This window comes from Rousettus aegyptiacus, unplaced genomic scaffold (assembly GCF_014176215.1).
Source record: "Rousettus aegyptiacus isolate mRouAeg1 unplaced genomic scaffold, mRouAeg1.p scaffold_m13_p_2, whole genome shotgun sequence".
NCBI lineage: Eukaryota > Metazoa > Chordata > Mammalia > Chiroptera > Pteropodidae > Rousettus > Rousettus aegyptiacus.
The window spans coordinates 169,314,440-169,373,574 of record NW_023416295.1 but is presented as its reverse complement, the minus strand read 5'-3'; the positions used below and the strand labels follow the sequence as shown (position 1 = coordinate 169,373,574).

At 56.0% G+C, this 59,135-nt stretch overlaps 2 protein-coding genes across 6 annotated transcripts; both read left to right on the top strand.

The window, feature by feature from the left end:
• Window positions 1–10,659: 10,659 nt before the first annotated feature.
• On the top strand, window positions 10,660–16,631 carry C1QTNF6 (C1q and TNF related 6). 2 transcript variants are annotated; one of them, XR_004955850.1, is made up of 4 exons: window positions 10,661–10,811; window positions 13,341–13,599; window positions 14,317–14,928; window positions 15,106–16,631. XR_004955850.1 is itself a non-coding variant. In XM_016161834.2 (3 exons), the coding sequence occupies exons 2-3, from the start codon at window positions 13,347–13,349 to the stop codon at window positions 14,862–14,864; spliced, it is 801 nt and encodes a 266-aa protein (XP_016017320.1). In that variant the 5' UTR covers window positions 10,660–10,811; window positions 13,341–13,346; the 3' UTR covers window positions 14,865–16,631. The 2 variants fall into 2 exon arrangements, 1 of the variants encoding a protein (XP_016017320.1); XM_016161834.2 differs by having other exon boundaries at window positions 10,660–10,811; window positions 14,317–16,631.
• A 17,851-nt stretch (window positions 16,632–34,482) lies between these two features.
• IL2RB (interleukin 2 receptor subunit beta) lies at window positions 34,483–54,804 on the top strand. Of its 4 annotated transcripts, none has more exons than XM_036237453.1 (10): window positions 34,483–34,617; window positions 40,095–40,215; window positions 40,668–40,785; window positions 41,586–41,664; window positions 43,813–43,918; window positions 45,359–45,507; window positions 46,643–46,808; window positions 47,368–47,476; window positions 48,731–48,815; window positions 51,744–54,804. In XM_036237453.1, the coding sequence occupies exons 2-10, from the start codon at window positions 40,128–40,130 to the stop codon at window positions 52,491–52,493; spliced, it is 1,650 nt and encodes a 549-aa protein (XP_036093346.1). In that variant the 5' UTR covers window positions 34,483–34,617; window positions 40,095–40,127; the 3' UTR covers window positions 52,494–54,804. The 4 variants fall into 4 exon arrangements, with proteins under 4 accessions (XP_036093346.1, XP_016017277.2, XP_016017279.2 ...); XM_016161791.2 differs by lacking the exon at window positions 34,483–34,617 and adding an exon at window positions 36,765–36,897; XM_016161793.2 differs by lacking the exon at window positions 34,483–34,617 and adding an exon at window positions 36,766–36,897 and having other exon boundaries at window positions 40,671–40,785.
• The last annotated feature ends 4,331 nt before the right edge of the window (window positions 54,805–59,135 follow it).

The following is a 59,135-nucleotide window of genomic DNA, read 5'->3' as shown; positions in this document are numbered from 1 at the left end:
AGGAAGGCCGTAGTCCCTTCAAGGTCTCCGAGTGTTCCCCTGTCACTGACAGGCCCTGGTGAGACTCTCAGTGAGTCTACTGGAAGGCTGTCGGGGAAGTGCATCCTCTAAAAGTCACAGAACCCAAAGTTAGGAGGCCCAGGCCCTAGGCCCACTCTGTCATGAACCTACTGTGTGGCTTTGGGACATTCACTTCCCTCTCTGGGCATAGTTCATTACGTGAACAGAGATCTTTCTGAGCACCCGCTGTATGCAAGGCCCTGACACTGGGCTGGGCTACAGTGGAGAAGAACAGCCACACAAGTAAATATGTCACTATCCAGTGGCGAGGGAAGTGACATTTGTTCTGAGGGAGCATAATTATTGTGGGGGCTGCACTGGGAGCAGAGGATTGAGCATGAGTGTGCCAGGTAGAGGGACCTGTGTGTGCTAAGGCCTGGAGGCTGGAGGAAGGCAGTGCATGAAGGCGAAGAAGGCAGACGTGAGGCCCAACGCAGGGACAGACCCCTCGAAGGTTAATTCCTATTGCGGGTTGAATTGTGTCTCCATCTCCTCACCCCCACCCCAACATGCAATTCATATATCTAAGCCCTAACCTCGAGGACCTCAGGAGGGTGTGACTTTATTTGGAAATAGGGTCATGGCAGATGTAAATAAAGATGAGGTCATACTGGAGCAGGGTGGGTCCCTAACACAACATGACTGGTGTTCTTACGAAAAGATTCGGACACAGGCCTGCACGCAGGGAATGCTCTGGGGCGATGCTTCTAAAAGCCAAGGAATGCCGAAGATCGCCCACAAACCACCAGCAGCTGGGAGAGAGGCCTGCAACAGATCTTTCTCTCACAGCCTTCAGAAAGAAGCGACCCTACCTGACACCGTGATCTTGGACTTCCAGCCTCCAGAACTGCAAGAAAATAAATTTCTGTTGTCTGAGTCACCTGGTCTGTGGTGCTTTGTTACAGCAGCCCTAGCAAACTAGCAAACGAATACAAGTCCCCACCTGCAAAACGGAGATGACAGTCCCTCCACTCTTGAATCTCCAGAGGACTTATGGAATAACTCCCCATTCCTTCATTCAACAAGTGTTTATTGGGCAGCTGCCATCTGCAACAAGCTGAAGGTATATAGTAAGTACATGGTCCGTCATTCAGGAACCAAGACGGGCGATAAAGAGGCAGTTCTTAAGCCCCTGCATTCTGGGATTGCCTGGGTTTGAATCCCGGCTCCTCCATTCACTACGTGCTTGACCTCAAGACAGTTAATGAACCTTTCTGTGCCTCACTTTCCTCCTTTCCGAGATGGGAATAAAAGCAGATGTCTCTATTGTTAGGAGGTTTAAATGAGTTAAGTATTTAGAAACGGCTGAGAGAAGTGCCTGGTGAATGGCAAGTGCCATGTGTTAAATAAACCTAAGAAGTTCTTTGACAGAAGCAAGAACCCATCAACGGGTGGGGGTGGAAGTCTCCCCAGGAGGGGTTACGGCCCAGCTGAACGAAAAGAGGAAACCGGAGTTTGTGCACAGAGAAGGAGGCGTGGGAGATGTTCGAGGTGCTGAGAGCAGCTCTGATATCCATTTTATAGCTGAAGACAGTGAGGTCTAGGATGGTCATGTGACTTGCAGGGTCACAGCACGAGACAGGACCAAAAACCTTGCTTTCTTAGGCCCTAGTCCAGTGTCTATAGTTTTTAAAACTACAAAAATGGGGGTCAGGGTGTCAGAAGTGACGCTGAGGGTTGAGAGAGCTCTGAGGCCACTGGTGTGTCCGGTCCTTCGTGGTCACGGGGCAGTGGCAGACAATGCCTCAGGCAAGACTCAACAGGCATGAGGGGCAGTGCAGACCCCCCATGCGGACCTCGGTCACCTCCTAGAGGCCCCACCACCCTCCAGCGAGCCCTGTAGCCTTGGCAGCCCAGAGCAGCGTGTGCACAGAGGGAAATGACGGATACACACTCAGGCGCATGTGTGTGCATGGAGGGCGAGGCAAGCCTTCACTTTTTCACAGCCTCAAAGAAAGTGCCTGGCCCACACTTGGCATCTTCCAGGGTCTCAGACACCTCCGGTCCTGGCTCAGGCACATGGGGACACAGCCTGTAGGCAGCTTAGGAGTCCAAACCCTCTAAGGCTGTCTTGCTAAAGGTGGGGAAAATGAGGACTTGGGTGGGACGTGGCCATTCCCTCCTGCTATCTGCTTCAGTGACCAGAAAACATGTCAATATTTGCACATGGGAACTGCTGGCCCTGTGGCACTTGGTCAACATGCCCAGAGCCTGTGTGGTTTGTCCACCTGTAAGAGGAGGGGTTGTCTCTCAGCTCTGGCCTCCTTTCTGATCATCAGACACGGTGGGTCTCTCCTTTTGGCCATAATAAATGGCAGCAATTATGAGGACAAAGCAAACACACAGTGCCCATCGCAGTGGCGGGTAAGCTCTTGGCCACTCAATCAGGTTCGAACCTCAGCGCCACCATTTAGCTCTGTGTGCCTTTGGGTCAGCCTCAGAACCTCTTGCAGCCTCAGTTACCTCATCCGTAAAATGGGCTGCATGCCACTACCCCATCCTCCCACCCCCGCGTTTCACAGGACTATCAGCCGGCGCTGGTGCTCTGTGGCCGGCAGGGGGCGCTCGAAACCTCGCCCTACCACGTTGCGCCCGCCGCGCTGCTCTGGGGCGCCCTTGGCTCTAATCGGCGCTGCTTGGTCAGACTCGGCTATATTCGGCCGGACTCGCTGGGCTCGGCCAGACTAGGCAACGCTCGGCCGAACTCGGGTCTGCTCGGCCAAGGTCGGCCTTGTTCGGTTCTGCTCGGCCCCGGACTCGCAAAGATCCCACTAGGGTGCAGCAGTGGCTCCTCCCTCCTCTGCGCCTCCGGCTTCCGGGATTGAGGCGGGGTCGCCGGAGCTCAGCCACCTCTCCGCTGGCTGGGGGGCTGGTGTCCCCGCAGCGGGGGTCAGGTTTGGCTGAGTCTTTTCCCAGTCCTTGAGGCGGAAGCTGGTGGGGGTGGAGGGTCTCCCCTGGCCTGGGGTGGGAGAGTCGCTCTCCTTAATTCTGCGGATTCGAGAGGGGAGGGTTGGCGCTGGCCCCCCCATGCGCCCTGGCGACTCCATCATCCTGTCTCCGCCACTAGTCGCAGGTGGGGAGGGAGCCAGTTGTTGCACGTGTCTCAGAACCGGGAAGCAGCCGGAGCCCGGAGCTGCTTGGGAGAGAGGGTCCCATTGGACCCTCTGCCCACTTTGCGCGAGTGGGGTTTGGAGGGAGAACGGAGGGAGCGGACGCCCAGCCAGCCCTTAGCTGGCTCAGTGGGCCCTTCATCCTCCTCCTTCCCCTCCCCTGTTAGCGCCCCGTGAATGGGATGCAACTGACATCAGACAGGGCAAATGACCGTGGGATAGTAGAAGAGGGGCCTTTGGTAGAAGGTGTAGAAAGAATTCAACACACTCACCAAAGTGGGAGTCTGAAGGAGAGTTTAGGAAAGGAATAGCACTCCACAGACAGTGTGGACCTCAGAGGCAGAGAGTGAGAGGGACAGTGAGACAGTTAAAGGCATCGAGAGGGACCGGGAATTCCGTTTATATGTCATTCTCTAGTTCCCATTTCCTTTGATATGGACGTTACAGTGAGGAAGGGTAAATCTGTAGAGTGAGAGGCCTGCTAGCAGTTCCCAGCCTTTAATCCTTAGGTTCCCCACAGTTTTAGCCACAGGGAATGACTCTTGGTTCGTGTGTCGTCTTCACAGGTGTGGGGAATGGGTTTTTAGTAATCCAGCAGAAGTTTTTGCTCTTCATGCGTCCTCCTGGCCTGGCTGCAGGGCTGATCAGTCTATTGCAGTCTCTAATTGTGGCTTGATTAACATTTTAAATCTCTTGCCTCCTCCCTACGTTATTCCCCCCACAGAGATGCTATTCCCTTAATCTTAAAGAGTTTTGAGAGACTAAGATCTGTCTTCTGTAATTTCTTTGAAGCTGAGCTAGGGCTGTAGTCCCTGCCTACCAGGAATGAAAATCTCTGGAAGCCTATTCTAAGAGCCCCTGAGGCAGAGAAGGTGAGGTCGTTCCAGCATGTGTAAGTGGTAGGAAGCCTTGCAACCTAGAAGATGTAAATTTTGCAATAAGTTTCAAAAAGACAAAAGTCAAAATTAATAGTAGAGGTAATTGACAATGAAGTTTCCTTTTCATGGCAGTTTGTTAATTTGAGGTAAAGGTATCTAGTGAAAGGAAATGGAATCGTTTTGAAGAGAGGAGTGGCAGACAGACTGGGATAAAAGAATAATTATTCAGAAAAGTTCCCTGATTCCCTGGGACATGTGGACCTATCTAGTTTCCGGAAGGAGAGCTGAAGATCTTCCATGGGTTCACAGGAAATGGGTCGCACTTTCCAGTTTATTTTCTGGAGGAACCTGTGAGGACTCATAAAAAACTGGTTTATTTGAGATAAATATACCCAGCAGTTGATTCCTTGTAATTTGACAGCAGTTGGGGCCTTTTGTTTGCATTGAGGGCTGAATTTCAGTAGATAGCCAGGAGGGAGCTGCTCTGTTCATAGAAAAGCCTGACAGAGAAGCGGGCCATCTATGAATGGTTTAGCCTTAAGTTCCCCACAAATGTGCTTGGTGTTATGGGCAAGGGGGCAGCCCCCTTTCCGGCTGTGTCTTGTTTCCTGGGACGAGGGTCTCTCTGCACGACCCTGGTCCTGATGTGCAGCGGAGAATTTCATTGCTACTCCCCGTTTCATAATAGGGAAAGTAAATTAAGCTGGCTATTTATTCCCGTTACTGTGTAGTTAGCATTGGAGAGAGGCCCATGGGACGGATCAGGACTGAGTAGGGAGCTCCAGCATCTAGTAAAAATTCAGTTTTTCTAACCGCCATGTGGAGGGCCACCTGAGGCTCCACTGTAGTGGATTTTGGTTGATCTCGTGAGAGGCTTGTTATGAGGGGAGAGGGCTTATGCGGTCCACCCCTCCGCAGCTTCCCAGGGCTGGATGGACACTCGCCCTTCCAGTGCCCTTCCTTCCTGTAGTTTGTGCATTGATTATTATGCCCCAGCCCCTAAGATGCCAATCATGGCCAACCAAGGTCAAGGCCCTCCAGGCCTGCAAGGTTTTTATTGCTCAGGGGTCACCTTGAGATGGTCCCTGTATTATGGCAGCTAAAATTTGTACCTTTTTGTACTCTGCTTCCTTCTCTGCCTGGTCCCAGTTATTGAACACATTAATGACCTCTGACACCAAGGTAGCCTGCAGAGTTGGGGTCCAGGCTCCAACTTTGGGAGCTTCCTTTTGAATATCTGGTATAGCTTGAGTTATGACATGTATAGTCAGGAGTGTCCGGCCCTCAGACTTTGGGCCAACGTTAGTGTATCTCTAAAGGCCTTAGAAAGCTGGTTAAGGCAACAGAAAACACAGAAATTATTTTGATGAAGCACAGAATCCTGGTGTTCTACTCAGAAAACTTCCATAATATTAGCAGACCAAGAGTCTACGAAACATTAAAACACAACTCTAATTTTGTACTAGCTTTTGACATTTAAATTTCCAATATGGTTTAGCTTAATCACATAAAATTTCCTCTCAGGATTTCTCTTCACAAACCTTCTACTACCTTCCTCATTCCTCAGTTTGCCTCTTCTCACTTACTCAGAAATAACCACCTTTCCTTCATTTCAAAATATATCTCCATACTTTATACTTTCTGTTACCAAAAAGATACACTTCCCTTTCCATCATAATTACAATTCTTAACCATCATCTTTATATATATATAATACCACAACTACAGATCAGCGGTCATGCACATACTCTTATTAGTTCCCCATTATCAGTATTTGTAACTTCCTGGGGGATGCATATCTAGTTTCCTCTGGGACTGATGAAATAGATGGGGTCCCCAGAGAACTTGGTCCCCCCTCAGAGTGTGAGGGTGAAGGGGGAGTGTGGCAGCCTGACCCTGCCCGGCCATTTCCTGCTCGAATGAGTTTGTTCCTGACCCTCCCCTCACCTCAGTTTTTCCATGGCTCGCCAGCCAATTAACATTCTTCCTAATCTCTGTAGCTGTGTAGGAATCACAAGACTGTATAAAACTGCCTGTTATGTTACAATCTGGGGCTCAGCCTTTGGACAGGAATCTGCCGAGCCGGTGCCGGCATCAATAAACGCTGCTTCCTGCTTATAGTCTCGGGGTGTCCCGTCTCTCCCTTCGAGAATCCTGCGACAGGAGGAGAAAATTCCCTGATTTAGTTTGAGAGCTCCGGGAAGGTGCTCCTATCATTGGGCCATCTAATAAGTCTGGGTCTTGGTAAAGGAGCACAGAAGCTGTACATAGGGGACTTATTCCCACGTTTCCTATTTCTTGCAAAAAAGATCTGATTGTAGGATAGTATTGTAGTTAAGCAAACCGTGTATGGGCCACACTTCTTGCTCCCCACTCATGGTTGGTTTGGAAGGAGGAGGGGCCCCTACGGTCCCCGGGGCAGGAATTGCTGCCTCGTGTTTCACTGACGGCTGGGCCTGGGCCGCTGCACTTCCCCCCTTCCCTGCAGGGCGCAAGCCGGGAAGTGCCCGAGCCGCTGGGGAGGGAGGAGGAAAAATATTCTCCCCTTCCTGGGAACCAGACCTGGGAACCCTGGGTAAAAGAGCTGAACCTTAACCCCTAAGACACTGGGGAATACAATCTTGGCTGTGCCTGAATGTGAAAGTGTGTCTGTCACTCCACCCCAGACGGGTGTATATGTGCCCTGTGGCGTGGTGCCCCCTGGAAAGGGGGGGAGGCCAGGGCCGCGGGGGGAGGGGGCAGCATCGGTCTGGGCCTGTCATACTAGCAGGGGCAAGTGCGGGAGGGGTCTGGGCCCACGACTGCCACGAGCGTGCACAGGAGTTCACCTGCAGCTGTAACAAGGGGGATGCAGGTGGGGGTCCTGGCCCCCCTGCTGCCAGAGGTGGAATGGGTCTGGGCCCCGTCACTGCCCCAAGCCTGCACAGGGATTTTACCTGCGGCTCAAGGGAGAGAGACAGAGAGGCACAGAAATTCAGGGATAGCAACAGAAGGCTAGCTTTGGGGGGGGGGGGGGTAACTACCTCGAAGTCCTGCACTGTAGGGGATGCAGCCAGGGAACCCGATGCATTTGGGGCTGTACCCACCCCCCCCCTCCCTCTACGGGTGCTCAGCTCTGAGCTATATACTTGGACCGCTCTGAGATTGTTCTGGGGGCCCAGAGCCAATCGAGAAATGAGGACAGGACAGATAGGGGACGAGTTAGGAGAGTTCAGTAGAGCTGCTACTGTGACCCCGCCTCCTCCAGGTTAGAGTTCCCGCAGGAGAGGGGAGGGAATGAGGAAAAGGCTAAGGGACACGATCGGGGAGTAAGCCCGGGCAAGTTCCGCAGCCCCCTGCTTCCCCGGCTGTGAGCCCCCAGCGAAAATGAAAGCAAGGGGCTGAGAGGAAGGAACAGAAGATTCCCCCAGGGGCTCCCCTGTCCTGTTGTGGCCGAAAGGTGCTGCGCAGACTTTTAATTTGGAGTTTGGACGGGGTCCCTATGCAGGTATTCTCTGCAATTCCGATGGTGACACCGAGCCAGGGCAGTTAGAGGGAGAAAAGTAGGGAAAGTAGACAGGACCAGCAGACACCCGCTCCGTTAGAGAACACATCTCTCACCAGCCCCCCAGAAACGGCATCGACCGTTTGCCCAAGGGCGGTTGATCTGCACGGCGTAGGGAAATGGACCCCAGCCACTCTCAGATGAGAGGAGCCCTGGCGAACTTGGGTGGGACGAGTCTATGTCCTTAGTGGCCACGGGTGGGGAGAATCGTAGGCCGCGGTTGGGGGAGGGGTGGGTTTGCAGGGCGGGATGGAAGCGCCCCACGCCTCCGGGCGCCCTGGCTCTCTCCAGTAGGTGGCGCTCGCGGTTTCCTTTGTTTGGTTCCTTAATTGGTTACTGTACCTGAACAATTGGGTCTGTGATTTGCCTTTCGCTACTTGCCTGGCTGACTCCAGAGATCATGTATTGTGTTCTCTCACTTTTTGACGGGCACACGTTTTATTTTTTAAATACATGCAGGGTTCTGGGGGCTTTGTAAGCCCTGGGCCGGAAGGTGGATGTGGGGAGGAGCTCGGTTCTGAGAGTCAGTGAGTCTGTGCCTCATTTTCCTCGTTTGTGTGCATGGGGGGAATGGGTTCATGCCCTCGCCATGTTCAGGCTTTAACCGGGGAGAAGCACTGATGGCCAGCCGGTGTCGAGTACCCCCATGGGGTGTCCCGCCAGGCTGCCAGACGGCCTTTGCCACCTCATGTCCCTCATACCTGGAGACACCAGGTCTCGGAGGTAGGGAGACATGCCTCCTTCTGAGAAGGAGGTGGGCCTGAGACATCAGCCAGAATTGTTTGCCTCAGGCCTGGAGCTCTGTCTCCAAAGTACCCAACCTGCTAGGGAGCTTGTAGAGAGGGCTGGGAGACCGCCATGCACACAGATGGACGCATTTTAAGCATGTGAAAGAGCGGAAGGAAAAGCATTAAAGTATAATGTTTCTGAGTCCTGGTCACTTGTCTGCCCAGCCTCCAGCCAGCTGCCCTAGACCAAGGGGGACAAGGGGCCTTTTTCTGAGGCATCCATGTGTCTGGGGACCAAAGGAGCCGGCCCTAGAACCTGGCGAGCCAGACGTGGTCCCACAGCTCAGCCTCCTCACCTGCTAGGTAGAATGAGCAGCCTTCCCTGTAGGGGGCTCTTGAGTACCCCATGAAGCACAGTGCTGGCCGGCCACGTGATAGACCCCGATAAAACCATTCCTGTGTCCCCCTCCTGCTTCTCCTCATCCTCCATCCATTTTCCTTCCCTTCCCCCTCTCCTCAGATGCTAGGCTTTCTAAGCCAGAGAACTCGGAGACAGCCAGCTGTCTCCCTCTCCAGTGCTGCTGACTCAGCCCTTTTCCTGGTGGCGGCAGAGCGGGGAGAAGGGGAGGGTGGCTCCCCTTGGCTCCTTGCCTCCGCAGCCCTGGCTCTGAGCCCTGGGAATGCTGCCTGGGGCAGGGCCATGTAGAGGACACAGCCAGTGTGGACTCGACAGTTTTCCCAGCAGCCATAGTACTTCCATTTGCTTTTCTTTGGGGCCCCCTTGGAACCCTAAATACACCTGGGGGGGGCTCCAGGTGAGCTTGAGGGGGGCCACAGCACAAAGCTAGAATGTGGGAGAGTCTGGCTCTTATCCCAGCTTCGACTCGCATCTACTGTGACCTTGAGCCAAAGACTTGTCCTCCCTGGGTCACAGTGTCCCTGTGGAATGGATTAAGGAATTGAATTAGGTCATTTCTAAGGGTCTTTCCAGGCCTCGATATTCTGCTGATTTGATTATCTAATAGGACTAATAGGACAACAGGCCCAGATGTGAGAGCTGGTCAGGGACACACAGTCCAGGCGCTGTTCCATCCTCCACGCCTCGTCCAACTGTGAGTGGGGACCGGCTGGGTTTAGTGCCCAAAGTCTCAGATTTCAGTCAGTCCCCCTCAGGTCTCTACGCCTGTGCCTCCTGAGGGTGGTAATGTTACCATCTCTCTCTTCCCAGAGCATGGACCCTGAACTACAGCCTTTGCCCACAATTGCGCCCACTGTGCCATCGTGGGAAGTCTAGAGGGATGGTGAGCACTTCCATTCTGTAGGGTTGAGGTTCCTCTTCACTAGCTGTGTGACCTCGGGTAAGTCACATCGACTCCCTTTCCCAAAGCTAGAGTGGAATTCATTGAAATAGTGAATGTAAAGACCCTTTAGGTACCCAAAGCCCTGCAAAGTAGAGGCCTGGTCCAAACAGGAAATACTCAATAAATGTAGAATGAGAGGATGTTGGAGGGCAAGAGACATTTGACGGTCTTTGCACAGGGGTCTCTGGCTGCAGAGAACCAGGGTTGCAGCTTTGCTAAACCTCCCGCAGCCTAACCAGAGGAAGAAGCTAAGGCAGGATGCTGCCCACACTGCCCAGGCCGAGGGCCACACCAGACAGGCTTCTTGCTGTGAACTTCTTGGGGTCATTAGCACGGAGGGATTGGTGCTAGACCAGGAGGATGAATTAATCATGGCATGATTCCAGGCAAAGGAGGAGGACTGGCAACCATAACCATTGGGGTGTGGTTTTTGACCTGGCTGCTACCTTTACTTGATACCTGCGGAGATAATACCTTTACTGGACAAGACACAATTTTACCGAGTCTCCCCTGTGATGGCAGGGATGGGGCTGGGACCGGAGCTCTACAGACACCTAGGGTGTCACTGCCGAGTGGCAGTACCAGGACATGAACCTGAGGCTGCTGGGCTGCAGCCTGTGTCCTCTCCACTCTTCAGCTTAAGCCGAAGCCCCGCGCCCGATCCCACTCCAACGCTCCTGCCCCGCGGCAGGATTCCAGCACTGCCTCCTCCTTCCCGAGCAATTTATGGGGTTCCCACCCCTCCCCTTCTCCACCTCAATCTCCCAGCCAGCACTTTAGGGGCCTCAGACCCCTCTGGCTCTGACTTTACTGGGCCTCTGCATCAAATGAGACCCCACCGGACCACCAAAGAGTTAAGCAGAGGAAATCCAGAGCTCCCTTTATCTCCGAAGAACCCAGCGGCTGGAGAGGAGGGAGCAGGGAGGAGGGGAAGTGGGAAGCCAGCTCAGCTCTCTCCCTCCGCCCTCCCACCCTCTTGCCCGGCCTCCATCCCTTACTCCCTCCCTCCTCGGCTGGGCCTGGGGGTCTGGGCCAGCAGTAAGTTATTATCGCAGACATGGGCCAAGGATCCAGAGGCTGCCCCGAGGCCCGGGGTCCGTGAGCTGCTGTGCAAGGCTGCAGGACACAGGGTGAGTGATGGGAGGTCCTGCAATTCCCACGGCAGGCTGGCAGGGCTGAGGAAGCTGGGGTCAGAGCCTGGAATTCCTCTCCGCCCTCCGCTCTTCCTGGACACACCTCTGGCCCTGCATTATCCCTCTGACCCTGGCGAGGCCCTCCAGGCTCTCCCCTCCGCATTCCTTCCTGTGACTGAGACCTTAGCCTCTGGTGAAGGGCTGCTCTCAGCTGCTCCGGACTTGTGCCCCCCGCTGCTGGGACACACACCAACTCAGCTCAGCAGTGCCTGGCCCCTCCCCTCACCCCAAAGAGGTCCCAGCTCCCAAGTGGAGACATTGGGGATCCCAAAATCACCTCCAATGACATGGTCCTTGCACTCAATCCCTGCCTGGCACTCCCCCACGGCCAGTCTGCCAGTGGATCCTGGCTGTGTCCTAATTGTTACTTTTGTTAAAGTCTGCTTTGCTTCCTGCTTCCTGCAACCCCCCTCCCCCACCACCCATCACAGTTCATGTCTCAGAGCTTTTGATTCCCGTGTGGCTAACAGAAATGTGCCCAAACTGAGCCAGTCCCCCGGGAGCCGTTCTGTTCTTCCCATCTGCCTTACCACCCTGGGCAGGCACCCGCAGTGTTGGCTGGAGGAGGAAACAAATTTTTTATTAGAGTCTTTTACAAGTCAAGCACCTTCCCTGCATTTAAATCTTTCCAAACAACCAGGGAGAGTGGTGTTGTCATTTCCTTGTAAGTGTCAAGGAGCAGGAAGCCCTGGGAGGTTAAGCCACTAGCCCTAGGTCACACAGCTTGTAAAGTATTCTGGGATCTCAGGTCTGTCTCTAAGGCTCCACCTTTTCCCGTGAGGTCACATTTTGACCAGGAAAAAAAGGAATTTTGCTTTTCTCAACACCACTGGGATGTGTAATTTACAAATAAAAAGCGAGGGTGTAATTTTGGACTGAGGATGTTGAGATATGGGGTTTTGACCCGCCTTATGAGCAGAACTAGGAAACAGGACCAGGGTAGGGAGAGAGGGTTTGGGGAACTGGTCACCAGCAGGAGGGAATGATGGCTCCAGGGGCTGCATGCTCCCCCCCACCCCACCGGCTTTCTCCAGGGAGGGGGAGGTACTGGGGGGGGGAGGGTGCTCCTGTCCCTTTAAAACCTAGCTCTTACCACAGTGCTCAGCAGAGATAGGATGGCATTTAAAACAATAATAATTTTACCTTCTACATGTATTAACCACAGAAAAATATTTTTGAATTGTACTAAATGTTAAAGGAGAACAAAAAGGAAATAAACAAAGAAACGCCAGAAGTGTAAAAACCAGTCTGGTTTCAAAAGCTGAGTTTCTGATCCTGAGATAACTCGACACCAGCCCCCAAACACTGCCACCACCTCAAAGGCTCTCTGCCCGGCTTCCTGCCCACCCGGCCCCCGGCCTGTCTCCAGCAGCTGGTGTCCAGGCTACTTCCTGCCCCTCTCCAGGAACTCTGGATCCTTTCTTTGGCCAAGGCCAAAAGAGATCCTCACAAACCCTTGGACTTCTTGAATTTTCCAGATCTCCTAGTCCTGCCTCTTAATTCTAATTTACCTCCTTGGCAGCTGATTGGCAGACCTAAGATGATTGACACAACCACTGTCCAATGAATTAACTCTCCTGGGCCTTCCCTGCCAGGAGGGATTCTGCTGGAAGGTGGAGTTGCATATGTCATCCACTGCACAAAGATGCTAAGGGGGGGTGGGGGGGGGGAGACACCAGCCCTTGCAGGGCTCCACAGCTTCTGTGGTGCTTTCTCTTGTTTCTAATTTGTGTGTTCTGAGGGGTGCCTTCCTCTTCCTTGCACAAAGGCATTGTATAGGCCGGCCGTGGCCTGCAGCCTTACAACTCAGCGTACCTACTCCAGACTTCTCAGCAATATAATCCCAACGCCACGCAGAACGCCCTGCGTTTTCTCTGGTGGATGGTCACTACCTGTCTGCTAGAATAAATGAACTTGCCCATTTCCTTTGCCAGGACCCTGGTGCTCATGTGCAGAATGCTCTGTGTTTGTCCCTAGGGCCCACTGACCTCCCTCAAGCTGCACCAGGGCCGGGTGCTTGTCAAACATGGTGGAGTCAATGGCAAGAAAAGAAGCCAGAGGGAGATGGGAGGACAGTCTCAGTGCTTACGACGCAGGGGCGGCTGGGGCATCTTCCTCACCCACCCCAGCAAAGGCCGCCTGAGGCCCTCCTCTGCTCTTGGATGTGGCTCTCTTCAGAGGGGCTTCCTCCTTCCGGTCTCTCATGTGACAGAGCCTCCAGGGACTAGGTTCCTTCTGGGACACTCAGGCTCCAGGCTTTGCCTTGCCATAAGTCTCTGGGACCTTGGAGAACTTGCTCCCCTCCGTAGACCTCAGTGTTCTTGTTTGCTAAACAGGGGCAGTGACGCTCTCTCCCCGAGTTATGTCAGAAGCACACTTGCTGAGGGTGGCAGCATCCGCTCTGGCCCTGGGCACTGCGGAGATGTTAAATTAAATATGGTTTCTGCCCCTCTTTCCCTGCTCCAGGTCGCCATGGGGGTGGCAGTCCCGCACCTCCTCTGGGCAGTGCTCCTTCTCCCTCTCTGGGTTTTTGGGGTCCCCACCGAGGAGCCCACCTCTGGGGAGGCTGTAGCCTCCAGTCTCCCTGGGCACTGCCAACGGTGCTGTGACTCCGAGGACCTCCCGGCCCCTGCTGATGCTGCAGATGTGTCCTCGGCCTCACCGTCCACCCTCCCATATGTGATGCCTGAGGTCAGGCCATATGTCAACATCACCATCCTGAAGGGTGAGTACCCATACGGGGCTCGAGCTGGCGGGGGGCAGGCAGGGCATGAGGGGGGTATCTTCCTGGGCTGGGAAAGGTGAGGTGGAGGAACCAGGGGTCAGTGGCGGGGGCTGCACTGGGAGCGGAGGGTTGAGCCAGGCAGAGGGCCCTGCGCGTGGGCGTGACCTTTTTCAAGATATAGTTAAAAGAACCAAGACCTCAGCCACGTAATGGCCGGGGTCACACAGTGGGGTATAATGTCAGCCAAAGGCTGCCTGGGTCCTAACAGGGGGTGTTTTACTGGGGGAGGAGGTGGAGGTATTTTCCTTGATTCTTTCTGTATGTCAGAAACGCAAAGCGCATCTTGCCACCCCCCACATCTCACTGGAGCCTGGCTGGGTGTAGTGACTCCCCCCACATGGCTGGGTCTGGCCTCCCTGAGCCCAGAGTGGGACCTTCACAGCTGGAGGAGGGGATCAGGCGCAGGCGTGGAGACAGGTGGTGGCTGAAGTCCTGCCTCTCCTCTCCTGAGCTCCGTGACCCTGGGCAGGTCACTTACTACCTCTGAGAGTGAGATGGTCATGGTGTCCTCTGCAGAGGGGTGTTCAGGGAGGCAACACCTTGTGCGCAGTAGGTCCTTCTCCCAGCAGGGGCAGAGCCCTCTGCAAACAAGCGTAGGTACTGCCTTGGTTCAGGCCTGGGTGCCCCACCTCACTCCTTCCCTTCTTGTCCCCACAGGTGACAAAGGGGACCGGGGCCTGCTGGGCACGCCTGGGAAGCTGGGCAAGGAGGGTCCTCGGGGTGAGCGCGGTCCGCAGGGCACCAAAGGCGCCAAGGGGCAGGCGGGCAGCCCCGGCAGCCCGTGCCAGATGCGCTTCTCCGCCTTTTCGGTGGGCCGCAAGACGGCCCTGCACAGCAGCGAGGGCTTCCAGCCGCTGCTCTTCGACACGGTCTTCGTCAACCCGGACGGGCACTTCGACCTGGCCGCCGGCCACTTCGTCGCCCCCCTGCGCGGGCTCTACTTCTTCAGCCTCAACGTGCACAGCTGGAACTTCAAGGAGACCTACGTGCACGTGGTGCACAACGAGGAGGCGGCCGTCATCCTGTACGCGCAGCCCAGCGACCGCAGCATCATGCAGAGCCAGAGCGTGATGCTGGCGCTGGAGCCCGGGGACCGCGTCTGGGCGCGGCTCTTCAAGCGCGAGCGTGAGAACGCGGTGTACAGCGATGACGTCGACACCTACATCACCTTCAGCGGCCACCTCATCAAGCCCGAGGACGATTAGTGCCTCTCGTCCTCCGGCGGGGCAGCCCATTGCAGGGCCCTGGGCACGTCCCACCCCCCGCAGGGCCTCCCCGTGCGCGCCTCTGTAAAGGGGGCCGCGCGGCGCAGCGCGGGGCGTTCCGGTAGTCCTCCTCCTCTTTCCTTCCCTCCCAGTCTGTTTCTGCCGGTCTCCTCTCTTGGATGCATTTTAAGTGGCGGTGGAACCTAAACGTTCTAGAACTTTCCCAGCCTTTTAGACCAGTGCATCTCAAACTGGTTTTGAGACTATGCATATGAATCATGTGCAGATCATGCTGAAATGCAGATTCTGATCCAGCAGGCTTAGCGTGGGCCCAGGATTCTGGGCTTCTTAATGAGTTTCTGGGTGACGCCGGTGCTGCTGGTCTGTGGAACCCATTGGGGTAACTGGATTCTAGTTCTTTCACAACATTCCAGTACTTCCTGAACATTCTGGAATCCTCCGAACATTCTAGAATCTTCCCAACATCCTTAAATTTTCTCGTTCCTCTGTCTTGCCCCTCCCCCTTCTCACTCTCCTCTGCACCCCTATCTGTGCAGCTGATGCTCACTTCTCCTACACCCAACACTCGCCGGGTGCTCACTCTGTGCCAGGCCCCGGGAAAGCTGGGGGTGAATCAGACGCAGGCCTGGCTCTGGAGAGAATGCGGTCCAGCTGGGGTGGGGAGATGCGGAAGGTTCGAGGCCTGACGCTGAGGAACACAGGGACTCATCGCACACGCCTGGGTTCTGGGAGTTCAGACTCTGGCCTTTCATTCCCCACTGCTCCCCAAGGCCGATGGGATGGGGTCCTTGAGGTGGGGAGTGTTTCCTGCCTCCTCCTCTCCTTCCTGCCCAATTCCCGTCGTTAAAGCAGACCTCCGAGGGCCTTGGTCAGGGCAAGGGTGCTGTGAGGAGAGGACCCAGGGACTTGGGGGCATTTGGGAGTGAAGGGGGCCCCTGTGGAAGGGAGCACAGACCCATACAGCCCCACACAGCTCGTAGGAGCACCTGCGAGGACTTCTTCCCTCCCTACAGCACCCCCTCCCGCCCTGCTCCCGGGACTCCGTCAAGGCCTTGCTCAGCCCGTCCTGCCGAAGGTGCATGGGCCTCACTTCCCTCAGGCTCCCAGCCGCGGGTAGACACCGATGTCTATCCCCAGGTGCTCTCCGGCCCTCCTTGTCCCCTCTTGCCAGTGCCATGCCCCTGGCTTTCCAAGCTTTACGGTGCTGAGGCCCTGGTGGGTAGCTCAAGCCCAGCAGCGTCTTCTTTGGCCTGGTGCTGCCTTTAGAAACGGCACTGGTCAGTGGGCCAGGATAGAAGGCACCAGGCTTTGGACCCCTCAGCAGGTCTGGGGAACTGAAGCGGGCAAAATTCCAGGTCAGTCAGGAGGACCCTCCTCTGAGCCATGATGCCAAGAGAGGTATTGGGAGAGATCCAGGCCAAGTAAGGGACATCAGGCTTTCCGTCCCTTCTCCCACTCCCAGGGTGGGGCAGCCCAGCAGCCCCCAGCCTTCCTCTCCCCCTACCCAGGTGTCCTGACTCTCTTCTCAGGAGGAGGCAGCCTCCACGCATTGGTGCTGATGCCGACTCCGGGCAGAGGCGTCCGGCGGTGGTCTCTGGTGCTCACTCACAGCCGGGGGAGCCATGGCTGTGTGGCTGCCGCTGGCCGCAGGGCCTGGCCAGGTGGGAAGGCCGGTGCTATGCAACCACTCCCAGCCCATCCGCACCCTGCCCTGCTTGTCAATTAAAGGCGTTGTGTCTTCTTGGAGTTTCAGTCTGGTTCTTTCTGCTTGGTGCCCTTTTCCCACCCTGGGAGGCCAGCCAGTCCTGGTTCCCCTGGGACCCAGACCCAGATCTCTGAAGAGACTGAGGGAGCCCAGAGCTCCACGTTATGGGCTCCCCACCCACAAAGAGACCAGCCTCCTGCGTCCCTCAGGCATCCGTGTGCCTTGGAGTTAGCAGAACCAGCTCAGAGTCTGCTGTGGGACTCCCTGTCTGTGGCCTCAGGAAAGTCCCCACTTCTTTGAGCCTCGGTTTCCGTCTGTAAAATGGGGATGGCCATCAGGACTAGGAGAGAGGTGGCCCAGTGGGTGCCGCGTCCATCCTTTGAACCGCACCCACTGAGCACCTGCCACATGGTGCTAGGCACGGAGGCTGCAGTAGGGGTCATGACCCATTGCCTCCCCTTGGAGACCACCTGTGGGGCTTACGCTCTGGTCAGGTACTCGGAAGTTCTGGACAAACCACAGGCTCTCATCTGGGGATTCTGTCTCACGTGTGTTTAATATTTACAAGAAAACTCGATATTCAATGGAGGAAACACACACCAAGTGGGCTTACTTTCTAAACTAGCGTGGTGGCTACTCACACACATGTATCTGAAATAATCCACGTCAGCTCTCCTTGATGCATGGGCACCCCATGCTGCTGTGTTTGATGGCTTCCTGGGCACTGTGTGGAAGAATATTCTATAAAGAACAAACCACCATAACTGTCCCAGGATTCGGCAGAGCCCAGCAGCCAGCCCAAGCTAAAGGAGACATGAGTCTGTTTCCTCGGAGCCCACCTGACCACTGAAGGAGGCGTTCCCCACCCCTGAACGCCTTGCAGCTCTCCCCCGGGGGGCCCCTCACAGGCCCCTACCCCTGGGTGCGATCTGTCAGCACACATTCGGCCACATTAGCCCGAGGCGGGCAGCCCCTCTGTGGTCTCATCGGACCTGCTGCAAACACTTCTCCCACCCCTGGTTCAGATGCGGTCTCCGGACTCTCTGGGCTGGTTTCCCCTGCGGGGTCCCAGTTCCTGACTTGGTGGCACAGCCTAGACGTATGTTAAGAACCACTAGATCTTTGTGATGGAGACTCCCCTAGCAAGCAAGGTCTTGGCTGGGGTTGGGTAAGTGTCCCCCAAGCCTGCTGCCAGGTCTGTGGGGGATAACATCCCCCAGCGGAACTGCAAAGCTTAGTTCTGCCGACTTCACCGAGACGGTGAAATGCCCACACAGCCACCTCCTCACCTTGGGCCATCTTTGCAGTTCAACACATGATGTGTTCTCTCTGAAATGTTAAGCAACAGAGAAGGGAAAGGAGAGGAGGGTCAGGAGGAGAAGCAGCCCATGAAATGGAAAGTACCCTAGAGTGGGAATCAGGGGACCTCACCCCACTTTGCCATCGCTTGGTTGGGTAGCCTGAGGAAAATGCAGGAAATATTGGGGGGGGGGGAAGGGTGATCAAACCGTGATCTGAGTTGAAACCAGGGGTCGAGCTGGTACAGTGCCCCCGGGCTTGCTCCCTGGATAGATGGGCTGGATCCATTCCATGGGCGTGGGTAGGGTGTGATTGGAAGCAGTCAGCCTTCCTGAGAAGATCCATACAGAAGCCCCTTCTTCTGCCACATGGGAATACAGGGACGAGAGAAGAGTATTCTGGAGAGGGTGATCAGGGAAAGGTTCTTAGCGGAGGGCCCATTTAATCAGGGTCTTGGAAGAGGAATAGGAGCTTGAAAGGCACATATTATGGGGAAGGGAAACAGTGGAATGAAAGAGTCGGAGGTGGTATAATAGTCTAAGTTCTGGATAGTGGTAGGGACCAGTATGCTAGACAAATGTTTGGAAATGAGGGAGGGAGGGAGGGAGAGAGAGCGAGCGCACAAGCAAGCAGGGTGGGATTTGAGACTGGAAAGGTAGAGGCCCAGCTTTGAAAGGCCTTGAACATCAGGCTAAGTCTGGACTTCCTAGGTGCTGGGAAGCTGCTGGAGGGTTCTGAGCAGAGTGGTTACTGGATAGAGCTGACTTAAGAGGCAGATCCCTCTGCTGGCCAGGTGGAGCATGAATTACAGAGGGCAAGGCTGGAGGCGGTGAGGGGGCTGTGCCATGTGGTCCAGGGGAGGACATGGGATGCCTGGAAACTGGGTGAATCGTGGATACCATCCCGGAGGAGAGGGCTGTGTTCCTTCTGCAACATCCTTGAAGGAAGCAAGAAATTTACTAGCAGAGGGGTGAGAGGAAGTAGCCAGGTGGGAGTCCAGCTCGGGCAAAGGGTCCACCAGTCTGTGTTGTTCCTCTAAGACTTTTCTCTGACAGCAGGAGGAGGGCAGGCCTGGGCGCAGAAGGTGGGCTTCTGGGCCACCTCTGCCCAGTGAGTCACCTGATTGGCTTGAGGACTGGAGGGTGCTGGGTAACTTGTCTAGCCTCTCTGGACCCCCTCACTGTCCATATCAGTCACATGAGATTAAAAATCCCTCCTCTCTTGCCCCATTGAGGCCTTTGGGGGGGGGGTAACCAAGGCTATATGCAGTAACTGTATTTTCAGAAACCCAAATTATGATCTATAGACTGACAATGGGGCAGAAAGTGTAAAATTACTGATGACTGTTCCAGAGATATATAAAGTGCATGTGACAGGGGCTTGGAGAGATTCAGAGAAGCTCAAATTTCAGAGCGTGTGGGCTCTGGCGCCAGGCCGCCGGTGGCCTTCACGGACCGCCTCCTGGCTCAGAACAGACAACGTTGGTCTCCTGTACTTGTGACCTGGGCTTTTCACATTTTCCCTGCAAGTCTCAATTTGTTCCTAGTGAGGACTGACTGTGATGTGTTTTGTGCATTCTCGGTGGCTGGCACATAGTGGGTGCTCGAAGGAGCATTTATTGGATGCATGGCTCGCACTGAGCAGCAGAGGGAGAGAAGCTGTGGGAAGCAAGAACCAGACGTTGAAATCATGCAAGTCTCTTTCCTGCCCCTTCTCCCCCTGCAAGCTCCAGGCCCCTCCCAGTAGCCACGTACTGCCACGTGTACAGCTGGAGGAAGGGAAAAACATAGGCAGAAACTCAGCAGGACCAGAAACAGATGGCGGGAACACTATGGGTGGGGCCGAGTCGAGAACTGGGGCCAGCAGGCAGGAGCCAGAGAGGAAGGAGGGATTTCCATGACACGAGTCGAGAGCGCGTGGGGCCAAGCCACATGGCTGGGAGCCGCTGGCCTGCAAACCCAGCAGGACTGGAGGCTGGGGTAGCCAGGAGCCAGGGGGGCTTCAGGGCAGGGTCAGGAAGGGGTGCGAAGTTGCAGCTTGGGGGTAGTAGTGTGGGCCGGAGGAAGTAGTAATTGGGGACACAGAGGAAGCAGGGGACCCTCTGTAGGACAGCAGAAGGGGGCGGGGGGAGGGGTTGCGGGTGGCTGACCTTCATCTGGTTGACTGCTAGTCACCACTGCGGGGTATGAATCGACACCACAAACTCAGATGTACATGCAATAGAACTTGCTTTATTTCTGCACAGCTACATTTAATTTCCATTAGGCGCTTCCATTCCGGTGAAATCAAAGAAATCGTGCTTTTGGCTAGCTGGGGTTCCTCTCCCACCCTGAGGGAAACTGGTCTAAGAGCAAAGCTTATTTTTGCAGGGCCTCCGGGTCGTGATCCCTCTTGGGACATCCAGGTCCCCTCTGCAGAGGCGCTTACTTCGCAAATTCTGGGTCCCTCAGTGGGCTGTCTGAGTCCAGCCCCACATACCCGGATATCCTATATGGCCACGGGTGGAAGGGCTAGGATCTACTTGGGCCAGGAATCCCAATACTGACACATTCCTTGCTTTCTCTCTGCCCACCTTCCTCTGGGGGCATCTTGGATGTTGAGAAGAGGGGACTGTGTCTACTTAACATCCTCTCCCAAAGCTTTTGGCTGGACACACAGATTCTCTTTTGTTTTGAAACTTACAAACCTGGAAACGACTCCCTCCCTCCCTCCGTTTTTGCTACATATCCCTTCTGTGTTCGTTAGGATGCTTTTAGGTGCAAGGAACACATATCGACCTCAAAAAGGATAAAGGAAAAATAACCCTATGTCCCAAGGTAGGGCAGAGCCAAGCAAGGCTGGTTAATTGAGCAGCTCGGCAGCATTACTGAGGACCCAGGTTTGTTCTGTATTTCCACTAGGCACCCTTAATGAAAGAGCTTTGCTCTCAGACCAGTTTCCCTGAGAACTACAAGATGGCAGCCACAAGCTGGTGGCCATGAAATTGCTGTCCCCGTCCAGATGTCACATCAAACTTGAGGAGGGCCAGTGAAAGAGGAATCAGATTCTTTCATCTAGCAGCTTCTTCTCACTTTTCACTGGCCAGACCTGGTCACATGACCACATGTAACCCAACCTCCGGGAAGGAGAATAGGATTATGGGAAGCAAGATTTATCTCTGAACTTCCAAGCAAGACCAACGGAGGGGTCATGGGCAAGAAGCCGTTGGGAGTACAGCTGGTTCATTTTTCATCAGAATTCTTTGGCCACATTATCAGATGTGGGTATCTGTCTCAACCACCATATCTTGATTCTAGGACGGCTTCTCAAACTTAGAGGGTGCCTTTGGCCTCGATTGTTACCTAATTACAGTGCTTATCAGTTGTCAGCCCTGCCCATTGGGCTTCATTGGTGAATGAATGAACACATGATACCTGAAGGAAATTATCCGGTCTCTCTCCACTTCGCAGTTTCTTCTGTAAAGTGAGAATAAGAAAGTGTCTACCTAACTACCTATTACAGGTTCTGCACTGTGCTAGGCACGGCGGGCAAAGCAGTGAACCCTAAGTCCCAACCGTCCCTGCCCTCACCTGGTCTGCAATCTCCAGGCCCTCACACTAGGGTAAGTGCTCTCAAGGAATCATGGGAGGTGGGGGATGTCGGGGCAGCCAGAGAACGCTTTTCCAAGGAAGAGATTTGGCTGCGAAACGGTGCTGCAGGCGGAGGGATCTGCAGAGACGAAGGCTTGGTGCTAGAATCCTGCTCGACACTCCCCAGGAACTGAAGGAAGGGCCGGGAGTCAGAAAAGGAGCCAGGATTGCAGGACCTGTGATTTTGGATCAATCCAGTGGGTGCCTCCTGAAGGAATTTCAGGTCGCCGGGTCAGAGGTGGGCCCAGGATTCAAACCCAGGCCTTTCTGACAAGTGTCCAGGACCAGAGCTGTTATTTCGCAGAGGATGGCTGGAGGATGTAACACCTCCTCAGACTCTTTTGGTCAGTTTCGTGATAGGGTAGGACTCTTACAGAAGGCTACGGGCGGCTGGTGCCCCTGGCCTTCGGCACGCACAGCCAATGGTGTGCGGGAGCAGCTGGCACCAGCGGGCAAGAGCCGATCGCATGCACGCATTTGTTCCCAACTTCAAGTTCAGAGATGTCAGACAGGATGGTAGCTTGAAAATGGCTATAGGGGCAGCACTTAACGTCAAAGAAATTGGCAAGTGTTACAATTTTACTTTTTACAGAGCGAGGCCCTCATTAAAATTTCAGCCTCCCAGCAGCGAAAGGATGTTCCCTGCTACAATTGGCCCCATCGTGATGACCATTCCAAAGAGGCTGGAGTCCTGGACTTCTCACACTTGGGAAAGGTGATGGGCAGGCTTGGGTGGGGCAGGGCCTCCCAACGGAGGTACCGCGGATGTGGTCCCTAGTCTCAGTGACCTCCTCTTTCCCTGGGACCCCTCACCACCCCACCACCCTGCACCCCACCCGGGGCCCATCTGAGTCCTGCTCCTGAGAGCTGAGAGGCAGAACCACAATGTTTGCGGACTGGATGAAGATGAATCCTGGGATCTGGGGAGGGGAGAGGCCTTTCCTGTCTGCTGCCACCAAGAAAGGCTCTATTTTGTTTTGTTTTGTTTTCTTTTATTATTTCATTTAAATTTTATTTTATTTTTGTTTCCCACATGTGTTCTGTTGAACTGGCACATTCTACGTCTTTTATGTTCATCGTGACCCCGTTTTCTAAAGACACCTATATAGTCTGAAACTTATTTTTCTGTCTCGTTAATTTATTTAGGGTTACAATGAAATAGCTTATATTTACTCTTACATTCGCTATCAAGACTGTCCTGAAAGTGAGGCCAATGTTCATGGTACTGACGTGCTCCCTAAGAGTTATGATTACTTGCATTTGTCCTAGCTTCATACTAAGATAAGTTTCCTCGAGTTAGGCAGACTTCAAGTCCCACATGTCCTCATAACTCCCATAGCACCCAGCTTGGTGCCGCCAGCAGGAACGCAGTAAATCCGTGTGGAATTAATGAACGGATGAATAGATACCTCCTCATCCTGATAACAAGACCTTCCTTCCTTTCATTTTTCCTCCTTTCTTCCAGTCATCTATCCATTTATCCATCCGTCCATCCATCCACCTGTCCTTTCGACAAATACAATTGGAGCTCCTACCCTGAGCCACAAGTGACTTTAGGCACTGGAGAAGCCATGGGACTCCATGGACTTGACCCGGGATCTTGAGGAGCCAGAGTCCAGCCAGGAAGACAGACACCAAGCAAATCCTCTGCCAGTCCCCAGCCAATTACAAATGAGAGCAAGTGCTGGGGGACAAGGGCAGGTGCTGGGACCGAACAGACACACATGTGCTTTCGTTGGGGTGGGGTCTCTCTGAGGAAGTGACCACAGGCTGAGGTGGCAGCATGAGTGAGGGCCAAGGCCCAGAAGAGCTTTGAGCCTTCCAGGAACTGACAAGGAGTCTGGAGCAAGGGCAGCAGGTGAGGTTGTATCATGAGTGCAGCGGGAACACCGCAAGGCACATGATATTATTATGTGATTTATTTTAAGAGGCCAGTGGCTGGGGCAAGGGAGTGGCAGTGGGACTTAGGAGGCAGAGTGATGGACGGACGAGGGGAGGGGAGGGCTGAGAATATGGGTCAGGGCTGGGGGTGCAGGACTGCGGGGCCTTGGCACTCAGGGACAGTTAGGGCTGGAGGTGGGGGGTGGACGCCAACACCAGAGCTAAAGGAAAGAGACCCAGGAGGTGCAGAGGGCTGGGGCCTGGGGCTGTCTCAGGAACACTAATGGCTGGGGCCGGGGGAACGGGGTGCACTCATTTCTGACCTTCTCTGGCTAAAGGAAAATGAGGAGCCACCTGGGTTAAGTTCTCTGCTCTCCCAGGGTGTTAAGTTAGATGAAGGGACCTGGGAGGCTGGGAGCCTGAGTTCAAGCCTCCACCCAGAGGTGTGACCTAAGGCAGATAGCTGCCCCATCGGAGCCCAGACTCATCATCTGTGCAGGGAGGGGAGGGAGCCCCCGAGATCCCTTGCCGGTCACTGGTCCTGGCCTTCTCTTCCTTGGGCTGCCTTCATGCTCTCTTCCTGGAACCCAGGGGCCCTGCTTGCTTCCATCTCTTGTCTCGCTGGTGCCTGGAATTCCCAGGGCGGAAGAAACTGCAATCTGGGGCATCAATCTTTGCCTTGGCCTTTGTCTCCTGCAGAAGTCCTTGTGTAGAGGAAGCGGAGAAGCAAGCATCGCCCTCTGGTGGCGACTTCTGAGCCCACACGTCACTCTTGCTGCGTTTGCATTCAAGTATTCTTAAAGCAATTATTGAGCGTCTTTTGTGTGCAATGTCCTGAGGCAAGGGCGGAGGAGGTGGGCAGTGAGGAGAAGGGGGAAGGAGCCCTGAGCGTGGTGCTCGGTGCTCCGCCCTGGAGTCTGCCGACCTCATCCCTCCTGAGTCCTGGCTGTCTCCTCCACCGTACAAATGAAAATCCCAGGAGAGGCGCTCTTGTGGTTGTGGTGAGTGAGGATCAACCGGTGTCATGCAGGGAGTGGGCGCCAGCCTCACTCTGGCCCAGGCCGCACTTACAACATGCGTGCTCAGTGCCTTCGAAGGAGACAGCTGTCCGGAGGTGCACACCGCTGTGCGTGCCTCGGGGTTCCTGCAGGCAGGGAGGGGCTCAGGGGCTGAAGTGCCATCCCTCCAGGGCCATCCCTCCCATGCAGTGGAGGGTCCCCCAGCGACTGCTCCAGGCGGGGACTCCTGGCTGTGCAGGTCCTCTGCAGATACGCTCTGAGTGACGGTGGCATTTCTGAGTAGCCGGGACTTCCAGGGTCTCAGGGTGTGGGTGTCTGCTCAGTGCAGCAGAGACCTTGGGCGTCTCTCTCCAGTTGGCAGCTGGGCTGACTGGATCTGCATGGCTCAGGTGTGCCTGAAGGAGGCCCGCAGGTACACAAACACGCCTGCGTGTGTGTGCCAGGGCTGGAACGGGCTCGCTCCTCTTGGAGGGAATGATCTCCTCGTCACAGGAGGGATTCGGGGCGGTCTGAGCACTCTGGGTGAGGCCCTGTGGAGGGGAGCTGGGCGTTGGATGCGGGCTGGACTCCGGGATGTTTAAAGCTCCGGGCCTCTGCTTTAGAACCACACAGGCCTCTTTACATCCGTGTCCACTGCTGCCCCGCTCCTTCGCTCAGGCTTGTCTCTGACCCTTGCCCTGTATTAGGCCTGGCTCAAAGCCTCCTCCTCCAGGAAGCCCACCCTAAAGACGCACCTGTCCAAGGAGTGTCTGAACACCTCGTGCGAACGCCAGCTATTTTTAGGGCGCTCGTGCGTGTGTTATTTTCTGTCTCTTCCACTAGGCTCTGGACCCCTTGCGTCTCTGAGCTCCAGCACTCAGCCCGGAGCTAGGGCGATACAGCTACTTGACAAGTGCTCCACGCCGACCGCTGAGTTCTATGCCTGGGAAAAGCATGATTCAGACTCTCCCTGAGGAGGCGGGAGTCAGAGAAATGGTGGGAAGGCCAGAGAAGGTTCTGGAAGGCCAGAGCAGCACAGCCAGGACAGGCACAGGATGGCCGGCAGCGCCTCCAGTTCCCTCAGGCCGAAGGCAGTGGCGGCTCAGCACCGAGCAGCGTGTCCTCTGGAGCCAGATGACCCGGGTTCACGTCCCGGCCCTGGTGCTGACCACCTGCATTACTTCAGGGAAGGTACTTAACCTCTCCGTCTGTGCCGTAGTTTACGCTATAAAATTGGATCCTAAGAGTACCTACCCGGGTGTGTTGTTGCCAGGATTAAAGGAGTTAATACGAGGTTTCTCTAACTTCTGTGTGCACACGAATCACCTGCAGATTCTGACTGGGTCCGGGGGTCCTGCCGTACCGTGGGACCTCGAGCCCCACTTGGTGTATTTGGAAGTTAATACATGTAAGGTGCTCAGAACAGGGCCCAGCACATAGTAAGGGCTGGGGCAAGTGTTGCTAACGGCTGTTACCTGGCATCTTTCAAGAAGGGTATGGCTTCCGGAACTTTCTATCCTCTCTGTCCTTCATGGTGCTCTGTTCTCTGGAGTCTCGGTGATGCCGTAGCCTGTGATGTCTCTGAGGTAGGCTGTTCTAAACCTCCTCTGGGGCCTGTGCTCTGGGCCCTGAGGAGTTGGAGGGCGGCAGAGGGCGATTTGGGGAGAGCTGAGAAGGAAACAGGAAGAGGGCTGGTGGCGAGACATGGCCCCCTCGAGTGTCCGGGCTTGCTCTAGTGTGGGCTCTACAGCCTAAACCACACACCTCACAGCTTCCCCCACCCCCTCTGCTCCTGCCGCCCCCTGCTTCCTGCAGGAAAGGCACAGGTAACTTCCGCCAGGGTGCCCCTTGCTGGAACTGCAGGCCTAAAGCCATTGGCCACATCCTCTTGATCGAAATGTCCTGTCCCCGTCTCCGGCCGCTGGTGCACTGGGGGCCTGGTTTGTTCCCTGAGGCCAGGCTTGGGCAGACGTGAGGCTGGGGTTCCTAGGTGCTTTGGAAGAGGCGAAGGAAGTCGAGAGTAGGGGAGGGGAGGAGCTGAGGGGCAGGGGGTGCAGGGGGAGCACCCTCTTGTGGAGGCTGCATGGTCAAGTGTCTGACTCAGCTCTGTCCCTACCAGCTCCCTCAGCCTGGACAGCAGCATCTCATGGTCTCTGCCTTCCGCCCTCCAGGGCGGTGTCAGGGGGTCCTGTGTGCTAACCTGTGGGAAGTGGCCTGGGAACACCAATCACCCTCATCAGTTGTGAGTGGCCGAGGGCCTCTGGCAGGTGCAGCCAGGTGCTGCTTGATCCATTTTGAGGTCATTTCCTGGGGAGCAGCTCCAGGCCCCCAGAAGTAAACCAGTCACAGTGCTCCTCTGGCCTTACCCTGAGAGAAGGTGACACAATCTGAGGCCCTTCATCCTCCGCTGCTTTCAGATTGGCTCATGAGCTCCGGGAGGCCCACGAGTTCAAGGTCACCGGTTCAAGCCCCATGCCGGGTGTAGAAGTGAACTTCTCTCTTTTCTACTCAGGTGGCAGCCCCCCTGCCTGGTTCTCCCCCAAACAGAGGGCCTCAGAGTGGGAGCACAAGGCATCCTCAGGGCGGAGGAGAGCTCCTGCTCCCCTCAGGGAGGCAAGGTACCCGGTTTGGATTCCCCTAATCAGAGGATGCTTTTCATGGAAGAGCTTTCAGGATCATCGGCCCAACCCCATCTTCGCAGGGCTGGGGAGGCTGGGCCCAAAGAGGGGGGCTGGCACCTTTGGATCTTGGCATCATCTGGCCTTCTGTTTCTGGTAGCAGCACCCCATTTCTCTTTGGAGATCTACCTTCCTATGATAGGTAAGGTCTTGGTCAAGCTGTCCACTGAGTACCCCGTCCTCCCCAGCCAAGGGTGAGCATCTGACCCATCTTGGCCAACGAAACTCTGAACTTGAGCGGAACAAAGCCCAGAAGCACCTGGAGGTCGGTGCCTTGATGTGACCTTTGCAGCGAGGCCCTTTGCTGCTGCTCTGGAGTCTGTTCCCCATGAGGTCTGGGTCTTCATCTGTCTCCAGGACCTGTGAACCATTCCAGATCCTTCTAGCTAGATCTGTTCGGCTCACGTTTGCCATAGCCCGTTCCTAAGGTCTATAGCCCCAGAACGGTGATTGCTGCAGGGGAGGGACATGCAACTAAGTGAGTCGGTGGCACTGCTGGGACTCAGACTCAGGTCTCTAGACCATGCTCATGTCCCCTGGGAGGAGCCTCTGGCCTGAGAGGAGTGGTGGGACTGAAATAAAGTAGAACCGAAGGGAAGAAATGAGTGTTCTTGTATGGTCAGGTGTTGGGTGGGGGGTGGTGGCGGTTTGACTGCTGGGCAGGGTGCGAGGGGCCACATAGAAGCCGGGCAGGTGGGGGGAGGGAAGGAGTCACCAGCGAGGCCCCCCGTGGCCTTCACACATGCTGTGGCCCCTGCCCAGCACCCCTGACGTGTGGTAGGAACTCTGCACTGGGATGGGGGTGAGGGGTACGGGGCCCCCACCCCAGGGAACAAGGATTTGGTAAACACGGTGCATGCTGACCTGGTTCAGACAAGCCATAGCGGGTGTGTGAGCGTGCGGTGGGAGGACTCGCAACGGGGCCATATCTAACTCACTCTGAAAGCGAAACCAGCCACCCACCAAATACAAGGGCCTCTGCTAGTTCTGAGAGATCTGGCAGCCTGTCTTTTTATTAACCAGCACCTAAAATGGAAACCAGTCAGCGAGATGATTCAACGTCAGCCAAGCCCGCTGGGTGCGCATGGGCCTTTGGAAGTCAGGCATCCGACCGTGCATCCAGCCAGGGAGATGCCCAGCTGTGACTCCCTTTTGAGAGTACACCAGGCAGCTGGAGGATTTTTGCCTTAGATCCTCCCGTGTTGCTCCCTAAGATCCAATGCTCACACTGGCTGCAAGACAACCTATTCCAAGGGCCCAGCAGGTAGAAAACAGTGAAGGTGTACACGCTCGTCCCACTGCCCTGCTCCCTCGATTCCTACGTCACCATCGCCCAAGCTGGTCAGCCATAAGGTAGTAGTTGTGGGGGCGGTGGGGAGAGCTGGTAATTAAAAATGACTTCAAGTCTTCATCTCTGTGTTAGGTGATGATTCCTCCATGCCGGGCAAAGGCACGCACCTGTGTCTGCCAGGAATCTTAGTTGCAAACCATGGAACCCAGCTCAGCTACTTTCAATAGAAAGGGAATTTATTCGGGATCTTCTGCAGCTCAGGAGCCTTTGGCAGGGCGGGCGAACCGGGCTTGGAGGGGAGCGGCGTCTGCGGCGTGACGTTCCGAGGCCGCCCTCGCCAGCCTGCTGGACTCCCCTGCCCGCTCCTTCGCATCCCTCTCCCATGCTGAGGTCCGGGGCACAGATTTCAGATCGGGGAGCCTGGTCACACACCCACGGCCCCAGCTGCAAAGGAGGCTAAGAAAGGAGAGTTTGGGCTTGTTCGAACACCACAAACACAGGAAAGGTTTGCAAAGCTGCTGTGTGACCACAATGCAAGATAAATATCCGGCCAGCACTCGAGAAGAAGCGCCCCTGACGAGCGTCCTTGTCCGACCTGGTTCTCACCTCTCCTCCTCCCTCGCAAGTGGCCTTTCCTCACGCCTCACTGGGCCAGCAGGCCGGGCGGGGGTGTTTTGTGGTGTGCTTAAGTTAACATTAATGACCAATATTTTAAATGAGAGAATTTCGCATTTTTTTTTTTAAATCTCATTTTTTTTGCTTTTCTTGAAAATTCAGAATTTTCTGGCGGTATCGAGCCAGCATTCCCAGCTGCCGTCTCTGCTGTGGACTGAGTCTCCAGTTTGCTGCGGATGCTCCCACCCTGCCGCCACCCGCCCGACACTGTGGACCCTGCCTGTCCCCATGGGCGTCTTAGTGGGCGACTCTTGCCCAAGCCTACTGTGAGGGAGAGACTAGGCCTCCTCGGTCGCATGAAAGCCATTGATGTTGAGCGGTCAAGAGAGTAAGGCGTGTTTTAGTTAATTGCCGATTGTCCCCAAACGCCGTTTGGCCCATGATGGTTTCACAATGCAGTTGAGGTGAGCCTTGAGGTGTGCCCACAAACTTGGAAACATAGAAACAATGTCAAGAGAATCGCGTTTTAAGGTAGGTGGCGGACCCGTGTGCGCACACGGGCGGGAAAGGCTTTGGGCCGCAAACGCAGGTGCCGCAGGGATGGTGACCGCCCACGGCACGGTGCCTCTGAGAGCCGCCCTGCTCCGCGAGCCCTCGTCGCCGGCCCAGCACTTTCTGGAGCTTTGTTCGTGGCCAGAGCGCCCCTTCCCCTGGCTCACTTCGGTCGCTTTACTATGAGGACGAGACCTGAGGTCTTTTCTGTAGCCTCCTTGCGGCCTGTTTTAGGATCTGCCAAGATATAAGTTCGGTCTTTGCTCTCAGCCCTACCTTATTTAGATGCGTGAGGTGGCAATGAGCCGGGCATGTCAGAGTGCCAAGTGTCGGGGACCACGGAAAGATTTTATGGTCTCATTATATGATGCGGGGCCAGGTGGTACCTAGATCAGGCCCACTTTGCACCTGGCTACTGCCTGAAGCTGGCATCGTCACTGTTCGGGGAGTTCAGGGTCCGCTGTTCCCTGGGGTGCAGGGTCCCTGACGCAGGAGTCGGGGTTGACTGGGGATGTCGTTCTAGAGCTGGGGTGGGTTTCTGACCCTATTCACGGCTTTTCTTGTGTCTGAGCTGACACTGTAGGCAGTGGTGACAGCCAGAGGGACATTTAAGTTTTTTTCTGATTTTTTAAAAAATAAAAACGCTAAGAAAAAAGAGGAAGCGAGCATAACTTCTAGATACAGAGGATCTTCTCACGGACAATTTGCAAACATCACACGTCCTCCTTCCTTGCTTTAACACCTAGATCGTCTGCTGAGAAAGATCACAGATCTTGGCGAAACTTGCTTGAGAATAAGAAAAAGTGAAAAGATTCTTTTCTACCTGTTTCCCACGGGACAGGAGACCATTGTAGTGTTGTCAGGAGGTCTTTGGAGCTTTCCCGACTGTCCCCGTGACAGGACTCTGGCTTGACAGTCAGGAGACGGGGGGTTGGGAGTCACTGTCACTTCGGGCAACGTACTTCCCATCTGGGTTCCATCAGCCAGGGAGGGAGTCCCGTAGGCCTGGTGACTCGGGACATTTTCAGGTCCTTTGGGATTGATTAGAGATGACCAAGGGTCGTCAGGGGGCTGGTGTTTGGGAAGCCTTGAGGGACACTCTGTCTCCCACAAAGGGTCCCGCACTCTTGATTTTGATTTTGATTCTAATTGTATTTATTTCCTTAAGCAGGTGTTATGTTCCCATAAAACAAAGCTCAAGTGGTACAAAAGGTTCTTCAGTAAAGTTTCACTCCCTGCTCTGCCCCCGGGGTCTCTCCCAGCACCCCTCCCTGGAGGAAATGCAGCTACGGGTCGCTAAGGGTTCCTCCCACAGGCACGCGGGCACGTACATGCTAGTTCATGAACACGCTCACACACACACACTTGTGCACACATGCATATTCATCTTTACACACGCACATGGAGCACACGCTCACTTACACACGCCTTCTCAAACTTACGCACCTGGGCCCTCCCTTGCAAATGCACACACCCTCACGCACCGAAGGCTCACCTCCACACCCATCCCACTCACCTATGCCTACTCACAACTGCTCATCCTCACACCCTCACACACGTCCTTACAAATGCATACATGCATGTGCGCACACGCAGTCAGGCTCCCTCTCAAAGCCCGCAAACACCCCCTCACATTCGCTCACACCTTTGCGTCCCTACTACGTGAGCGGTGGCACGCTACACACTCTGTTCTGAACGTGGCTTTCCTTTCACTCCACCTGACATACATCTTGGGGATCGTTTCTTGTCAGAAACAGAGAGCTGCCCCTTCCTTTTGGTCAAGGTACATCGTGTTCTGCCGTGTGGATGTTCTTTAACGTAATGTTATTTCATTCCCTTACCAGCATCTCGGCTGCCTCCAGTCTTGCTGCTACTGCGTGAATTCCTTGGCACACGCATTTCCTGCATGGGCACGCATGTCTCTGTAGGACGAGTTCGAGATGTGGTACAAGACATGAGCCATGCTCTAGAGATGTGGTAGATATCGTCAAACTGTCTCCCCAAGAGGCGGTACCACTTGGATCACACGCCAGCAAGGTGACTCACCCTGTAAGACCACTTTTGGTAGAAAACCTTCTGAAACTTCAAATACGTTATTCCCAGTGTTGCTTTCAACTTATATTTTCTAGACTCTTTAGGATATTAGAGCTTTGGAATCTTCGATTCTTTCTCTTTTCCTTTATTCCCTCCATCCCCGCATCGGGACACCCCCTGTATGTCAGGTCATTTTTGAGGCTCGGGAACAGTCCACATGGACGGCACACATGACACGTTGCAGCGACAGGTGTATGCACGGATCCGACCTGGCTTGGCCGGGAGATCAGGGAAGGACGGGTTTTAAACTGGGGAGTTACATTAATGGGAAAGAGGTGACCAACCCTGTTTTGGCATTGAAGGTCCTACATCTTAGCACCCCCTTCAGGTCTAACCAAAGCCAGACGGCGGGTCCCCCTGAAGCAGTCCTGTCAAGGATCCAGAACGAGGAGTGACCTTCTACATGAACGGCGTGGTTTGCATGGGACAGGAGTAACGTGGGTGCCAGTGCTGGAGAGGCCAATGAATGGCCACTCACAGAGGAACCCGGGGGGCAGGCGAGGAGGTGACTCTGTGGCAAAGCGGAGATGGTGAAGGTGATGGCTTGGAACTGGGAGGTGAAGGAGAGGAAGAGCCGTAGAGGACGGCCACATTCTGGCTTGGGGACCGGTGAGTGGGTTGTCCCAGTGAAGAGTGGATGTCAGCTGAGGGGCTGGCTCAGAGCAGAGCCCTCGGGGTGGCCAGCCGCCAGACTGCTCTTTCTCCTTGTCCTGCTCTGGTCACTCTAAGGTTCCCTTCTACCTTGTCCTCTTCACTGATGTGAGGGCACCCCACGGCCAGGGGAGGGGGACCAGGCTGAGGGTTGGATGCAAAATCATGCATGGTGTCCCGTCCCTTACTAGGGATGAGGCCTCGTATCTGGTTGTCGGTGAAGCCTGGTGCTGTCGAGGCACAATTTCTTCCATCTGAGGACTCAGATACCTGCTGACTTGCAAGAAGGCAGGTCATAGCACCTGGGGTGGGGTGAGGTGCAAAGACTTGAGGGTAGGGTATCTGCTAAATGAGCAACTGTGCTATCCATGCTGAGTGAGGGAGGGAGATCGTGAGGGGTGGGTGGCCCAGGAGATGCTGGAGGTTTTCGTGATGCCAGAGACAGCTAATGGTTTCTCCAAACCTGTTTCTTCTGCCTGTAGAGCTCTGCTTATAGCCTGGCCCATTTCCCAGCCTCCTTTGCAGCTCGGTTGGTCATGTGACTTATAGCTAACGGGATATGAGTTAGAAGGGTCAAGGGCAACTTTGGGGAAGGGTCCTTAAGAGGAAGAGGCAACCCCTTCTTTGCTCCTTCCTCTGCCTTCCAGCTGCAGGAACACAGACGTGATGGATGGAGCTTGAACAGCCCTCTTGGTCTATGAGGAAGTAGAAAGAGACTGAAGATGCCCTAGTAGCAAGACAGATTGAGCTCAGGCTCCTGATGACATCAGAAAGGCCCTCCTCTAGCCTCAGACTGCCTGCCTCTGGACTTCTTTTATGTAAGAGAGAAATAAACTCTTTGCCGATTTTAGTCACTGTCATCCTCTTCAAGTCCTCTTTGACACACACAGCTGGGCTTCATCCTAATTGGGACATCGTTGTAGGCGGAAGAGGCTTTCAGCAGCGAGGGGGTGAGATGGCAGCTCGAGGGGTCTGGGTTGGCACAGGTCCGAGTGATGGCAAGATCCCAGTGCGGGCTGGGCCTGGGCACTGATCCAGAGTCAGGCCAAGCGTCCCTGGGGAGAAGGCGGTGCAGGAATCCGGAGGCTGTGACAGGGACCTGAGGTCTCCTGGGAGGTGGGGAGGAAGAGGGAGGGGAGAGGAAGGCACCAGGGCTGAGGCGGGCACGGGGGGTGTAGCAGCCTGTCTTGACCATGGAAAGAGGCAGCCTTGTGATGGGCAAGTGGAAAAGTCACGGTCAGGGAGGGACGTGGAGCCAGAAGACCCCTATTTGTGCTTGGCTGATGGAACCCATGAGAGTGGGGGTCCCTGAATGGGGCTGGGTTCAGTGTTAGTTAAGATGCGGGGGCTGTGTCCACAGAAGCTGAGGGTGCAAAGGGACATTGTGAGGATACAGTGGGGAGAGGTGGGGGCAAGAAGGGGCAGGGGAGGCAGTTAAAGGAAGGAGGGCTCGATACGCTTGGTGGTTCGGGTGCTGGGAGAAGAGGGGAAGAGTCTGGGTCTGACCCCCAGAACTCCTGAGACAAAGGTCTGGGCGGGCCTAAGTGGACTCTGTCAGACCCCTGCCATCAGAGAAGCTTCTGGATTCCTTTTGGGTCACCTCAGAGAGAGTCTGATGTTCTCCGTCAGACAGACGCCAGTTCTAATACTGACTCTGCCACGTTCTAGTCGGATGACCAATGAGCCTCATTTTCCTTTCCCGTAAAATGGAGAAGGAAGAGGCTGCTCTGCAGAGGGCGATCTCAGCAGGGACCAGCATGTGCAAAGCCCCCAGGCGTGGAGGGCTTGGCATGTTTGCTGAACCGCAACAAGGCCTGAGCTGGTGGAAAGTTCAGAGATGACAGCAGAGCCAGCTCATCTTGAGGTCAAGACGAAGAGTCTAGATTTTATTATAAATGCCCTGGGAATTCCTGGAAGGTTTTGAATGGGGGTGGTGCAGTGGAATGACCTGATTTGGGTTTGGGAAAGATCATTCTGGCTGTTGAGTGAAGAATGGACTGGAGGGGTTCAAGGGTGGAAGCAGGGAGGCCGGTCAGGGGGCGACTGCGGGCCTGGGGTGGGGGGAGACGCTGTCAGGTGGGGTGGGGGTGGGGGCCGCACGAAGCACTTGCACTTCTGCGTGCACCTGCTCACAACCCCAGCCTTGGGGCCTGAGTCTGGTACGCCTTTCTCACCACCCTTAACTGGGGTACTTTCTATATTAGGGTAATGCCCACTAACTGCTGAAATGAGAACCTTCCATTCTCAGAGGCCCAGCACAACGTGAGTGTATTTCTTGATCATGTCACAGTCCAATGGGGGACCGTCCATGCTTCACATTGCTCCAGTGGATTCCTGCGGTAGGTGAGGGGAGCGGAGGAGGGGAGGAGGGGAAGGGGGGGGGGCAGGGGAGAGAGAAGGAGGAAGAGGAGGGGGAGAGGGAGGCACAGAAGGGGTTTCGGGACTGGAAACAGACCAAATCGCTTCCACCCACATCCCACTGGCTCAACTCAGCTCATGGCCCCAGCTAACTGCCAGGGAGGCCGGGGCACGGAGTTCAGCAGATGCCCAGCAGGGAGGGGCGCATGGACCTCACCTCTGCACCGCGGAGCATCCCCCTCCAACGTGCATCCACAGCTGAGGTTTAGGTGGAGGATGCTGAAACTGCTCAGTGCTGAGGTTCTCCCGGCTCAGCATAGCCCACCCCCTGCCTTTCCACTTGAGGCATCCCGGCCTGAGCCCCTTGGCAAAAGCAAGACCCACGGGGTCTGGGGTGGCAGACGCTGAGTGTGGGGACTGTCTCCTTCCTCACTGTCCTTCCTCTGGCATAGGCTACACTTGCTGCGTCCCCTCCCCCAGGGCTTTTAGCCGGTTAGAGCCACCTCCCCTCTCTGCCCTGGTCCTACTGTGGCTTGTGCTGCTCATAGAGGGGGGACCTGTGCCAGTCACCTCAGGCTCCTCTGCACCTAGCCTGGACGCTGGGACATCTTGGGTGCCTATGAATGGAAGTGGGAGAGAGGGCTGGAGGAAGGAGCGCCTCGGCCAACGCCATCCCCTGCTGTTGGCAGAACCTGGGTTCGTGATTTCTGGCTTCGCCAGGGGATGTATTTTTTTCCCTTTATTTGTGTTTTTAAGTTTTAACCAAATTCATGTATTCTGGGGCAGGAAATACGTTCATGAAGCACGAAAGGGTCTATAGTGAAAAACATCCCTCCTACCCCTTCCTCGCCTGGCTTTCTCTCCTAGCAGAACCATCATTCCTGGTTTCTTGAGAAGCCTCCAGAAACATTCTGGGCGAAACACGCCTCGGCCAGTATGCGCATCTCGGGGGCGGGCGTGTTGCTACACTGTCCAGCAGCCAGAAAGCTTTGCTCGAGGGGGCGAGCGGAGGTCAGGGGGGAGAGGAGCCGGCCTTCGGTGCGGCCCGCGGTCTGTGGTCACGGCCACCGCTCGGCCCTCTCGACGTACCTGGCAGGAACTGTCCCCGCCTCAGTTCACGGGTGTGGACCCTGAGGCTCGGGGAGGCAGGGTCACTTGGCTTCTGAGCAGCCTGGAACCAGGCCTTCTCGGCAACACCAACCTAGTACTGCCTCCTGCTCAGAGTGGAGTCGGGCCTGAGTCTCTCCTCAGGGTCCTTAATCCTGCCTTCTCCCTTCTGTGCGGATGGGGGTCAGAGCTGCCCTGCGCACGCCCCCTCCTGCTCGCCTTATTCTCTTCTTTGAAAGAGGCATCAGCTTCTGAGACCTCCCTCTGCCCCCAAACAAGGCCATTGCAATCAGGAGAAAGGGAGAGAGAGGAGCTGCTCCTTCTGGATGCAGGATGGAACTTCACAGGGTCCCTGGGCCTGTGACATTGAACACAAAGAGACGTGCGCTTTTCTAAAGCGGGGTCGCCGCGTCTTCATCGTTAAAAAAAAAAGCCCTGTGCTGACCTCTTCCCCCACCCCCAAAAGAAAGAGGAGGAACAAAGATTAGGAGCCATGACATGAGGGGAAGAGGAAGGTTCTAGAATGTTCAACGAGTGGCCGTCGAATTGCGCACAGAGCGCTGACAAAATAGTCACCTCTGAAGGCTAAACTGAGTGAGGAGCTTCCTGGAGGCCGGAGTGAAACGGGAGGTCTCAGAGAGATGGGCTCGACAGCGGCGAGAGGCGCCGGGGGCACCTAAAGGGGCACGTTTGTGTGAGGCCTGGGTGTAAGTGGGTGTGTGTATGACCCAGACGAAGGCGACAAAGACTCGAGATGGCCTGTGTGAGATGGAGCGGGGGTGGTGTGGGGAGAAGAGAAGGGGCTGCACCCCCTTGGGCTCCCGTGTGCAGCAAGGTGTCTGTTTGAAAGTGATTGTGTGTGTGTGTGTGTGCACGCTGCCACAACCCCCCCATACACACACCCCCAGTGGAGGAGGGAGATCTTTATCTGACCTAGGTGCTTTAGGAGTTTCAGGCTTCTTCAGCAGCCAGATCGTCCCGCCCCCCCACCCCCCAGGCCTTGCCCCCTCCAGGAAGTGGGTTGTAGTCTCTGCTGGCCGCCTCTGTCTGCTACCTGGGCCACCAGAGCCAGAGCAGGGCCCTGGGGAGATGGCTGTGGTCCCAGCAACGGAGAGAACCGAAGAGAGCGTGCCACAGCCCCATGTCTCAGCCAGGTAATACCCCGCCTGGCCCTCGGCCTGGCCCTCGGCCTGCCCCTGCCCAGTCCCCAGGGACCAGCAGCTCCCTCATGGCCCCTGCCGCCAGCCCCAGCCCCGAAGGAGCCGAGAGTAAAGGTCACGGAGATGACTTCAGCTCTACCTGAGGTCCCCTCGCGGTTTCTGCCTGAATGTCTCTCTCCCAGCTGAACTTAGAATCCCCCTGAGGACGAGGCAGACCCTGCTCTCGTGGCTCCCGGCTCGAGAAAAAGCTGGTCACCAGACTGAGGCTGCCCCTTCTCCCCTGGGGAGGCTGGGGGCTGCCGTGGGACGAGGGGCCTCCCTGGGCCCTGTGCCGGGTTCCCAACCCAGAGAGGTAAAGGGGGAGGAAGGAGGACAGGGAGGGGAAGGCCGCCTGAGCCTCAGATGGTCTGGGTGCTCAGAGAGGGTGCTGGGATGTGGGTGGGAGAGATTCAAGCCACCTCCTGACGGCTGGGGAATGGGGCCCACACTGGGGAGGCCCCCTCTGTAAAGTGCTCCCTGAAGGGGCTCGCGGGGTGAGGGAGGAGGCCTGGCGGTGAGGTGTGGGTGTTGGGAGGTCTCTAGGGTTTGAGTCTGGATTTGTCCCTTAGCTGTGTGCCTGGGCAGGTCAGTAGTGCTTCTAGGCGCTGCCCGGGTAGATGGGACACCCCCCTCTGGGGCCGTATGGAGGGGATGCTCTCTCGCTCCTCCCCTGGGCGCTGACTGTCCTTAACTGTGTTTGGAACACTGAGGGGAGCCATTCTCAAGGTTCCCTTCCTTCCCCCACACCCAGGATCCCGCAGTGGCTGAGGAGATGCCCCCCAGAGTGAAACAGCAAGAGGGGGCCACGTGGGTGTATGCGGGTGGGGGCAGTGGTGGTCTTAGGGGATGAGCCGGGGGCCTGTCAAGTTCAGAAGTCAGGAGGGACACATCTCTGTGTCCTGAGCTCCTGCTTCACCTCCTCCCTCAGCCCCCATGAACCCCCACATTCCTCAGCATCCGCCCCACTGGGCCTCAATCTGCATCTGAGCTCAAACCCAGCTCCACCCACCTCTAGCCTGGGCAAGAGGCTTCTGTGTGCCTCTGGCTCCTCATCTGAGAAAAAGAGTCATAGTAGTATCTGCTGGGAGGGTTGCCGTGGGGATTAAATGAGGTCGTACATGCAAAGCGCTAATGACCACGCCAGGCACCAAGCCGGAGCTGAGCATTAGTCACCATCGTCGCCGGCGTCATCACGGCCATTATCGGTGTCATCGTCATCATTATCGGCATCTCCTTTTAACTTGAAATCAGATGACCTGGTTCGAGTCCAGCCCCTCGGGCAGCTCTGCACATTGGCCCCGGCGTCTATCAAAAAGGGGACAGCGACACTCACCTCGAAGCTTGTGGTGGGGACCTAACGAGTCGGTCGAGTCGGTCGATGTGAACGGCGCTTCAGGCGTGAAGGGCGCACGTGGGCGTGTGTGAGAACCCGGGGCGGAGGTGCTTGGGACTCTGGGGTCTGGCTCGCCCTCCCTGAGGATGGGCCTCTTCCTTGCTCTTGACCTTGAGCAGGTTTCTCAACCTCCCTGAGACTCAGTTTCCTCTTCTTTGGAGACTGCTAGGAGGCCTCCCAGCCCCCACCCCTCTGGCCCACTCCACGTTCTCCCGCCCTGTCCTGCTGTCTGTCCTTCCGCGTCCTCCCCCGCCCCCCGCCCCGTGAACTTTGCCCTCTCGGTGTACGGTGTACGTTGCTGCATCCTTCTGGCTAGGGCTGTGGGGAGCTCATTCCAGACAACGCTGCTCATCCCGCCAGGCTCTCCACTGCCAGGGCTGCGGTTTGGCTCTGACTTTCCTGCGATCTTGCATGCCTTAGCCCCCCACCTCCTCTCACACTGGGGCTTTGTGCCAGGCCCTGTCCTGGGCATGGGGTTGCCTGCTGGCTGGGGCCTGGCTCAGGGCAACACTCTCCAGGGAATAAACAGTGCCTGTGCCTCAGAGTCGTGATCGAATGACTAAGGTGAACAGGGGGGCTTGCTGGGAGCCCTTTTGCTGGGCTCTGTACCTTTTGGGGTCCTAACCCCATGCCCTGTGCTATTTGGGAGGGTCTATAGAAAGAGACAACCAGCCCTACCCTGGGGAGCGCACCCTCCTGTGGGGATGATGGGCTGGACAAGTAGGAGCCCACGGGCGCCTCTTTGGGCTCCTTCCCACCCCCAAGCCAGATGTTGGCCTGTGCCCGTGTGGGCCCTGACTCCCCGGGGCAGGGAGGCTGTCGGCCTTCCCTCTGGGACCAGTGCCTGGGACGGCTGGGCAGGGTGGGACGGCGTGAGAGAACGCTCCTTGGGACGGAGCCTGGGGATCGGACACCGGAGAGCCTCTTCTGTGCATGTGACCTTGGGCAGGCTAATGACTTGGAGCCTTAGTCCCCTCATCTCTGTAAGGGGATAGTACAAGCACCTCCCCCCCAGCCCGGCTACCGGGCAGCTTAATCGAGCCAGTGTACACACAGTGCTCAGCACACACCGCCAGTATTGTTCTGAGGTCACCGGGACGTGTCTATTGGTTGTACGAACTATCTCAGTGGGCGGGAAGAAACAGTCCGAGAAGTTACAGGAGGGGGTCCTGCCTGGACTCTGGGCAGTCCGCCCTGGCTCAGGTCCACGTCTGCTTCTCACCAGCTGTGTGGCCCTAGGTAACTTGCTTCACCTTTCTGTGTGTTTCCTCATCTGAAAACGGGAGATAATAAGAGTATTTCTAATATAGATGCTCTTATCGCTGTATTTAAAGAGTTTAAAACAGCCTGGCGTATAGGAACGCTTTGACGAGTAGTTTTGGTGTGGTTCAGGGGCCGCAGGGTAGAGCAAAGGTGGGCTCTGATCCCAGCTCTCTGCTGGCCTCCCTATGTGGACATAAGTAAATCTTTCCCCTTCTTGAGCCTGTTTCAGGAAGAGGTTGAACCAGGGGCTGAGCTCGCTCAGAGAACCCTTTCTCGGCGATGACAACGTGCGGGTCTCTGACTCTCGTGCGTGGGGCCGAGGGACCGGCGGGTGCAAAGGCCCTGAGGCTGGACTGCGTTGTGTGGTGGAGAGGACCCCAGCGCGCGGCATGCCCGGGAGGGGCAGGGCCAGGGCCAGCCCGCCTCTGCGCCTCTGCGGAGGGAGGGACGCGAGTGGGTGTTCACGTACGCTCTCTCCCTGCCTTCTCTCCCCCAGGGCTCCCTTCCCTAGCTCCCACCTACGGATGTGATGGCGGCTCCTGCTCGGTCCTGGTGTCTGTCCCACCTTGCCCTCCTCCTGGCGCTGGCCGTCCCTTGGGCGTTCACAGCAGAGAACGGTGAGAACCCTGACATCTGGACAGCTGTGCTTTCCCTCAGGGATGAGGCCGGGGCCTTTCTAGAGCCCTCCCGGGACCCCTGCTTCCGGGCAGAAGGCCCATCCTCAGGGGCAGAGGCAGGAAGGAGGAAGACAGGGGCAATGAGGCCAGAGATCAGGTTCCAAGTTTCCCTTTTGCCCTCCATCCTGCCCCGGTCTATCCACTTGCCTCTCCGAGCCACAGGAAGATGCTGGCTTTTCAACCCTGCCCTGCTTCGGCCCGCCTCAGGGGAACTTACAGGCTATGGGGCTCAGTTTTGCTCTCGGAAATGGGTCCGCTAACCCCTTTACTGCCTGCCAGAGTTGCCTACCTCCTCGTCTGGTAGGCATGGGTACCGAGAGCAGGGCTGGTAGGCAAGCCCCGGAGGGCGGGTTCATGGGCACTGTGCAGCCACTCACGGCTCATCTTTCCAGCAGATGCTTCCAAGTTGACGTGCTTCTACAACTCCAAAGCCAACATCTCCTGCGTCTGGAACTGGGACGGGGCCCTGCAGGCTACATCCTGCCACATCCATGCCCATCCAGATCGCCGGTGAGTGTGGGGTCGACGGGCAAAACTTCAGAATCCCAGGATGGTGGGCCCTTATAATCACTGATGTCTAGCCTCTTGGAACCCTAACTCTCAGACTCCAAGACAATTGCACTTCAAGAATCTCGGACTAATAGGACCCACAGAGTCTTGGTATCACCGAAGTCTGGAAAATTTGGGAGTCAGATATTTAGGCTCCTGGAACCTAGGTGTGAATGGGGTGTGAGAGTCCGGGCTGGAGATGAGCTGGACAAGGTAGACTGAGAACGTGGGCCTTCGAGCCTCCTGGACTTGACTTTAGAGGCAAGGGGAAGAGGAAGGTAGGGAGCTCTCCAAGCTTTGTGAGTCACATGGGATTTTGAGAGACCCCGCCCCCCCAGGGCAGCTGTAGGGACAGGGACTGAGGTGTGGTTGAGAAGCTTGGAGCGTGGGTGGGAGTTGACGAAGGGATCTCTGGGATGCAAACATCCCTCTGGCAGCAGCAAAACTGGCTTTGGGTTTGTCCCTGCCTCCCATGAGGCTCCCAAGTCCCAATCAAGCCCCAGGGAACACTTTGAAAGGCTTTAGGTGGGAAGGCCAGGTGTCCTGAAATGGTTTGTTTCTAGAAGGTCACTCTGGCTGCCATGGGCCAGGCTGGGGTGGGGAGGGCAGAGAAAGCCTGCGAAGGAAGTTGGGGAATCAGGACCTCTGAGAGGTTGGCATAGAGCACCCGCACGGACTGCCCTCACTGCATGGGGGACCATCCCAAGGGCCAGCTCGGAGGTCCCTCTTTTGCTTCTAAGGAGGTTCTTTTGCCTCGACAGGCCTTGGAGCAACTCCTGTGATCTGCTCCAAGTGGGGCCATCATTCTGGGCCTGCAACCTGATCCTCGGACCCCCAAATGTGAGTATCTATAGCTGAGGGGAAAGGCCGAGGGAGGGTGGGTGCCGAGGGGCGCCCTTCCGGGAGAGGAGCCGGGGCCTGGCAAGCCAAGCTGCAGTGCATCGGGCTGCCTGGGGCTGGGAGGCGGGAGGAAGGAGGGCAGCGTCCAAAGGCCAGAACTCAGGCCCGACCTGTGGGGACGGAGGCACGCACCTGCCTTTGCTCCCGCCTTCTCCTTCGTGCGGGTCCCGCGACTCTTCTGCAGTCCTCATCGAGTGGGGCGAGCACCCCAGTAATAGTAACAGCCACACATCCAACTCTTCCTGATGTCTTAGCAAGTGCGGGGTGGTGTGGGGCCAGGAGTGTGGTTCCCGGAGCTAGATGGTCCGGGTCGCAGCCCTGACTTCACTATATACCAGCTGGGCGGCCTCTGTGCCCCACTTTCGCCTTCTAGAAAAAGGGAATGATAATGGCATCTACCTGTAGGATGGATCTGAGCGTTGAAGCACTCGGAATCCCACCCAGAGGAGAGCATGCACTTGACACAATCGTCAGTGGATGTCTATGACGTGGGGCGGGCACCAGCATTGTCCCCTTAACTGATGAAGAAGCTGAGGCTCAGAGGCGTGGTCCTTGCCCAAGATCACACAGCCAGGGCGTGGATGAGCTGGCATTGAGCCGAGGTCTTGCACCACGGCATTAGGCAGGTGGCCATGTCCATGTAGCTATGCAGCAAATGATTGTCTGTCAAACCCTCCTTGGCAGCGGCGGGCACTGGGGATGCCCAGACCACACTTCCCAACTATCACCAAGTTTATGGATTCTCAAGGGGCAGGAGAGGATGGAGGTGGGTTTGCACAGTGTAGCTGATAAAGGCACAGCCTCTGGAACCAGACTGTCTCCAAGAACTCTGCAGGTGGTCTGGCTTCAGATCCTGGTCCCACCTAGCTGTGTGACTTTCTTAGCCATGTGACCTTAGGCAAGTCCCTAAGCTTCTCTGTGCTTCCTTCTCCTCAGCTTTAGGATGAGATAATAATAGTGCCTGTCTCATATGTTAAGTGCTGAGGAGAGTGCCTGCCACAGACTAAGTGCTCAACAGAATGTACTATTGGCATCTTAACAACAACAATAGTAATAATAATGATGATGATAATGCTATTATTAGCTGGGAAAATCTAGCCCCCATTAAAGCTGGAAGAAGGCTGGGGCAGGGTCCTTGGGGTGCAGAGGGAGGAATTGTTCTCAGCCCTGGGAACTCTGATGATCAGGTTTAAGGTTTACGCAAAACGGGCCCTACAGCAGGTCAGACAGGCTGTGCCCTTGGCCCTGGACCTGAAAACAGCATGCCGGGCCCCAGGACGCGGGTCCTACCTGGACCTGCACGAGAGCCGCCTTCTGCAGCGCCGCCCTCTGCCGCAAGCCGCTCACTCAGCTGCCCTCGGGCAGGCACGACAGGCCAGGGCTGCAGTTTCTGTGGGGCCGCGGACACGGCCCGGGTTAGAATCTGGGTTCCCCTGCTGACCAGATGCGTGCCTTTGGGCAAGCCCCTTAACCAGCCTGAGCCTCAGCTGTCTCGCTTACAGGATTGACAGCTGTGAGAATCAGCCAGAGAAGAGGCTACAGCACCGGAGCAGGGCCTGCCCACAGATGCTCAGTACTGGGCCATTTCCTTCCAGAAAAGTCAGGGTGTAGAGTGGGGAGAGATGGGGGAAGGGAGGCTTTCACACACAAAGCTATGACACAGGTACAGTTCCAGCCCTGAGCCTTCTTGGAAGCTCATTCTGCTTGTATACCTCTCGTGACGGGAAACTCTCTCCTTCCCAAGGCAGCTCACCTCATTTTAGATATGGGGTTGACAAACTACTGTGGCTCACGGGCTAAATCCAGCCTGCTGTCTGTCTGCTCTTATAAATAAAGTTTTATTGGCACATAGCCACATGCTGTCTATTGCAGAGTTGAGCAGTTGTAACAGAGACTATGTGACCCAAAAAGCTGTACCTTTTTACTGCCCAACCTTCTACAGAAAAAGTTTGGTGACCCCGACCTTTGACAGCACTGCCGCCTTGGCTTCCTCTCCCGTCCACCCGTCCTTCCCCGTCCTCATTCTCGCCGGTCCCCAGCCCCACCCCAGCTGCTGGCAGTAACGTCCCTGCCTCGCTTCCCTTGCAGGCTCAGAAACTGACCTCAGCGGATGTCATCAACATGACAGTGGTGTGCCTCGAAGGGACGACGCGGAGGGTAATGACGACCCAGGACTTCAAGCCCTTCGAGAACCGTGAGTGAGGACTCCAGGCGAGGCTGGGGCGTGGGTGGGCACCTCCTCCCCTATCTTGTCTCCGGGATTGCACCGTTCCAGTCTTTCTCCATTAGCTTCCTCATCTCACCAGCTCACTGCCCACTGCCCCTGGGGCGGAGCCCCTGCTCCTTACCCTGTCATTCAAGGCTACTTGGGATTCTGCCTGGTTTCTCTCTCCAGTACCCTCCTCTTGTGGCCTATATTCCTGCCACGCCAAAGGCCAGCTCTCCGAACTCACCTTCCCTATCCGTGCCCCTGAACCCTTGCACGCACTGGTCAAAGCCTAGAAGGCCCTTCCCACCTGGAAAATTCCCACTCACCCTTTTAAGCTCAGTGAAGAGTCACCTCCTCCAGGAAGCTTTCCCAGACTCTCCCAGCCCTTTGTACCTCCTCTTTCAGGATGTTTATGTCCTGGGTCATCACTGCCTGATTATGCGTCTGCTTCCCTCACTGGGCTGTGAACTCCCTGAGGGCAGAGCTTCTGCCATCCCTATGTCTCTGTTCCGAGTGCTCAGCACCAGATCTGATCTGGGCAGTGCTCTGGGAAGGTTTGTTGAATGACTGAGTGCCTGGCCCCAGCCCCAGCCCTTCCCGTTTCCACTTAGAACTTGGGAGCCATCTCTATGGAGGAGGTGGGGCAGAAGGTGAGATCCCGGCAGGGAACGGAGTGCAGCCCTGACTTAACCGGGTGTGATCTGACTGGCAGATCATTTAACATGTCTGAGCCTCGGTCTCCTCATCTGTGAACGGGGGATAACCAGTTACCTGCTGTGCGTGATTGTTGTCAAGCCCACTGAGCCACGACTCAGAAACTGCTCAGCACGTGCTCAATAAATATTCGCTTATTGTTATTTGGGGAATTCTACAGAGTCTCAGGATTATAAAAACGTAGGCTGATTTAACTTCAGAGACTATACAATCTCATAATCATAAAAGATTAATGAAATGAAATTAAAAAGACGTCTATGTAAAGCTCTTAGATTCTTTCTGAGTGCAGAGAATGATTCATTTATTGAGCGGATATTTATTTAAGCGCCCACGCCTTGCCAGGTAATGGTTCTCGGCACTGAGGACAATGAGCGAACCAAGTTTCTGCCCTCAGTGAACTCACAGTCTGGTGCGGGAGACAGTGAATAAAGAAACAAAAATAGGTGTTCAATATGTCAGGTAGTAGTAAGTGCTAGGAAGAAAAATCAGACCGGTGAGGAGGCGGAGAGTGTCAGATGGCTGGGGAAGGCTTCTCTGAATAGGTGACATTAGAGTGATGACCAACAAACCCCGGGGCGGGGGGAAGGGCACGCCAGGAGGGAGAGCTGGCAGGTGCACAGGTAGGGGGTGGGCATGTCTTGGCTTTATTATCTCAGCGTCATGATCTAGCCTCCCCAAAGCTCGCGTTCCCTTCCTCTCTCTCGCCTTCAGTTCGCCTGTTTGCTCCTGACTCCCTCCGAGTCGCCCACATAGGGACCCAGAAATGCAACATAACCTGGGCCGTCTCCCACTCTTCCCACTACATAGAAGAAGACCTGGAGTTTGAGGTCCGGACGAGGTTCCAGGGCCAGAGCTGGGAAGTGAGTACATGGTCCAATCTGACCTGCCCTGATTCCTCCTTCCTGTCCTGGTCGGCACGTCCATCTTTTACCTCAGCAAAGGCACAGCAGCCCCCAGGGATCCCCTGTCGCTTCTCCATACTGCCCGCCCCCACCTCCCCCTCCCTTCACGTGCGCCCTGATAACCCAGGTTTTCCAGCTGGTGGTGAATTCCAGGCTGGCACCAGGGCAAGATAGACATAACCAAGAGGCCCTGGGATGCCACCTCGCCACTCTTCAAATCCAGCCAGCATGGTCCAGGTCCACAGGGGTCTGTTCTTATCCATTTGCTCACTCGGTCACTCAACAAACGTTTACTGAGTGCCTACTATGTGCCAGACACTGGGAAGAGAATGAAGGGCAAGACGGCCAGGTTTCCTGCTCTCAGGAAACTCACATGGGGTGGGGAGGGGCCCACAGTCGACAAACACAGAAACTGGAGACTATGGAATATCGATAAACGCTATCGCGGAAATGAAGTAGGATAATAAATCTGAGAGGGATTGGGACAGCCCTTCAGACTCAGGTGCCCAGGAGAGGTTGCTCCAAGATCTGAGGGTCGAGGAGGAGCTGACCCCGCAAAGGTCTGGGGTAGGCTTCCTGATTGGGGGACGCAGCCATTGCAAAAGCAAGACCCTGCCTGGCTGTGTGGGGAAACGAGAAAAAGCAAAAGGAGAGGTGCGGAGGCGGGAGAGGTCTGTGGAAAAGGCCCTCTCTCTGGTCGTGCGCAGAACAGACTGTAGAGAATGCGGTAGAGGCAGGGAGACCAGCTCAGGCCTGGCAGGTGGTGGGAGATCAGACCCGGAGCGGGGAGAGAAGGAGAGAAGGAAGGGTCCAGAATAGGTTCTGGAGGGGGAACCAGATGATTGGCAGATGGCTGTGGATGGAGGGGATGAGAGGGAGGGGTTTAGGATGACCCTGGGGTTTGGGCCTCACCAACTAAGTAGTCGGGGAGCCTTTTGGGAGGATAGAGTGGGGGTGGAGTGGGGAGTAGCTGGAGAGGAGAAAGGAAGATACTGCTTTGCTCAGCCTTCCAGCTGTGGGAGGGGAGGCGGATGGCTGGGGCGGTGGGGGGCTCTGCTCTGACAGCCTCCCCTTCCCCCCATCTCTACCCCAGGAGGCCTCGGTATTGTTCATCAAGCAGAACCAGCAATGGATCTGCCTCGAGACATTCCTTCCGGACACCCGATATGAGCTTCAGGTGCGAGTGAAGCCCCAGCTAGACAGCCACGAGGTTTGGAGCCCCTGGAGCCAGCCCCTGGCCTTCAGGACGAGACCTGCAGGTACTAGAGGGCAGCGGGGGTAGAGACAGCGCTCGGACAAGAGAGGGTGGCTGGGGCGTGGCTCTGGGGGCAGCGGGTGGGGGAGGTTTGAGGCTGGGGCTACAGTGGTCCTCTGTGATCATTAGCTCACTTGATGGGACCGTGCAGGGTGGGCAGTGTGGGCATAATTGTGCCCATGGGAACATGGACTCAGTGAGGGGGATGGGACTTGCCCGTGGCCTTGTGAGTTAGTGGAGAGGCAAGAGAGTCTCTTTCACTCTCTCCACCCTGAAACCTCAACTCCTGGTTTCTGGCATTGTCGGGGGTAGGCTGCTTTCACCCCTCAGCCTCAGTTTCTTCATCCGTAAAGTGGGTACTATGACATCGAGGCTGGCCGGGATGACCCGTGTTGGCCTGACACACAGCAGATCTGTGGGCCGGCTGGGACTCTGTGAAGGTCTCGGGTCAGAAGTCAGCCCGTCCTCCAGCACCGGGTCAGGGGTGGGGGGATGCTAGAATAATCCGGGTGAGTCGGGGTACTTCTCTAACCCCTTTCCTTGCTTCCCCCCGCCATGAGCAGGGAAGGAGACACTCTCTTTGCTGGCCCATGTCATGGTGGGCCTCAGCGGTGCCTGTGGCTTCATCGTCTTAGTCTACTTGCTGGCCAGCTACCGGCACCTTGGACTATGGTAAGAACGCGCCCCGTCTGTCCTGTGTGCTCCCCTCCCCCCGCCCCCCCTCCGCCCCTCACACACACACACACACACACACACCCTTTGCCAGGTCAGAATCTGGGCTAAGGTCCCTACCTGGACACTACCAGAGCTCCCTCAGCCCTCCCAAGGGTCCTCCCTGCCTCACATCTGGCCTTTCCCTATGACCCATCCCCAAAGATGGAACCCCGTGGAACCAGCCTGAGGGGAGCAGGAGAGGGAGCGCCCCAGGGGTCCCTGCCCAGAGCACCACTCTCTGGAGCTGAGTAGGTGTGTGCGCGCATAGACCAGCTGTCTGCGTGTGTCCTTGTGGGTCTATCTGGGTTTGGTCCTTCATTTGTTCATTTCTTTATTTACTGAGTCCGGCTCAGCACCAGCTGTGGTGCCGAGTGCCGGCGAGGCAAGGGTAAGCCACAGGCGTGTGGTCTCATCCTCCTGGAGCTCACAGTCCTTTGGGGGGCGGTGGGGGGTGGTGGGGGGTGGAAGGCACACACACAATGACAGGGCAGGGCGGTGGGATAAGGGGTGCATCGCGGGCACAGGAGACGGCATGCGCGAAGGCCCTGGGTGGGAAGCGTTCTGGAACCGGAGAATGCAGGGAGGTGGGTGCGGCCGGAGACCAGACGCGAGCGGTGGGGAGGGCTGCCTTGAGCCTGGATGTGTGGGCAGCAGCCGGGCTCCCTGGGGCCTCGAGGCTGGGGCATACGTTTCGACACAGATGCATACAGATACTGGGGCCCTCGGCTTGGCAAGCAGAGCGTGGGCTGGCATTCAGCCCCCACTCAGCACCTCCAAACCAGGTGCTCTTGGGCAGTGCACAACCTGAACCACCATCCATGGCAGCCCTGAGCAGGAGGCCCACAGTCAGCCTCTCTCCGCCCTCCCCCCTGGTTCGCTCCGCTCCAGCCTCTCTGCCCCTGACCCCTCTGGTTCCCCCACACCCACGTTCTTCTCCGCCATAACACTTGGCTCTTGGTCGCCACAGAATGAGTGGTAAGGTTTCGTGCTTGGTTCTGTCTCCTCATTAGAACGTCAACTCCTCGAGGGCAGGGCCCTTCTCTGCTGGCCATTCTTGTGTCCCTGGCGCCCAGTAACCTCCCTTACCGGACATTCAAGCAATACCGACTGGATAAACAGCTCCGTGCCCCGCCCTCAGGACCGTGGCTGAGGGCAGGACACTGGCCCCTTCACTTCTCATCCTCCTCCCCTCCCTCTCTCTCCCCTGCTCAGGCTGAAGAAGGTTCTGAAGTGTCACATCCCAGACCCCTCGGAGTTCTTCTCGCAGCTGAGCTCAGAGCACGGAGGAGATTTCCAGGTAGGACTCTGGGGTGGAGGACAGAGGCAGGCCGGCCGGAGCGTGGGCAGTGGTGCCCGGGGGCGGGGAGGTGGTGCAGAAGGAGCGGGTTTTGCACGTCCGAGGGCGGACCAGCGCTGGAGCGAGCAGCCTCTGGGGCGGGCATGGGCCCCTTTCCCCAGCTCTGGTACCCGCATTCTGAGGCTGAATGGTACCTCCTGTCTGAGCCAGACTTCCTGGGTTCTAACCCTGGCTCCGCCACTTACTGGCTGTGTAATCTTGGGCACGCTCTAGAACCTCTCTTTGCCTCAGTTTCCTCACCTGGAAGATGAGGAGGAACATAGCATTACTATGTATATGGCCCCGAGAACACTGCCCAGCACACGGTCAATGCTCAGGGGGCCCTTGCTAGAGTTAATGTCACCAGGCTGTCGACCGAGCGAGCAGGTCTTGCCAGGTGCAAGTCCTCCCCATACCGCAGAGCGCAGATTTGTGGTACAGTGCCCCCTCTGCCCCTGCGAAGAATCCCAGGGGAGGCTCCATAATGTCTCACAGATGCTGACAGGTCCTCTAGGCACCCCTAGCCACACACACAGTCATCTCCCCTCCCCCAGCCCACACTGCTTCAGGAAGGAAGCTTCGAGGGGAAGGGGGATGTGGTGGGCTGCTTCTACCACCCTACCCACCCCCTGCCCCAGGCTCCCTAGATTTGGGGTGGGGGAGGGGACGAGGTAAGGGTGGAGACAGGTCAGGGGGAGTGCTGAGGGGCTGGAAAGTCAGGCTGGACCAGAGCTGTCATGAGCTGGCTTGGGAGTTCTCTATCAGGGCCGGCCAGGGCCCCTCCTGGAATTCTTTGGACAACTCCCAAAGACAGGATATCTTCTCTATGGTACTAATGATATCGGGGGAATGTAGCTCCTTAAAATTCTTCCTTCAGCCCTAAAGGTAGTGAGCTTCCCCATCGGCAGAGGTATGTAAGCAATTCTTGGCTGACTAAATGTCAGAAACATAGCCGGAGGGACTCTTACATTGGAACTGGCCAGAGGCTGGACTAGATGCATTCTCGGTTCCCTTCCAGCTTGCAAGCTTCTGATTCTATGGGCCTAGGACGTTTGTCTGCTTCCTAGACAGCTGCAAACTCCTGCATCTTCCCACGAGGTCATCCTGGGCCTAGAGGCCTGCCTTAGTGCATGGAGGAGGCTCTGGGGACTCACGATGTGGCCGGGGATGCGGCTGGCCAAGAGGGACCGCCCCCCCCCCCTTGCCCTGTGCATCTGGGCGGGAGGCCTGTTCCTCTCTCTCTCTCCCCCAGGACTCCCAGCTGCAGGGCCGCAGGCCCACTGCCCTGCCCGCGGGGCCTGGGAGTGCATGCGAGTGTGCGAGTGTGTGTGAAGGGGGACGCGCTGCCCCTCGTGCTCCCCTCACCCCGCCCCCGCTTCAGGGCACCGTGGATGGAGGCGCAGGCCCAGGAAGTGGCTGACCACACACACCTCCGAGGGGGCTCAGGAAGGCTTGGCACACCAGCGCTAGCCACAGGCCTGGCCTCTCCTTCCGGCCACGCATTCAGAGCTGCTGCCCAGCCCTGCCCTCCCCTGGCTCTTCTGCCGTGGGGACCCCGCCCGACCCCGCCCGACCGGCGCCCTTCCCTCTCTCCTAGCCCGTTGCTCTTCCTGGCCACCCTCGGTCTGCATTAGTGTCTCTCACCCTCGGCTGCTTCCTCTGTAACACAAACTCCTGGTTTGGGGGAGGAGCAGATTTTGTAAAGAGGTGTGTGTGCACGTGTGCATATGTATGTGTGTGTGGGGTGGACGTGTCGTGTGCGTGCATCCGTACAACAGCCAGCACAGCCCCGGGAACTCGCTCTGCGGAGGGACAACCAGGACATTTCTCAACTGGTCCATTCATTCATCTGAAATATATTGATTGGCCCCCAGGCCCCGTGCTGAGCACAGGAGGGGACCTTATCATTAGGCCTGGTCCCTGGCCTCTGGGGACCACAGCTGCTGAGGGCTCTCAGGACAGAGAGCTGTTGGAGTTCTCAAATGTACCGACTCGAGGACCCCATCACACCACCCCGAGGGACGCGCCACCCCGACACCTCTGTAGTCTGCACCGTACCCGGTGCCAGCTTTCTCTACCTTCATTTTCTTACTTGACAACACCCTGCCGGCCGACAGGGAGGAAGTAGCAGCTAACTGCTGGGGAACTGAGGCTGGGCGAGGTGCAGGGACCTGCCTGGGGTCACGTGGCTCGTGAGAGACAGGGCCGGAGCCCAGTCTCCCCGCTTCTGGCCAGGGCTCTCTGGACTCTGGGGCGATGAGAAGTGTTCTGATGGGGCTTGACTCTCTGTGGAGGGGGGCAGGGTGTGGGAAGTGGGGGGAACGCAGAACGCTGGGAGGAAGAGGTGAATTGCAGGACCCCACTGGAGCTGTTTCCAGGGCAGTGTGAGCGTTGAGCCTGGGTCCCCGCTCTGCCACCAGCTGGCTGTGTGATAGGGGCCAGGGCATACCCTCTATGGGCATCTGTAAGGTGAACAAGATGTGCTCTCGGGCCCTTTCTGCCTTGGCATTGGTTGTTTGGGGGCACACTAGCCCTAGTGTCCACCAGACACTGACATCCTACCCTTTGCCTTGTCCCTGGTACCTGGAGCAGCAGCAGCAGCAGGCACTCAGGAAGCAGCCACTCATTGAGCCAACACATTTCCTGGGCACCTGCAGTGGGCCAGGAAGGTCCATGCTGGGGCTGGGAAGCAAGCACCCCCCAGGGCTGACGCAGAGGCTTCCCCACGCCAGTGGGCAAGTGGGTGGGGTGTGGGGGAACAGTCGGGGAGGGCTTCCCAGAGCCGGCAGCCCCGAGTGGCTTGCTGTAGGAGGAGGAGGAGGAGGAGTTAGTTGTCGCTGGGAATCTGGAGCCGTCCTGCTCATCTTCTGCTGGTCTGTCTCCTGGCAGAAGTGGCTCTCCTCGCCCTTCCCCTCGTCGTCCTTCAGCCCCAGTGGCCTGGCGCCTGAGATCTCCCTGCTGGAGGTGCTGGACAAGGATGCCAAGGCCGCCCAGCTGCTCCTGCAGCAGCAGGACAAGGGGCCTTCGCCCTCCCTTGAGACCAGCGGCCACTCGCTGACCAGCTGCTTCACCAACCAAGGCTACTTCTTCTTCCACCTCCCGGATGCGCTGGAGATTGAGGCCTGCCAGGTGTACTTCACCTACGACCCCTGCTCCGAGGAGCCCGATGAGGGGGGGTCCGGGGCACCTGAGGGGTCTCTCCTCCCACCCCTGCCGCCTCTGCCGGCAGAGGACCATGCCTACTGCACCTTCCCCCCTGGAGAAGACTTGCTGCTCTTCTCCCCAAGTCTCCCTGTTGGCCCCCCAAGCATGACCCTGGGGGGCGCCGGGGCCAGTGAAGAGAGGCGGCTTCCATCCCAGAATGAGGGGGCCCCCAGAGACTGGGCCCCCCAGCCCCTGAGGCTTCCCACCCCAAGAGCCCCTGACCCAGTGGATTGCCAGTCGGCCCTGGAGGGTACACTAGGAGAAGGGGGAGAGGAGGGCCCGGCCCCTTGCCCTGGGGAGGGGGCTGGCTTCCCCTGGGCTGGCCCTCCCAGGCAAGGCCAGCTCAGGGCCCCCATCTCCTGCCTGACGCTAAACACTGATGCCTACCTGTCCCTCCAAGAGCTCCAGAATCAGGACCCAGCTCACTCTCCATAGACAGACAGCCAGGGGAAGGGGGCAGGTGGCTGCCTACTGTTGCCCCAGATTCAGTCAAGGACTCTCTGTCCTCAGGTTTGTACATTGCTGAGACACCTGGTGTCCGGCTGCCCCATGGACATCTCTGTCCAGATGGACCCCACCCAGCCCTGCACATTCGACCATTAACTTCCAAACCTCAGCTGCTGTTCCCTGGACCTACTGCCCAAGCCAGGAACTTTGACTGCTCCCCTCTCTTGTCAATCAAGGCATCTCCTGGGTTTTCCCTCCGAAACATCTCTCCTTCCCAGCCTGCAAGCTACTCCTCAGGGAGAGTTCTCAGGGTTCTCCAGGGGTCTGCACCCCACCCTTCTAATGGGACTTCTAGCTCAGTCTCAGCTCCTGTCACTCAGCCTCCAAAAGGCAGCCTGAGCAGTCTTTCCGAAATGCAAACGTGGCTGTGCTGCCCTTGTTTAAAACGCCGCCGTGACTCTCCCCTGCCCTCAGCCCCACTTTGTGGCCCAGCTCTTGCCCCGCCCGCACGATATTGGGTCATTCCCTTATGGAACTCTCTCAGTGGTCCTCCTGAGTCCTTCGCAGCCTCCTCATGGCCCTACTCCTTGGCAGATGATGTTCTCTCTGCCTCTAGTGTCCTCGCCTTTCTCATCATGGTGACAAAACTCCCCTCATCCTTCAAATGTCAGTTCAGCTTCCCCCGGAGGAAACGCTGCCTCCCTTAATGCGCCCAAACCTTGAGTTTCAGTGCTGGAGGGACACAAACTCTCAGGGTCACAGAGAAGCTGGACGGAGCAGGCCTTGGTATCTCTCGTGACCTCAGAATGCTTGGCTACTACGTCTTTAGTGCTGTGGCCCAAGTATGGACACAAATCCCCTGGCAAAGTGCACACCGGCTGGATCCTTCCCCGGCAGCTTCGGAGAGTCATAAGACATGATGCTGGAAGGAAACCCCTCCCAGTGGCAGGTCCCGATGCTGTCACAGGGAACCCCCTCCTGGGCCCCTCCCACTCTACCGTCCACTGCAGGGGTCTCTTCTGCAGCCCAGGAGCTGGCGCGCCTCCAGAAGGGCAGCTCTGTTCACTGCACTGGACACGGGGTGCTTGGCACCACACCGTGTTCCTCAGACGAATGAATGAACTGCCTGGCACCACGTTGCCTGGGTTTCCTGTGCCCAGCTTCCTTCTCGCAGCAGGCACCGTCCACCTCACAGGAGCACCCTAGGCGCCTTGACCCTTCTGAGGTCAAGACTTGGAGCGGCGAAGCCTCATGCCCACTAGCTTCCGGCATGCTGGCTCCAACAAGGGACTCATCCCTTCACGTGGCAATCCTCCCCCCTGCCCCTGCCCCTGCCCCTTCCCTTGCAGGGGTCCCCACCATCCCTCCACTCCTTTTTCCTCTGTCTCTCGCATTGATCACAACTGTGATGTCTGCCATAACTTACCCCCTTGTTTGGGGGTGGGGTGGGGGTATTTACCTCGTTCTTTACAACGAATTCTAAGCTAGGAGAGCGCAGTGCCCGAATTTATAGGCCCTACTCACAGCTGATTGGGTATTTGATACAAGCAACACCCCCACCCCCCAAGAGGCTTCCCTACATCCTATGAGGTGGCTTAGAAAAGAAGCTCTGTCCAATCAGGAAAGCCAGGCCTGAGCTGGCCAATCAAATTTCTCTGTCTTGGGCGTTTAAACTTTGCAAGGGAGTGGGGGCCTGGGAGCAGGTGCAAGTGGAAAAGGCATGGGGAAAGGCTGGAGAGGAATTGAACCCTGGCTCCTGATTCAGAGACGCCTGCTACAGGGCGGGGAGCTACAGGCTGTTCATTCAGGATTCCTGTTTGCCTTATGCCCAAAATAAACTCCCTTTCCCGCGACTGCCTGAATCTTGGATTCTTACCACGGAATAACCTAATTACCCAGAGGTTTCACTTCTCACCTCACGATGCCCTGTGTTCTGGGCCACAAATGTTCTCAGTCCTGGCCTGAGCCTCGGACCCCAGCTCCGTGCCCAGACCTGTCCTGGGGTAAACTAGGAAACCTCTCTGAAAGTTAGTTTCTACTTTGCAGAACTCTTGGGAGACTTACATTTCTCAAGCAGTGGTTATTTGCGTCACATATATTTTTAATGATTAGTGTGTACCATTTTTTATTTTGTCTACTTAATGTTTTTCTTCAAGTCAATTCACATTTTTGTTGAAATGCTTTTATTTAAAGAAAAATGATATACTGCTTCTGTAAGTGGAAAAACTGATATTCACTATAAATAAAAGGTAACTACGACGAGTAAACATAATAAAAAGAAATGTTTCTGTTCACTGTCTGCCGGAAGTCTGCTGTCTCTTAGTTTAAAGGGGAGATTAGCAAGTGTTGGAAGCCTTTGAAGGGCAGCACCAAATGGAGACCCCCTCCTTGAAGAAACGCAAAAGGGTCGTGAAGTGAATATCTTTTTCACTAATTGGAGTCAGTTTTATCTTATCCCGTGTTTAGATACCATCTGACATGGTCTCATGGGAAAATATTGTACCCGATTTTTACATACATATACGATTTTTTTAAAAAATATATTTTTGCAATGCCCTTGACTTTGACAAGTTGCATCGGATCATGGATGGCAAAATCTGGCACCCACAAAACAGCCTTTGTGGCAGACATCGCTAAATGATTGTGGCTCTCGTCCCTCCGAAGCTTGGGTGCAGCTCTGGATTCTGTTGGCAGGTCCCGATTGATCATGGCTGGCACCTGGTGATAACCCTTAAGGTCCCTCGCACGATAGAACCTCAGGTTTTCTGGGCAGGATAAACAGGCTGAGGTGGTGGACGCTGGAAAGCTGAGAGGCACCTAGGAGCAGGCACTCCTAGGGAATCTGGCTGTCCCCACCACGTCTGACGAGAGACCTGAGCTGGTGGCGGGCAAGGTGAGGGGCCACCGTACACACCAGGTGGAGATGGACTGGCAGATCAGACTGGATTCGAGGACGGGCCGTGGGAGAAAAGGAGAGAGCAGCTGGCAAGGGTGGAAGGGGCGAAGGAGGGACAGGCCTGTCCGGGTCGGATTGCAGGGGAGAGGAGCGGCGCCAGCTGGGGACCAGGCAACCTGGGGCTCGGAAGCAGTCAGGTGCAGCGTGCGAAGCAGGCGGCAGCCAGGGCAGGTCGGGGAGTAAGAGAAAAGGAAAGATAGGGGGGCGGCCCTTTCAGCCTCTCGGGTCTCCGATTTCTTGAGCTGTATTTGCTCCTTTACCTCCCCGATCCTCTAGTATCCCTGCTCCCTCCCACCTCCCAGGTCTCACTCCAAGCAACTTCCAGGGTCCACAACGACCAGAAAACCATGGTGGAAACAGAACAGGACTCGGATGCATGACCTGCCACTGTCCTAATGATCGACGTTCCGAATAGCTCCAAAAATGGTCAAGAAGCACATTCAAAAGGGATAAGGAAATGAATATTTATGTTCCGGACACGGCGCCGAGCACTTCCCAAGCAACATCTCTCATCCCCTGAAAGGGACCCTGAGAGGCGGGTGTTGCGTTCCCCACTGCGTAGGTTAAGAAACCGAGGCTCGGGGAGGTCAAGAAATGCAGCCAATGGTTGATACAGCCAAGGTTCAAACTCAGGTGCACGTGGCTCCAGAACTTTTAGCCTTTTGCAAATACAAGGCCTCATGGGAGACAATTATACCGATGGGCAAAGCAGAAAGTGAAATTCCATCCTAAACTTCCCAACGACCAATTGAAAACAAACAAACAAAAAAAAAGCACACATTCCCTGACTGTGACTGTGGTTGAAACCATCCTCACCCTGGTGACCTGCTCAGCCTCCTCCTGGGTCCACCTATACCCTGCCGCCTGCCCCTCTAATCCTCCACCTCTGAGCCCTGCTGGGTGGTCTTCCTCCGGTCACACCTGGCCACGCTACATCCCTGCTTCATCGCCCAGTGACTCCCTGTTGCTTTTGGATCGGTGTCTGAACGCCTTCGTGTGACAGGCCGTGCCTTGGGAGGACTCGGGCAGGTCCCCTCTGCTCTCCTGTCCCACCTGTGAACGGGGTAGTCATATTGGATGGTTTCTAAGTGCTCTTTGAGCTCTGACATTTTGTGGTTTCAGACCCCACACGGAACGTGGCTTGTGGCCAGAACTACATGTGTTTCACTTCGAGATTCGGGCTAGGGGTAAAGGCGAGGACCGCAACTGATTCATTTACTTTGGCATCTGCCGGTCCCTGCGTTCGAAGTAGTTCTCACGCCCAAACGATCTACTTCCAGATTCATGCACATCCCCCAGGACCCCATGCAAGGATCCCCACTTTGGGGAGGCCTTTCAATTGGTCCCAAGTAGGGTTGGTGGCTGCCTCCTACTGTTCCCTTCTGAGTTCCCTCTGTTACACCACCTGCTGTGCAGTGGGCCCGACCCTGCGCTAGATTCTGGGATGTAGGAATGATAATTACAGCTGCAGAGGAAAATCAATTGGACCCCATTAGCATAGCCCTTATTCAGAAATACTAGGCTTTCGAAGGCTGTGGAAGAGCCTTCTAACTTAGGGAAGGATGGATGGAGGGGGAGAGGAGCAGCTGTAGGTACAGGGACATGTGAGGGCCACCGTGGAACATTCTCAGTCCTTCAGGGTGTCTTCGAGAGCTACATTTACTGAGCGCTGAGCATGCATCAGGCTCTGTTCTAAGCACATTGTGTTATTAACAATGTCAGGAGAGAGGAGGGAAGAATTATTCTCACCCCGTTTTACGGATGAGAAGACTGAGACACAGAATGTTTGATGACTTGCCCAAGGCCACACGGCTAGAACACAGCAGAGCAAGGATTGGAACCCAGATGGTCCTAAGCGCTCACACGGCAAGCTCTTTATGGCTTTTAAAGTGTGTGCGTGTCTAGTCTCAAAATCTCTCAGTGACCTAGCAAGACAAGAAGGATCGAACTTCTCGCATCACAGATGAGAACAGGAGGCCCTGAGAGAATGGTGCCATCATCCTAGGCAGGAGGGAAGGACTGGAACCCTGGACTCTGACCCCTACATCCTCATGGCCGTTGTCACTGTGGATGAGGGGCCGTGTTGGGTTGTTGATTAAAGCTGAGCTCAGCACCAGAGGCCTCTCAGCCCAGCCCCTGAGACAGACCCGGGACATCCCCTTGCTGGCTTGCTCAGAGACATTTTCCACCACCACAGGTATGACACACTCGATGCTCCCATCACAGTGTCGGGAGGGGCCATGGTGCTCAGGGCTGTGGGAAAGCAGGGCAGGAAGTGCTGAGTGGGGAGAGAGATGCAGGTGGGGGGAGAGAGGTACCCAGTGTACAATTCCAGGAAGCCAGGACGCAGAGCGGAGGGCGGAGCTGGTGGGAGATGCATCATCTTCTAATCCTCCTTGCACCTGGCCTCGTGCCAGGCACTGGCTACAGAGAGGCGGCCAGCTACTGCCCTGTCTGCAGAGCCCCCAGCCCTGGGGGGGAGGGAGCGACCATGGAGGACACAGAGAAGAAACTGACTGTCAGACCCTGCTGCTTGGAAGAAAATCAGCCAGAGCCTTTGCTGGAAAAGCCCGGCTGGTGGGAGCTGCTCACTCAGGGAGGGAGAGTGAAATGGTCTACAGGGCTTTGGCGGGAGCCGTAGTTCAGCTAGTTTGGGATATAGTTGGTTGAGGATGGCCCTTGGAGGAGGCAAACTTTTTTTTAGAGATTCATTCATTCATTCACTCAACAGGCATTTAGTGAGAACTTATTAAGTGCAGAGCATGGTGCCAGGTGCTGAGGATCCAGCAGTGGACAAAACACTCTCCTCCCTGCCCTGAGGCCCCAGCTGGTGTGGTGATTAAAGCACTATCTCTTGACCTGGCCCACCTGGATTAAATACTGCTTCTGCAGACTGGCAGCTGTGACCTTGGGCAAATACCTAAACTTCTCAGTGACTCAATCTTCTCATCTGTAAGAGAGGGGAAGTACCAGGACAGTTGTGAGGATTAAAATGTGAGTATATGTAAATTATTTGAAAGAGGTGGGACAGGCAGAGACAGGGCTAGGACCAGGGGACACCTGGGGCTGCAGGTGCGGAGGCATTTGGCTGGCTGGCTTGCCTCTCACATGCTCTCCACTGTCTTGGTGAGGCCATTTGGGTGAGGTGGCCTGGACGCCGTTGTAGGTGGGGTTCTGCTGCCTTTCCCCCTCCTCCTTGCCCTTTTCAAACTCTTGTTCCTCACTGTCTCTCTCCCCCAAGCACCTGGGGTAGGTCTTGGGGTTTATAGGTTTAAGGCATGACCTTCTCTAGGGGTTATCCAAACACCCAAAAGGACGAATCTCTGATGAGGGGATTCCAGGAGGTGTGACAAAGGTGAAATGAAAGTTATTGGGTCTTCCACCCACCTCTCAACTCCAGCCTTTGTACCTCAGTCTCTTCGTCTATAAAGTGGGGTGAAGAGTGTGAGGGAGGGGAATCTATCTTACCTGGAAGCTCCCTTCTGGCTGAACCAGTCTGTTCTGTGATCTCTGGAAGAGTGTCCCCACTCACTCTGGCCAAATTACCCAAATTACCCAGCACATTTGCCATTACTGATTGGAAAAGCCCCATGGGACATGCTCGGTGGCCAACCTGCAGCAGGCAACCCATTCTTCATTTATTCCCATGTATTTATTGAGCTCCGACTACGTGC

What these genes read in the sequence shown, in the direction of transcription:
- IL2RB (XM_036237453.1), top strand. Translation starts at nt 40,128, where the DNA reads ATGGCGGCTCCTGCTCGGTCCTGGTGTCTGTCCCACCTTGCCCTCCTC. An exon ending in GGCGTTCACAGCAGAGAACG is followed by an intron (nt 40,216 to 40,667) that starts GTGAGAACCCTG and finishes TCATCTTTCCAG; the next exon opens with CAGATGCTTCCAAGTTGACG. An exon ending in TACCGGCACCTTGGACTATG is followed by an intron (nt 47,477 to 48,730) that starts GTAAGAACGCGC and finishes TCCCCTGCTCAG; the next exon opens with GCTGAAGAAGGTTCTGAAGT.
- C1QTNF6 (XM_016161834.2), top strand. Translation starts at nt 13,347, where the DNA reads ATGGGGGTGGCAGTCCCGCACCTCCTCTGGGCAGTGCTCCTTCTCCCT. An exon ending in CAACATCACCATCCTGAAGG is followed by an intron (nt 13,600 to 14,316) that starts GTGAGTACCCAT and finishes TTGTCCCCACAG; the next exon opens with GTGACAAAGGGGACCGGGGC.